This window comes from Canis lupus, chromosome 13 (assembly GCF_011100685.1).
Source record: "Canis lupus familiaris isolate Mischka breed German Shepherd chromosome 13, alternate assembly UU_Cfam_GSD_1.0, whole genome shotgun sequence".
Classification (NCBI taxonomy): Eukaryota; Metazoa; Chordata; class Mammalia; order Carnivora; family Canidae; genus Canis; species Canis lupus.
The window spans coordinates 25,462,950-25,535,038 of record NC_049234.1 but is presented as its reverse complement, the minus strand read 5'-3'; the positions used below and the strand labels follow the sequence as shown (position 1 = coordinate 25,535,038).

Here is a 72,089-nt window from a genome sequence, read left to right as displayed (position 1 = left end):
GAAAGTGTTCTGTGAACACATACAATTTTGACCTGCTGAGCTGAATCAGCTAATTACTTGTGGAACTTCTCAGAGCCTTCAGTGCATTACATTGAATTGTGACTCCTAAGGGGGAGGTGGGGCTAGTAGGCAGCATTTCACAAAAATATTTTTGGCCACGAAACCCTTTTTTTCCTGGGAACATCTGATAGGGTGTGATGCTTTATTTCCCTCCTTAGCCTGTGGACCAGGACTCAGGGTCATTGCCTGTAAGCTGACCAAAATTAGCAGTGGCCCTGTAATTGGCTGGTTTCATTTTTGATCATTTCCGTCTGAGAAAAGCTTCTGTACTGGCGGAATTATCGTAACACTAATTTGTACCTGGATTTCCTAATCTGTGCAAGCGGGATGTCTTTCCTGCCTGTCTCATATTTTGGAGGAAGAAAAACAAAGGAGACTGGGAACTGGACTGAGCAGCTTGAGAACAGAGTCTGTGGCTTATTTCCCAGGACCCCAGAACCTATGAGCTATCACATGATGGAACTCAGCATATTTCTGCTGAGGATATGAATAAAGTCATCGTACCAACCCAGGGCAAGCGGTAGGATCAAGAGGGAGTTGGGCCTGCACAAGGGAAAACCAGCCAGAGGTGACCTGGTGACATCCTCCAATAAGTTAGCCAATTTTTACCTAGGTCTACCATAGCAAGAGTTTGACTGTGGGCAGTGAGACTTCTCCATTTGGAGAATAGCAAATCTGTGTAGTAAGAAATCAAAGCAATGTGGCAGATGCCACTGCTTTGTCAACTTAATCTATTCCTAATTCTTCTTCCCTGCTTACAGAGCCCTGATTTTGTTCACCTTCCTCTGAAGCTGTATCTTTCAGAGGGAAAGAATTAGTCTCAGCAGTCTCAGCAGAAATGTGAAACATTTCTGACCCATAGGATATGAGGGGAAATTTGAATGGTTGAGAAAAGTTTTCCAATCTTAAAAAGAGACACCAGAGAGGGGATGTTTCCCTATTTTTCACATTTCCCCTTTGCCGACCCTGCTGAGTTCATGATAATGCCTGAAACTGTGGCCACCATCTTGTAATCATGTTAGAGGTTTTTTGTTTCTTTGTTTTTTCAAGACTTTATTTATTTATTCCTGAGAAACTCATAGAGAGAGGCAGAGACATAGGCAGAAGGAGAAGCAGGCTCCTTGTAGGGAGCCTGTTATAGGACTTGATCCCAGGATCCTGGGATTACGACCTGAACCAAAGGCAGACACTCAACCACTGTGCCACCCGGGTGCCTCGATCATGGTAGAGGTATTGCCAATATATATGGCTGAGTGGGACTGAAAAGTGCTTAAAGCGTTTCTTGAAGGTTTTTTTTTTTTTAACTTTTTTATTGGAGTTCAATTTGCCAACATCTAGTATAATACCCCGTGCTCATCCCTCCAAGTGCCCCCCTCAGTGCCCATCACCCAGTCACTCCAACCCCCTGCCCACTTCCCCTTCCACTACCCCTTATTCATTTCCCAGAGTTAGGTGTCTCTTATGTTTTGTCACCCTCACTGATATTTTCACTCATTTTCTCTCCTTTCTCTTGAAGGGTTTCTTGAAGGGTTCCCTGACATTTTGAACTGTGTAGTCCTGGGGTCTCTGTACCCAATTTTATTATTTTATGATACAATGGGTGTGTTCATTGTTCAACCATGTTGGGTTGACTATTCCTTGCAGTTTGAAGCTCCCTCACAGATACAAGATGATACAACAATGAGTAACCCATGGAGCCTATCTATCCTCCATGACCTCACAGCCTGGCTTCAAAGGCCACAAGGCAAAAATTAACGCCAGTGTGGTTCGATTCTTGCCATAATACAGGTATAAATGAGGTTCTTCAGGATGGCACAGGGGAATGAGTTTGGTCTGCCATGGAAGATTGTGGAAAGCTTCAGAGAGGAGGTGGCTTTAAGCAGAGGCTTTAGTCAGATGGGTCTTGAAATCTGGGTGGAGGGAATGGTACATTCAAAGGCAGGGAGATCTGAGAGCATTATTTGGTTACAGCTTGTTTGTTTTGGTGCTATTGGATTGGAAAGGGAGCAGATGAGACTGTGATCACGAAGGACCTGGTGACACACGTGAAGAGGCACTGTGGTCGAGGCCTGGGCACATTAGGACTCAGAAACAGGGAGCTTGAGTCTCAGGCATTCATTCAGTAGGAGATATTTATTAATGTCTGTTGTGTGCCAGGCTGGGCCTGAGTTGGGAGCTGCGGCTGCAGTACTGAGTGCCCGACTGTAACGTCCTGGGGGTCTAATGTCATTGCGGTCACCACTGAATCTCCAGAGGCTAGACTGCAGATTGACATCCAGGGGACTCCCATCATTGTTTCCCAAATGAACAAAGCAAATAGAATCCCTTACCTGTGGGGACTCTGCTGACCAGGGAGAAAATAGGCATTTAACAAAAAAATGAAATGGATCATTGAACATAATTTGATGAGTATAATTATATGATCATATTTCAGTGCTTGAACCCAAATTCCACAGGGACCTAACAGAGTCAACAAAGGCCATCCTGAGAAAGGGGACAGTAAGCATGTTTTGATCTCAGTCTCTCTGGGTCTCAGTTTCCTTATTTGTAAGCTGAAAATAATAATTCTTATTCCCAAGGGTTTTTGAGAGGTTAGAAATAATGTATTTAGAGTTTCTAGTACATAGAAAACTCAATATTCTTAAAATACAATTCAGATAAGTCCTCAGGAAAAATCATTCATGGGAGAATATACTGCATCTTGGAATTCTCTTCCACATCATGCTAGATTCAAATGTAAAGCCACATGGAAGGAACACGTGGTGATTCCTCAAAATTCATTTTCTGACAATGCTGGGAAAATAGGATATTATTACATTTCTTTTTTTAATAATAAATTTATTTTTTATTGGTGTTCAATTTGCCAACATACAGAATAACACCCAGTGCTCATCCCGTCAAGTGCTCCCCTCAATGCCCGTCACCCATTCACCCCCACCCCCCCGCCCTCCTCCCCTTCCACCACCCCTAGTTCGTTTCCCAGAGTTAGGAGTCTTCCATGTTCTGTCTCCCTTTCTGATATTTCCTACCCATTTCTTCTCCCTTCCCCTCTATTCCCTTTCACTATTATTTATATTCCCCAAATGAATGAGACCATATAATGTTTGTCCTTCTCCGACTGACTTATTTCACTCAGCATAATACCCTCCAGTTCCATCCACGTCGAAGCAAATGGTGGGTATTTGTCGTTTCTAATGGCTGAGGAATATTCCATTATTACATTTCATAATGAAAAAAATTTTGTGAATTTGACTAATATCAGAATTGTTCCCTCCTTAGCTCCTGGCAAAAAAGAGCCACCAACTAAATGTTTATGTTGCACACAGTCAAAAGTGGATTAATGGATTAAAACAACCATTTTTTTTTAAGACAATGATTTAAGAGGGAATGAAGAAAACTCAGTTTCAGAGGAGCAAATGCAGACACAGGTAGGGAAGGCTGGTTGCTTGTGTTGCTTCTTTTTCCATTAAAGTGACTAGTTAGGGGGTTCCTGGGTGGCTTAGTCAGTTAAGTGTCCGACTCTTGGTCATGATCTTGGGGAACAGGGATTGAGCTCCATGTCGGGCTCTGCGCTCAGTGTAGAGTCTGCTGGAGATTATCTTCCTCTCCCTCTGCTCCTATCCCTGCTCTCTCTCAAATAAATAAATAAAATCTTAAAAAAAATATAAGGTGACCGGTTTTCATCATACCTGGAATTCTGGAAGCTTCTCCAGGGCCCAAGCTGGGGGACCTGCAGTGTGGTGAGGCTTTCATATACTAAGACTTTTGGGTAAATGGTCTCTCCTAGACTCAGTCCAAGGCTTCTTCCCTGCCTTCTGAATCCTGATCCACAAGTATCTGTGCCTGAGTGAGTCTCCTGAGTAGAATGGAAGTGCTCCTTTAACGGATGAGCATTCGGAAAGCACTGGCTTGGAGTTGCTTGTGCCAAATGCTTGCTACCTTGAAGGCTGAGGGTGAATTGAGTTGAAAGGGGGAGACAATGAACAACTTTTTAATGTCACATGTCACTGTGCTGGATGCCTTACATGCCATAAACTTTGCAATCTATGCAGAAATCCTTCAATATAGGCATGGTACCCATGTACAGATGAGAAGACAGAGCGTCAGAGAAGGTAAGAAGACTCATGGTGATAAATTGAAAGGCTACAGAGCTGGGATTTTTTTTAACTTGCTACTTTTTCACCCTAGAAATCTGAGTAAATGGAAGAACTGTGGGCATCTTTCCCACAACTTATTCTGAAAATAAGTCTAAAAGATGTAGACTTGCTTGTATTATTTCTATGAACTCAATAGACTACATGCTCTGTGAGGGTGAATGGTGTCGGCTGTGCTGCCTCCAGCTCAACTCCCACCACTTACAGGGAGCCTCACACAGGGAGCTCTCAACTGCAAGTGTTGATGAATGAATAAATGAGCTTCTCAGCTTTCGGTTTCAAGAGGTCACTTATTCCAAAAAAGCTCTCCAGAAGGGAGGTCTGGAGAAATGGAGAATTACAAGGACTTGGGAAGGCTTCTAGAGCAAATATCCTGATCCACTGCATGAATCTTCCAATGACTCATTTTGGGCCCTCATTTCACAGAGAACATAGAACAGGAAGTGACAGATATTGCAGACATCTGGGCCATAAGTAATCATGCAGATTTTGTGGAAAGTATTTGACTGAATTGTGATCAGCTTCTTCAGCAAATTGATAAGTTGATCTTTCAGTGAAGGTACTGAGTCACCGAGGAAGGGGTGGATTAAGAAGATACCTCCCAGGACTGAATAGGAGGGAAGACCCAGCCATGGGCTCACCTGGCCTGTCTGGTGGGTGAACCACAGGCTGGGTGCTCAAATGCTGAGGTCTCTAATTGGGTCTCTTTGGTCAAAGGGCTACAGAACTAGGGGATTCTGAAAAATGGGATGGCCTATACCATCCAAGCAAAAACCCACCACTGGTCATTCATCAATGAGGGGAAGTGCCATAGCAGCTGACGAGGGGCCTTTTTCCAATACTAAACTGACTTAATTGTGATTATTAGTCACAGCAGCAGCTGTCATTTCCTGAGTACCTATAATGTGAGGACAGGAATAGCATCCATGTCATTGAGTTACTGAAAATTGAAAGCATGTAAATTGCTTAGTACAGCCAGATCTGCTATAATGCGACACATGTGCTCCTAAAAATCACTGTGCTATGCAAAATTGCCCAATAAAACCACAGGGCTTAGGGAAAAAATGGGGTTAGGGGAAAAACACTCACAAACATCACCAGAGGCATATATACCTGTATATATGATAGCGACCCAATAAATGGGTAGCACCTTCTTACATACTAAGTGGTTAAGAGCAGCATAAATACTACAATAAATACGGCCCTTTATCATCGGAGAAACCTGAAGTTCATTTGTGTATGTGGGTGTCAGAAGGACTAGAGCTTGTGAGAAATTGTGAAGCAGTGAGGGGAGTGAACGTGAATTGTGAATCAGATGAAAAGTTGTTACACCAGATGTGCATGGGTGTGGCTCAGAACACACACCCTGTGTTTCCACCTGAGGTGGCTGGTAGATATTTGAAGTGTGTTTTGAGTATTCCTACCTAGCATGGTTCAGCTGGCTGCATCTATGGTTTCTCGCAGAGGAAATCCCACACAAGCAAACATGAAATCTGCATTATGCTCACATCGTTCCCCAATATATTGGGTGTGCTGGAACAAATTAGTATTTTCAAAATAATCATCATAGCAGAGCTGACTATCCAGGATTCATGGCAAATGTGCAATAAATGATGGTTGTAATTGTTCTGGAGAGTGACTCTCATCCATGCATTAACCTCAGTAAGGTAAGTGGAAGTAATCCCATTTTACAGATGAGTAACTGAGACTCATAGAGGTTAACTCTCTTACTCAAGGGACAGAGCTAGGAAGGGGCACAGGCTCTGGCCACCTCTCTATAGGTCTCACCATGATATGAGTCTCCTTTTACACTCTAATCTAGGATACTGCGCTAGAGGCAGGGGAAGCCCCAGGATAAGTATATGCTTCTAGATCATTGTCTTTGACAGCTTCAGGTATTTTTGCACATAACACAAATTCACATGACTTTTAAAGATGAGACAAATATCTGAGACATTTCTAGTCTGGGCTGTTACCTCAGGGGATATATTTATTCCCCTCTGTGTTTTGGGATGATAGAGTGGAAAATGTTAAAAAGCTCTTCCATGTCCCATGCTACTTGCCTATGGGGAGAAAAATCCCTATATTTAGCCAAAAGCTGCCTCTCTGAAATCTCCAGTGCTATGTCCTTATGTGTTCTTAACTGAGCCTTCTCTTTTCCAGCCTGAACATGGCAGTGAGTAGCTTACAGTTTGACAGTGTCCCCTCTAAGTCCGGGGGTCCAGAGCCGAGCACAGCACTCCAGATATTCCTTAGCAAACCTAGACACAGAAGATCCTCTGGGGGTCTTGGCTAACAGCAGGATTGACTTTTATAGCTGATGCCTCGCTTTGCTGGCTCATAAGGCCAACTAAATCCCTAGACCATTCTCACATGAATTCTTGACACCTGCTCTCACTTCCCCATTCTGAGCTAAAAAAATGTAGGATTTACTTTTATGTCCATTAAAATATCTTTTTGTTGGTCTTATCCCATAAAACTTCATTTTCAACCAACTTTTGTTCTGGATGACTTCTAGCTTATTCAAAAGTAGAGAGACTAATAGCATAATGAGCCTGTGTGAAACCATCACCACTATTCACTTTACCAGTTACAACTCATGGACAACCCTGTTTTGTGAAGACTCCCATTCACAAACGACATTGCATCTCTGTCTCCCCAGTTGTTTTATTTATTTTTATTTTTTAAAAATATTTTATTTATTTATGAGAGAGAGAGAGGCAGAGACACAGGCAGAGGGAGAAGCAGGCTCCATGCAGGGAGCCCGACATGGGACCCTATCCTGGGTCTTCAGGATCACGCCCTGGGCGGAAGGCGGCACTAAACCGCTCAGCAACCCGGGCTGTCCACCCCAGTTGTTTTAAAGCCAGTGCTAGATATCATGCCAGTTCACCTGTATTCCAGTATGTGTCTCTAAAAGATAAAGACTTTCATTTTTATTTTTTTTAAGGTTTTTTTTTTTTTTAATGATAGTCACAGAGAGAGAGAGAGAGAGAGAGAGAGAGAGGCAGAGACATAGGCAGAGGGAGAAGCAGGCTCCATGCACTGGGAGCCTGACGTGGGATTCGATCCTGGATCTCCAGGATCGCGCCCTGGGCCAAAGGCAGGCGCCAAACCGCTGCGCCACCCAGGGATTCCAGATAAAGACTTTTAAAAATTTACTTGCAAGATCATTATTACGCCAAAACAAATTAACAGTACTCCCTTGATATTATCAAATATCCAGCCAGTATCCAAATTATCACAATTGCTTTGCTCAAGTTAGGATTTCATGTGGATATGTTTTCAAGTCTCTTTTAGTTAATAAGTTTCCTCTTTATTTCTCCCCTTCTGCCTTGAATTTTTGTTGTTTGTTGAGAAAACAGGCCGCTTATTGTTGAGTTTCTTAAATTATGTATTTTTATATTGCAACTCAGTGGTGTCATTTAACACGTTACTTTGTCTCCTGATTTTCCTATAACTTGGGCATAGAATCCAATGATATGGTAAGATTTGGTTTTGATTGTTTTATTTGATTTTAATTTTTAAATATTTATTTTTAAATTTATTTGAGAGAGAGAGAGAGCAGAGGGGAGGGGCAGAGGGAGAGGGAGAGGGCGGAGAGAGTCTTTTTTTTAAAAATAAATTTATTTTTTATTGGGGTTCAATTTGTCAACATACAGAATAACACTCAGTGGTCATCCCGTCAAGTGCCCACCTCAGTGCAGGGGGGAGAGAGTCTTAAGCAGACTCTGCACTGAGCATGGAGCCTGATGCAGGGCTTGATCTCATGACCCTGAGATCATGGCCTAAGCTGAAACCAGGAGTTAGAGAGTTAGCTGAGGGTGCCATCCAGGCTCCCCTGGTTTTCATTATTTTAAATGTGTTTTTCATTGTGATAAAATACATATAAAATTTACCATTCTAATCTTAAAATATACAGCTCACTAGCCCTAAATCCATCTGCAATGTTGTGCAATCATCACTACCATCCATCTCTTGAATGTCTTCATCATTCCAAACAGAAACTCTACATCCATTAAACAATAACTCCCCTTTTCCCTGTACCCCATTCCCTACCTGGTAACTTTTGGATTTTTTGTTGCTTTAAATTTGCCTATTCTTGGCATATAAGTGGACTTCATGTAAGTGGAATGTATAGTACTTGTCCTTTTGTGTCTGGCTCATTTCATTTAGCATAATGTTTTTAAGGTTTATCCACATTGTAACAGGAACCAGAACTTCATTGTATGGATATACCATATTGTGTTTATCCATTCACTTCTTGATAGACATTTGGGTTTTGCTTTCAATTTTTTGGCAAGAATACTCCATCAATAGTATACGATAAAGAAACACATAATATCTGTACATCTCTCATTAAGATGAGTTCAAAATACGAGTTTTCTGTGAATTCTGTATTCCCCTTCATTCTCATAAATCTTTCACCCCTGCTTACTATTCTGTATCTCGCCTGCTCAGCAAATGCTCCTCCTGCCTTAGAGAAGTTATGGCTTTCTCGTGAGAACCTGCTCCCTCTGCAGTGCTCCTGAAGGTGCCACAGCTCCTATGAAGGGGTGGATTCACAGTAGTGGACTGGCTTCCTTCTAGTCCCCACCACCATGTTAAACTTTTGTGCTCCTTCCTCCTATCACCCTGCCTTCCCCTTGGAGGCTCATCCCATGCTGGGGTCCCGTCCTCACCATTTGCTGGAGACATTGGTACTGACTCAGAGTCTTTTCCTTCACCTCGTGTTTTTCATCATCACAACTGACCTCATTGCCCTTGGGAACCCTGCATTGCTGCTTCTTCATTCCCTGACCTTGTCAACTCCAGTGACCTTCCCCTCAGCTCTACCTCAGCCAACCGCCCAACCCCAGAGTCACACCTTGTCTATTGCCAACACTGATGGCTCCATCTCTGGAACTTCCAGTTCAGCATGTTCCACTTTGATTCTGGCCTCTGGATGTCTTGCCCCTTCATGCTTTCCCCTCCATCTTCACCTGGTCAATCAGCAGCTCCCAGCTTCACTGCTTCCCTACCCAGCCTTGACCACTTGGTGGATCATCAGAAGGATCCTCTTACCACAATGCCTTTGCTTCCTCTGTGTCTGCCAACCATTCAACCAAATGCCAAATCTGGTCAGTCCTACAGCCTTTCCTCCTGTACCATGGCTTCTGGACACTGTTGGAGCAAGTCACACCACTGTGCCGATTGGTGCCACTACAATTTCAGAGCATTGTCACTGAGCTGGGCCTCAGTGTCACCTGACATTTCTCCTCTTGGCTCTTGACCAGATGTCTGTCTTACTCTGTCCTGTAACTCTTCTTTAGTTCCCTAGTCTTCCTCACCCATATTGTTACTTTGGGTAACCTCTATGGGATTTCATTCTACTTTTTCTACCCTCTGTACAATTAAAACTTTATCTTAATCTGTACCCACCTTTACCTCCTTATTTTATGTTCTAGGGACTATATGACCCTTGCCATGTATGAAACTGTAGCACTCCTAGCCTCTGGGACTAAACAGAGTGACCAGATGATATGAGCAGGTAGGCTTTGGAGAAGAGAGGGCAGGAAAGAGAAAGGAAGGAATGGGAGAAAGGGAAAGGCAGGAGGAAGGTCCGAGAAGAGATGACAGAAGAAAAGTGAAAGAGGTACTTAGCCTTTCCTTCAAATGTTCTGAAGGTTTGTTTTGGTTTACCACTGGGTGCTCTCTCAATGGCCTTATCTTTCTGTGCTTCCTTTTGAGCGTTGGGGCAGGTTGCCTCACTCAGCTGTCTCATAGGGAAGTTATGAAGATCATGTTTACAAAAGGCTCTGTCCCACACATGACTGCATGGAGACCCTGGCCCATGAATCCTGGTGGGGAGGATAGACTTTTGACTCCCAGGGTACTGGGGTCTGGCATTCACATCGTGAATTCATGTGACATTGGAGATGTAGAATCATCCATCTTGAAGCTCTTGATACTTTTGGGTTGTGACAAAGACACAGAAGTTTCCTCCACAGAGTGGAGGATGAGACAGAGGCCTGTTAATACATTTGGTCGCTTTCCTGCCATCATTACAAAGCATCAGCAAGAAATATCTGCTATATGTGCTTTTTGTCCAAATATTCTATTGTTCATTGACATGGTCACTTATTTGCATTTATGGATCTTGATGTTTTCATTCATGTGTCAGTGACAGAGAGCACTGGAATCTGAGATACTATGTGTTCTGGTTGTACCTGAGTCCTTAGAGCTGAGAGAAATATCGTCTATCACCATACTCACTTTCATCCTCACTATACACAGGACTGTCCTCTCTTCACATCTGTCAACAGCAAGGAATCCACTATGTGAGGAGAGAGACTATGTCACTACTGGGCAATAGTTCTCATTGTTAGAAAGTTCTTCTGAGATTATCTGGTTGTGTGATATTGGGCAAGCCACTTCCCTTATCTGGGCTGCAGATTCCCATATGAAAACAAGGTAGTTAAATGAATTGATCTGACCTCCTAATTCTAGACTTCTGTGCACTTTGAGTCCATGCCAGTTTTGTCTCCGGTTTCTGAAACATCCCAAATCTTCTTGATTTTCATCCTCAGTTGTTAATTACATTTTCTTGTCCTCTTTCTCCTCCTCCCAGCTTCTAAATATTCCTTAGCACTTGGTGTGATTCTCATGCTGTATTGAACTTTGCCGTTTTCTCCAAGCCAATGTGATTTTCTACATTCCCACAATACCACTCCTAAGTGAAGGACTTTCTAAGGCAGGTCTCTAGCCAGCCCTGATGTCTCCTCTGGACACCTGTGCTCGGATATCTCATAGTCCTTCCACCTCACAGTGCTGAATCTAAATGCTTGGTCTTCCCCCACCTGATTTTCTTTTTCTTTTTTTTTTTTAAGATTTTATTTATTTATTCATGACACACACACACACACAGAGAGAGAGAGAGAGAGAGAGAGAGAGAGGCAGAGACACAGGCAGAGGGAGAAGCAGGCTCCATGCAGGGAGCCTGACGTGGTACTCATCCCGGGCCTCCTGGATCACACCTCGGGTTGAAGGCGGCACTATACTGCTGGGTCACAGGGGCTGCCCCCCCACCCCCCCCGCCACTTGATTTTTATCTAGCCTTTGAAGTCTTAGGTTTACCTCCAGGCAGAAGACTGAATTTTACTTGAGTTTTCCTTAATCCCTCACACCCATTTATGGTCTATGTCTCCAGCATGTTCATTTTCCTCCATCTCTACTGTCTTCAACATGGCACCAGCACTTTAGCTCTTGTCTGGGTTTCTGCTGCGAAAGCCTCCTGGATTCTCCTCCTATCCTCTCTTCCTGGCCATTCTCTAAACCACACCAGGATGAAACTGGAATCATGTTCCTCTTCTGCTGAAAATGTTTTAAGGTCTTATCCTTGTGGCTAGAATAAAATTCAAAGCCGTGACTGAATACCAAAATGTCCTACTTGCTCTGACCCTACCTTACTCCCTGAGCTCATCTGAGGCCACAGTCCCTGTGCTTAGGCCATACTAGTTTTCTCTGATCCTCCAACATGCCAGTCCCTGCCTCATTTCATGGCCTTCACACAATGTTTCCTTACAGGGGAATTCTCTCCCCTGTAATCTTGCCTTAGCTGCAGCCTCATCTTTTCAGTTTTAGCTGAAATCACTTTGCAAAAGAGGCCTTAGATGGTTGCCTGATCTGTCTACTTATTAACCATAAGACTTTGGAGAAGTGGTTTCCCTGCCCAAGGCTTCTACTTATTGAATTTATAAGGTGAAAATGATGATATTTGTTTGGTGGTGCTGCGAGGATTAAATGCATTTGCTTATCCATTCTTTCACTCAGATCTTGAATTCATAATATAAATAACCAAACTTTGTTGAACAATTTCTAGGCCCTGTGTGTGGGTGGAGGATACAGAGATGAGACATGTCTGTGGGGTGCTGGCCCGTGCTTGGCACATAGCAGATTGCTCAACAAAGATTTATTTCTAATGGGCACCACCTCTCTTTTACTAAAGCCAGCCTTTCCCAACACTTTCTACCTGCTTCTGGGGAGTTCACATTTCTGGTTTCCCAAATAGCTCCAATCATAGCAATAGTAGCTATTTATAGAGTGCCTAGCATGTATCAAGTCCTCCACACACATCACTAAGATCCTGATGATAACCCCCCTAAGGGAGGCATTACCATTGTCCCCATCTTGCTGCTGAAGATGGAGCTCTTAGAGCATAGGATCTGTCTATGAGTCCTTGTATCTAATGACAGGCAGGGTGGGGGGCTCAGCCTTGAGCCATCAGATTTCAAAACCTCTGTACATCCCATGAGGCTGTGTTGCCTCCCCAGATGCTTCACTGACTGTTCTCATCACAAGGATCTTCTGGAATTAAGGAAAACAAGTGTTCACCGTGGACAGGGTTCAATGAGAACAACAGTACAACCTGAACATGACCTCCTCACTCTACTTCCCATAAGCTCATGTTGTCACCTCATAGTCATTTCCCACAGGAACAGTCTTTGTGACCCAAACAACTTCCCGGTCTTGAGGTTGTTGACTGACAGCATGGAGGAGATTATGGCCATGTGACATGTGGCTGGCCACACCACCCCGTGGCTCAGTTCCCTCATCTAGAAATTGGGGCTCTGAGTCCTTGCCTCATGACTGTTTCTCAAGGATGTTGTGAGGATGGAGTTTGCAATGTGTTTTGTTTTGTTCTGGATCCTTATGTCACATAGACAGAACTCTCTGGCTTCCACCCCAAGCCACAGTGATATTGTCCTATTGTGGTTAAAAGTGAGTGGGACCAAATTATCTCGGTTCTTCCCAAGTCTGGGCTTCTGTGATTCATGCATCTAATCACGGATTGTCTTTATCAGTTTTCTGTGGATGTCTGGAGAGCAAAATAAAGAGGTCATCATACTTGCATTCCTAGAGTTCTTTGAGGAACAACAGTGGCAGTTTTAGTTGCTTACAATGTTCCATGCATCATGTTTGATACTTAACAAGAATCAGCTCATTTGAGATTTATAACAATTCAGATTGTATAGACAAGGGGATGGAGGCCCCAGAAAGATCAGATCACAACTAGTAAGTCATGGTCCTGGAATTTTAACATAGGTGGTCTAGTGGCCTCACCTGGGGCTTCAGATTCTATGCTGTGTAGGGCATGCATGTACTGGGGGGAGGGTAACACAGAGAAGAGGATAAACGGACAATGGTAGGGCTCATTCAAGTGAGACAAAGGAATCAGGGAAGGCTTCATAGGGGGAGGTAATGGTTTGGGAATTGAGATGAAAGAGGTGAGTTGAGGGAGGTCGCATGAGTTACTGTGTATCACACTGAGACAAATGACATTAAGCAGAGGACTAACAAAATCAGTGATTTTTTTTCCTTTAAGGAGAACATATATCATGTCTTTTGATAATCTTAGAAGGCCCAATTAAAGAGAAAGAGGGGTCACCACAACATGCATTCTCCTTCTCAGAGAAGATGAGATGGATTCCCTTAATCAAACATGGTCAGATTAGAATTTTTCAGTGCAGGCCTCCCCATGGAGAATGGTGGATCAGAACTGGGGAGACCACTCAGGAGGCTTGTGTGGTACTGACCTTAGGGGCCCACGGCTCTTACATAGTGGGGCAGGGTTGTCACCCCTACCCTCATCACACTAACAATATCCAGAGTTTGTAAAGCCACTGCACTGGGTGATTTGCATGCATGATCCCATGTTAAACCCTCTTCTGCCACAGCTCCTTGATGGGCCATCCCTATCACCCCCACTTTACAGAAGAGGAAGCAGTCCTGGAGAGCTTCAGCTTTAGTGCATGGTGAGAAGCAGATTGGAGTAATTCATCCCAGAATAGATGTGATTTCACAAGGCATTGCTGATTAGTGGCCAGATGGGTGACTTCAGTGAGGAGTCCCTTTGAACCAGAGTGGCCAGCCTCATGACCGACATGGTACACTGCTTAAAGGAATCAATAGTGAGGCCATGATAATTCTGCTTATGTACTAAGTTTCGTAGGGATGATGTAACAAATCACCATAAACCAAGTGGCTCAAAACAACAGAAATGTATTCTCATACTCTGGAGCCCAGAAGTCTGAAATCAAGGTGCTGAGAGGGCCCTGATTCCTCAAGGGGCTCCAGGGGAGCTTGTCTCATCCAATTTCTGGTGGTTCCTGTCATTCCTTGGCTTGTGGCTACATCACTGCAATCTCTACCTTCAGCCTCACGCAGTCTTTTTCTCTGTGTGCACCTGTCTCCTTCTATGTGTCTTTCATAATGACACTTGTCATTAGATATCTACAAAAATCCTTTATCCAATTAAGGTCATATTCACTGGTTCTGGGGATTAGGACATGGACATTCCTTTTGGAGGGCCACCATGTAGCCCATTACTTGTACCTACCTTTCCGTCCTTCACAAATTGCTTCCTTATGCATATGCTTGTTTGAATCCAGCCTCACTGCAGCCCGTAGAGCAGCTAAGGGTGTTATTGGTGCCCCCATTTGGCAGTTAAGGGAAGTGCTGTGAAACTTGGGCTGGGCAGCTAGTTATCTGCCATCTGCTGACCTAAACCAGAGCCCCAAGATCCAGTCCCTGGCTGGGGGCCTCATCTTTGGGCTGTGAACGTATGAGGGACACAGACATAAACATGTGAGCTCACAGACCTTTGGAGAATGACAGACAGCACTTAATTACGGTTTAAGAGTTTGGAAATGGGTGACTCATGGGCCACTCGGGAATTGCAGGTGGGAGTCCTTCGTCCTCTGCTGTATTTTAGAACAATTTTTTAAATAATTAATAAAACTGAAAAATCAGAAGAAAAATCTGGATTTCCCAGTCCCTTTGCAAAAATCAGAGTATCTGGCTCATGTAGACAGCCATTCCACCGAGAAAAGGGTGGGAGCCAAGTTGTCGTTGGCCCTTAGATAGGGTATGTTTTATTTGCCAATAGCTTAGTGACCAGTTGCCCCCAATCATAGTGCCGTAAAACAACCATCTTATTATGCTCACAGATTGTGTGGGTCAGGAATTGAAATAGGACACAGAAGGATGGCTTGTTTTCCCGATATCTGGGGTCTGAGCTGGGAAGACTGTCTGGAGCTAACTCCAACAGTTGGGGGCTGGTGGAGCTGTGGTCGGGGAGCTCACTTCCAACATGGCTTTTTACTCTGTGTTGTACCCTTGCAGGTAGGGCTCAGCTGGAACCATTGGCCCAGCATCTCCACTCAGCTTCTCCAAGTGGCTGAGCTTCCAATCTTCTCACCTGGTGGCTGGGTTCTCAGGAGAGCATTCTGGGAGGAGAGATTCATTTTAGGGCCTGGCCCCCGGAGTCCCATCGTTTCTGCTGTATCAGTGGAAGGAGTCAAAGAATTGGAGGTCTTTCTCCCCGAAAATCACCAGAGTGGGTGCTAGTTTTTCTTTTCATCTGATCCTTAGATGCAGACAGTTGAGTCAATTAAACTCCTCAGTTAATTGCATGCTGCCATCCTCACACCATGGGTCCCTGCAAAGCCCTGCTCATTTATGCTTGCATCTATTTATCTTTTTATTTATTTTCCCCTCTGATGCCCATCCTCCCCTCCTCATAGGCAACATTCTCATGTAGTTGACATTTATCTTTCTGTTTGTAGGTGTTCTGGTGTGATATATAGTGCTTTGTGTGCACACAGTTTAATTTACATAAATGGTGTTATTTTAGAGATCTTATTTTGTATCTTGCTTTTGGATTCAGCCTGGGGTTTTCAGATCTAGAGCACTGGTGTGTGTGTGTGTGTGTGTGTGTGTGACAGCTTCTGACTACTATTAGCTAAATATGTTGGGGTGAGTGTCCACTGTGTGGTACCATTCCTGTCTCCAATGATGGCCACACAGAAGCTTCCATTCTCTGCCATCTGCTGTGATAATCAAAGCAAGCCATGTTCCCCTGATGGACCCGTGGGAGGAATCCTTTGGGGAAACACAACCAGGAGCAGGAGGGCTGGGTCTTATGGTTGCACGTGTATCTGATTCCACCTTCCAGAACAGCTGCAGTATTTCACTGCCACTAACTAGTCAGGTGTGGATGTTCCTAAACCCTCTGAGTCCCACCAACTCGTGTTTTCCAGCTTCAGTATCATCCATTTCATTTTACTTTTTCCTGATTACTAATGTGTCTGAGCATCTCTTCATATGCCTACTGGTCAGTTGCATATCCTCTTTAGTAAGTTAACTTGCTTAGTCTTTGCTCCACTTTCTACTGTGGTTCCTAACTTTTTTTGGCTTTGCAGGGACAAGTGCCCTCGGTTTGTACTGTTTCCACCCAGACACTTCACACATTGATGTTACTTATTGTCCCCTGGAGGTAAGTGGGTCGGCATCCCCTGGTGGGAGAGTTCTGGAAGGGAGCATGCATTGCAGCTGAAACCACCTAGCAGAGGCTTGGAATAAAAAGGAGGTTAGGGCAGACTTTCTTGTTAGTTTCCATCACTGGCTTTAATAAATCAGCACAAACTTGGTGGCTTAAAACAATAGAAATTTATTCTCTTACAGTTCTGGAGGCCAGAAGTTGGAAATCAGTTGCACTGAGCTGAAATCAATGTGTTGTGAGGGCTGAGCTCTTCTGGAGGCTCCAGGGGTGGATCCTTCTTGCCTCTTCCAGCTTCTGGTTGTGGCCAGCAGGTGGTTTTTGTGTGTTTGTTTTTGTTTTTAAATTTTTTTTTATTTATTTATGATAGTTACAGAGAGAGAGAGAGAGGCAGAGACACAGGCAGAGGGAGAAGCAGGCTCCATGAGCTGGGAGCCCGATGTGGGATTCGATCCCGGGTCTCCAGGATCGCGCCCTGGGCCAAAGGCAGGCGCCAAACCGCTGCGCCACCCAGGGATCCCTGTTTTTGTTTTTACTTGTGGCTGCATCGCTCCCATCTCTGCCTCTCTGGTCACATGGCCTCCTCCCCTCTCTGGACCTCTTTTCCCTGCTTCTCTCTCTCTCTCTCTTTTTTTTTTTTTTAAAGATTATTTATTTATTCATGAGAGACACAGAGAGAGAGAGGCAGAGACACAGGCAGAGAGAGAAGCAGGCTCCATGCAGGGAGCCCGACATGGGACTTGATCCCGGGTCTCCAGGATCACGTTCTGGGCTGAAGGCGACACTAAACCGCTGAGCCACCCGAGCTGCCCTCCGTGCTTCTCTCTTATAAGATTACTTGTCAAGGGATTCGGGATCCACACAGATAATCCATGATAACCTCTTCATCTCCAAATCCCTAATTTTATCACATCTGCAAGTATTTTACCATATAAGGAAATATTCACAAATTCCAGGGATTAGGAGTGGATATTTTGGAGGGACACCATTCAGCCCACTGTAGATTATGCTTAATTTAAGCCAGGAGAACAAAAGTGGAGGAAAACACATTTCCATAAAAGTGACAGAGACACAAGGCAACATGATATGGGATAGGGGTGAGGCGATGCTGAGGAGTTGGGAAAGGCTACGGCCAAGGATATGAGTAGGGGAGAGAGGGGGTTTGTGCTGGAAAGAGGAGGGACGAGAGATGAAGAATCTCAGCAAATGATCTGAGCAGGTAGAGACAGAAGAGCAGGTTCTTATGAAGTGGATTTAGGAAAAGTGGTATTTTTATTTTGGTGGCTTTTGTTTTCCTATATCACCCTAATGCACATGCCCAAGTATGCAGCCTTTCAAACAATGTTGTAAGAGCAAAACCCAGCTAATGCTTCTTTGAAATAAATCCGAGAGTCTGTACAAGCTGTTGAGAGTGTTTGAAGGGCTTCAAATTTCCATCTTTAAGGCTTGTAGTTGAGCAGAGCCTATTTTTAAAAATTTAACCTGAGGATTTTAAAGTTTCTTTAAATGTTTGGTATTGGCCAAATAAACAGGATTTTGTTTTCATTTGACAATTTTTTGGAGCTGTTGCATGCTGGGCACCCTCCTAGGGTATAGGAATGTGAGAATGAACAAGACAAAGTCCCCATGCTCCTGGGTCCAGTCAGGGGTGATTGGCGCTACAGAGACGGTGAAGCCATGCAGTTGGGATAAGTGTTGGGGAGTGCAGGGGGATTGTACTTTATGAAAGATGCTCAAGGAGGCGTGGTTGTGAAGAAGCCAAGCTAAACTTTCACCATCCAGTTGTATGACCTCGGGTGAGTGACTTAACCACCCTATGTTAATCTTCTTCCCTCTGAAAAATAGATGGTGGTGGTTTTGAAAAGTGGCTGCAAGTTCTTGGAGAGGTCTGTGTCCCATGTCCTTGAATTTGGATGGCGTTGTGAATCCTTGAGCAACACAGTACAGCGGAAGTGACCCTGTGACTTCTGAGGTGGGGTTGTAAGAGGTCACATAGCTTCTGCCTCACTTGTTGGAATATCTGTTCACAGGGCTCTAAGATGTGTATAAAAAGGCAACTACCATGAGGAGGACACTGTGTAGAGGCCTCTGGTCAATAGCCTCTGAGCTGTTCTTGCCCAGGAGCCAGACATGTGAATGAAGAAGGCTGCAGATGGGAGCACCGGGGTGGCTCAGTGGTTGAGCCTTTGGCTCAGGTTGTGATCCCGGGGTCCTGGGATTGAGTCCCACATCAGGCTCCCTGCAGGGATCCGTCTTCTCCCTCTGCGTATGTCTCTGCCTCTCTGTCTGTGTCTCTCATGAATAAATAAATAAAATCTTAAAAAAAATAAGCTTGCAGATGATTGTAGCTCCAGTCCTTCCAATTGCCCCTAGCCATTCAATTCTTCCCAAATGAAGCTCCAGACATCACAAGCAGAGAAGAGCCTTCCCACACTGTGCCCCATGTGTGTCCTGACCCATAGATTTTGTTTGCATCATAAAACAGTTGTTGTCTTGTCCCTACATTTGGGGTTATTTGTTACACAGCATATGTAAGGGGCAATAGTTATCTACATCCCTGGGCTGTTGTGTGGCTTAAATGAGTTAATAGAGGTAAATTTAAAGGAGGTTCTTAAATTCATGAATCCAACCTTTGTCTGATTAAAACTGGCAATCACTGAGGAGATTGTTTCTCTTTAAACAATGATTTGTAAGGTTTCCAAAATTTTAATTTTGGTATTTTCCTTGTCCTATATATTTGCTCCATTAAAAAAAAATTAGGTCCCTACCTTCCTCTTCGGGAGTATTGTAGATAATTGGTGTTGTGCCTACCTCAGCATGGGATACTTTTAACATGGCCTCTTTGGTCTTTGTAACCATGGGCAGTCCAGTGTGTCACATCCAGCAAGTGTCTCATTACTCTAGACCCTTAGATAATTAAATAGTCAGCATGGATCAATCAATAGATTATTTCTAGCTCTCAGAAATTAACATTTCTTTTCCACAAGTGTTGTCTTTGGAAAATAGTATTAAAAGACATTGGAGTTTGTCCTTGACTTTGGACACTTACCAGCAACCACCCCATTTCCCTATAAAAAGTTATAGAAAAATTCTCAAAAGAGTTGTCTGGACTTACTGTCAGCATTTCCTCTCTTCCCACTTCTTCTCAATGGCTTCTTAGCAGGCCTTGGCCACCAGACTCCACTAAGTCCAACTTCTATCAAGATCACCAGTGGCCTCCCTGTTGCTAAATCTAGTCATTGGTTCAGCATCCTTAGCCTTAGCCTCAGCCTCACTTTGCCACCCATGCATCACCTGCACAATTGATTGTCCTCTCCTTGAGGAAACACTCCCACACTTGGTGGCAAGAGCCTCCCTCTCCTGTGGGCCTCCTCCACTTTGCTGGCTATTCCCAGTCTTGCTCAGTAAGTCCTCCTAGCCTCACCTTCTAAGATCCTTAAATGTTGGAGGGCCCCAGCAAAACTCTCTGCCTTTGTTCTTTTCCCTATTTCCAAAAGACTGCACATTTTACAACATCATCTGTAAGCCAGTGATTCCGAAGTATTATCTGAAACCCAGATCTCCCCAACAGACCTCGGACTTTTGCCCAGTTGGTATATGGAACATAATGTGATCAACACTGAACTCCTAGTCTTTCCCAAGACCAAGACTGTGTCTACCCCCATCTCCCTTTATTAGTAAATGACTATTCACTTAATGATCAGTGAGTGATCAATGAAGCAATCTAGAGGTATCCTTGATGTCTCTCCTCTCCACACAGGAGCCATTAGCAAATGCTGATGATTCTACCTTTAAAATACAGGAAGATTATGACACTTCTCGTACCTTTGCTGTCTGCACCAGGTCTGAACTACCTTCCTCTCTCATCTCATCCACTGTGGTGGTCTCCTAACTCTTCCCGTTTCCATTTGTGTTCCTTGGTGGTCTATTCTGTGGGTAATAGTTTAAAAATACACATCAGAATATCGTACTCAGCTCAAAAGCTTCCAGTAGCTTCTCATCACATTCAGAGCAAAATCCAAATTTCTTACAGTGGCTCACAAGGTTGATGAGCACCCTGACTCCCTGCTGCACCTCTGAGCTCATCACTCAGGTTCTTTCCCGCTCTTACTGCTCTAGCACATGCTGCTCTGGCCATTCCTTAGGCAGTGCAGACACTGTTTTCTCCACCTGGAATGCTCTTCCCTCCCATTTCTGTGTGGTTCGTTTATTTCTAATGATATTCATATCTCCGCTTCAAAGTCCCTCTGTCAGGGAAGCCTCCATGAATACTCACCTGAGACAGAAAGAATTTTCTGTCATGCTCAGTCTCCTTTTCCTGCTCTATCTATCTATCTATCTATCTATCTATCTATCTATCTATCATCTATCTATCTATTATCTATCATCTATCTATCTATCATCTATTATCTATCTATTATCTATCTATCTATCTATCTATCTATCTATCTATCTATCTATCCATTCATCCATCTACTTGTCTATTCAAGTATCATCTATCTATCATTTCAGAGTAGTTTTAGATTTATGGTAAAATTAAGAGGAAGACACAGAGATTTCCCACCCTCTCACATTATCAACCCTCCTCTCCCCACTGTGTACATTTATTACAATTGATGAACCCTCACTGACACATCATTATCACCCAAAGTCCAAGTTTACATTAGGGTTCACTCTTCATGTACTATATTCTTTGAGTTTTCACAAATGTATGAGGACATGTATCCACCATCATAGTAGCATATGGAGTAGTTTCACGATCCTAAAAATCCTCACAGCTCTGCCTATTCATTGGTCTCTGACCCCTAACCCTGAAAGCCTCTATCTTTTTATGGTCTACATAGTTTTGCCTTACCCAGGATGTCATGTATTTGGAATTATACAGTATGTAGCCTTTCAGACTGGCTTTTTTTACTTAGTAATATGCATTTACATTTCCTCTACCTTTTTCCATGGCTTTGGTTTTATTCGTGGAGGTTAACAGAATCTGATGTATACATTTATTAGTTATTTCCAGACATTGTATTATAAACCCCCTGAGAGAGGGATTGCTTTATTTTTGAACAACTCTATTGTCTGCAGCTGGAACAGTGACTGGAATGTAGCAGGCATGCAAAAGCAATCTGTTGAGTGAGTAAATAAGTTAATCAATGAAACGATTCTTCTTTGCAATGGTCTGTACAGAGTGTTCTTTTAGATAATGTATATGAAAGACACCTGTCAACTGCAAAAAGCTTTATAAATGCTAATAGTTATTATCGCTGCCTATTGGGAAGAGCCCTTGTCACCATGTCAAAGGATGATGGAATCTCAGATTTGAAAGCAATCTGAGAGGTGACCTATGTAACTCTCTATGATGGCCCTGCAGATCCTGAAACATCTCCAAATATTTTACCACCACTAAGAAGCCCATCTTCCACCCCTTTTAATGGCTCAGTTTCTTTATTCTCATATTTTGAATTGAAACATCCACCTTGTCACTTCTATTTTTTGATCCTAACTGTGCATTAGGGGCCACAGAGTACTAGATGAATCACTGTCTTCATGACAGCCCTTTAAATTTTGAAGATAATTGGCCTGGTCCCTTTTGGATTCAGTTCCCCAAGGAAAATAATTCCTCCCATCAATTGCTTCAGCTGTGACATGATTTTGAGATCCTGTCCCCTCTCCTAAATGCAGCTGAGTCTTCTTGTTACTAGTTTCCCTCATGTAAGCACTGCTCAAAATTAAACAGGGCACTTTGGTCCCCACCTGATTGTTTCAGGACTCAGGTCTCTCTCTGCCTCCTTGTTAAGGTCATGTATGCTTGATAAATATCAGGATTTGTTTAGTTTTAGAGCTTCTGTTTCTCATGGTTGACAATGCACTTGAACTCCAATCCTCCTTTTCTTTCTCCTCCTCCTCTCTCCCTTCTCTTCTTCCTTTTCTTCCTCCTCTCTCTCTTTCTCCTTCTTCCTCTTCCTCAATGAAAACTGCTAAGTCCTCTCATCTATATCTCTCTCAGCCTAAAATTAAAAAATATATTGGAAGGACTTCACATTGATTCCTCAACATATAAGTTTGTCCCCCCCTTCCTACGTTAACAAATAATGTTATTTTGTCAATCGTTCCACATATTGCTTTGTTTCCTAGTTTTGAGTTGCCTGTCTGGACAAGCATGCTTTTTTTAGGAAAGCTGATGGCTAATCTAAAGCCCTGGCCAGGCCAGTAGATGATGACCACATGGATTCGTTGATGGCTCTCTGAAGGTACATTCTTCAACCTTCTGTGGAGCCACCACTGCAACATTTTTCGAGATTGCAATTCTTCTTATTGCTATCAGACTATCACCAGAGACCTCAAAATCTTTGTTTCTTATGCTTAGAATGTTTCTGATTTGAAACCCTATTAGAAGAGGGAAATCCATGCATTTGCCAACCCTTACTGTTGACTTCTAGTTCACCGTGGCTCCTTGAAGCTCCCAGGGAGGCCATCTAGTCTTGGCACTCAGAAAGGGAGTCTCAAACACACAGCCTGGCTCACCCACCTTAATAACCATAGTAGCTAAAATAGTACTTCCCAAGTGCCAGATAATGTTCTAAGTGCTTTGTGCATTGTTAGCTCATAGATCCCTTACAATAACTCCAGGAAGTAGTTGGTATTATTATCCCCAGTTTATGACTGAGCAAACTAAAAGACAGGAACATGAAGAAATTTGATGAAGGTCACTTAGCTAACAAAGACTAGAGCTGAGTATGCTACTTCCAGAGCTCAATATCCTTTCCATTTTGGTTGTTGCTCATGCCACCCTCAGTTCATATCTTTATCGTGGCCTCCAGTTTACCTTCCACCCCTCTAATATGTGTAATATGGCAGAATGATTGTGAGCATGGACTTAGGAATTCAGGTTCTACTACTGCTAGCTGCATGACCTTGGGCAAGTCATTTAATACCTCCATGTCTTGTTTTCTATATTTTTATTAAACTGGTAATTGAAGTAGCCATTCTGTTGGATTGTGATAAGGATTAAGTTGGGTCACCTATAGTGCCCAACACACTCTCAGTGCACCCCACAGTAGATATTACTGATATAGTATTATCTTTGTTGTTATTAGCTAATTGTGCAATGGGTCTATTTAAAGCTCTGAGGCTCCACTGGAGGGACTTGAATTTATCACTCTGTCCAGTGGCTCCACCAAACCTCTGGGAGCTATTCTTCCAACCTGCCTCAAAGGTGTCCAGCCCTTGTGCTTTGCCATCCATCCTGGCCTCATGAATTAGATCTGGATGGCCTGATGCTTGCCATCTGTATTTCTAAGTGTCAGCAATTGATTTAAAAATATTTATTTACTTATTTTAGAGAGAAAGAGATGTGTGAGGGAGAGACAAGGAAGAGGGGGGAGAGAAGGAATCTCAAGCAGACTCCTGGCTGAGCACAGATCCTGATGCAGGGCTTCATCCCAGGACACTGAGATCATCACCTGAGCCAAAATCAAAGGCCAGATGCTCAAAAAAGATAAGATTTGAAGCGGTACATGTACCTGAAGTTTATAGCAGCATTGGCAACAATAGCCAAACTTTGGAGAGAGACCAAAAGTCCATCAACAGATAAATAGAAAAAGAAGTGGTATATATATATATATATATATATATATATATATATATATATATATGCATGGAATATTACTAAGCCATCAAAAAATGAAATCTTGCCATTTGCAGTGATGTGGATGGAGCTAGACTGTATTGTGCTAAGTGAAATAAGTCAGAGAAAGACAAATACTATATGATATTATGTGGCATTTAAGAAACAAAACAGAAGAACATAGGGGAAGTGAAAAAGAGAGAGAGGGAACCAAACCATAAAAGACTATTATCTATAGAAAACAAACTGAGGGTTGGTGGAGGGAAGTGGGTAGGGGATGGGCTAAATGAGTGATAGGTACTAAGGAGGGCACTTGTGAGGAGCACTGGATGTTATATGTAAGTGGTGAATCACTAAATTCTACACCTAAAACCAATTTTACCATATATGTTAGCTAAATAGAATTTAAATAAAACTTGAAATTAAAAAAATAATAATGTTCTCTTCTTCTTCAAAGACTAATCTGGTTGAATCATTTTATCTAGCTGCTTAGCAAACACCCTCTAAATCTTAGCACTTTAATGCAAGAAAAGCTTGTTTTTTTTTCTATCCTGTAACTATTCAGTGTGAGGATTCAGTGGGCAGCTCTCCATGTGGTCCTGCTGAAGCCCCTCTCTGTAGACACATTCTTTTTGATGGCTGAGTAATATTCGGTTGTATACATATACCACATATTTTTCCATTCATCAGTCGATGGACATTTGTTGACAGTGCTACTATGAACTTTGGGTGCATGTACCCTTTCAAATCTTTATATTTGTATTCTTTGGGCAAATACCTAGTAGAGCATTTGCCAGATTGTAGGGTACTTTTATTTTTAACCTTTTGAGGAAATGCCACACTGTTTTCCAGAGTGGCTGCACCAGCTTGCATTCCCACCAACAGTGTAAAAGGGTTCTCCTTTCCCCACATCCTTGCCAACACCTGTTTCCTGTGTTGCTAATTTTAGCCATTCTGACAAGTGTGAGTTGGTATCTTACCATGGTTTTGGTTGGTATTTCCCTGATGATCAGTGCTGTTAAGCAGCTTTCCATGGGTCTGTTGGCCATGTGTATGTCTTTGGAAAAATGTTTGTTCATATCTTTTGCCTATTTTTTAACTGGATATTTGTTTTTCTGGTGTTGAGGGTTTGGTAAGGTAAGTTCTTTATAGATTTTGGATACTAGCCTCTTATCAGATATGTCATTTCCAAATATCTTCTTTCATTCTGTAGGTATTCTTTTAGGTTTGTCAATTGTTTCCTTTGCTGTGTAGAGGCTTTTATCTTGATGAAGTCCCAATAGCTCATTTTTGCTTTTGTTTCCTTTGCCTCTGGAGAGCTGTCTAGTAATAAGTTTTTATAGCAGAGGTGAAAGAGGTTGCTCTCTGTCTTCGAAAAGGAGAACATCTGAGTTTGTTTTCCTCATTATTGTACCCAGAAATGGGCCCTCAACTCCATGGTCAACAATATTTGGCAAAGGAGGAGAGACTATCCACTGGAAAAAGGACAGTCTCTTCTATAAATGGTGCTGGGAAAATTGGACAGCCATGTGCAGACGAATTAAACTGGACCATACTCTTACACCATACACAAAGATAAACTAAAAATGGATGAAAGATCTAAATGTGAGACAAGAATCCACCAAAATCCTAAAGGAGAACATAGGCAACACCCTTTTTGAACTTGGCCACAGCAACTTCTTGCAAGATACATCTATGAAGTCACAGTAAACAGAAGGAAAATGAACTATTGGGACTTAAGATAAAAAGCTTCTGCACAGCAAAAGAAACAGTCAACAAAACTCAAAGACAACTTACAGAATGAGAGAAGATATTTATAAATGACATATCAGATAAAGGGCTAGTATCCAAGATCTATAGAGAACTTATTAAACTCAACAGCAAAGAAACAAACAATCCAATCATGAAATGGGCAAAAGACATGAACAGAAATTTCACTAAAGAAGACATACACATGGCCAACAAGCACATGAGAAAATGCTCCGCATCACTGGCCATCAGGGAAATACAAATCAAAACCACAATGAGATACCACCTCATACCAGTGAGAATGGGGAAAATTAACAAGACAGGAAACCACAAATGTTGGAGAGGATGCGGAGAAAAGGGAACCCTCTTACACTGTTGGTGGGACTGTGAACTGGTGCAGCCACTCTGGAAAACCGTGTGGAGGTTCCTCAAAGAGTTAAAAATAGACTTGCCCTACGACCCAGCAATTGCACTGCTGGGTATTTACTCCAAAGATACAGATGCAGTGAAACGCCAGGACACCTACACCCCAGTGTTTATAGTAGCAATGCCCACAATAGCCAAACTGGAAGGAGCCTCGGTGTCCATCGAAAGATGAATGGATAAAGAAGATGTGGCCTATATATACCATGGAATATTACTCAGCCATTAGAAATGATGAATACCCACCATTTGCTTTGACGTGGATGGAACTGGAGGGTATTATGCTGAGTGAAGTAAGTCAATTGGAGAAGGACAATCATTATATGGTTTTATTCATTTGGGGAATATAAAAAATAGTGAAAAGGATTATAGGGGAAAGGAGAGAAAATGAGTGGGAAAAATTAGAGAGGGTGCCAAACATGAGAGACTCCTAACTCTGGGAAACGAACAAGGGTTGGTGGAAGGAGAGGTGGGCGGGGGGATGGGGTGAATGGATGACGGGCACCGTATGTTGGCAAATTGAACTCCAATAAAAAATAAAATATATAAGAAAAAATTATATATATGTATATGTGTATATATATATGTGTGTATATATATATATATATACATATATATATATATAATTTTTTAGCCTGTTTAGCTGATAGATAATTATTTGATGAAAATGTCTAGCTTCTGTAAGTTGAGGTCGGGTTGTGGCCAAGAAGAAGGAAAAAAAAGTGAAATGGACAGAATAAATGAACATTCTCAGGAGAGGACAAAAGGTGAATATTATCTAAGGAAGATCATTTTGCATTGTCTCTCTGAAGGGCATTTAATGAGCAAAATGTGGACAATGGATGGATTAAAAAAGGGAAGCAATATCTAAGCACAGTGCAAGGAAAGCTCGAGATATTAATTAGTGGAAACTTTCAGAAGTGCAAAAGCTACAAAAACACCTCTCAGAGTCTTGCCTCTGAAGAGGGAAGGGGCTGGTGTGCCACAGGAGAACGAGCACAGGGTTTAGGGACTCCTGTTTTAGACCCCGTGTGCCTTTGACTATCCCTTAAATCCTCAAAGTCACCTGATCACCCTGGGCCACTAGTCTCTTTTCTCTCCCATAAGTGTAAGGCCTGCCTCATAGGACTGCAGCCTGAAACTTGCCTGAGCACTCAGAGCTGTGAAATACCAGGGCCAGACCTCCCATGTGGCTCCTCCTGCTCCAGGTACTTTAATCTTGAGTCTTTACTTTTGCCATCACGATAGGTTCCCTAGATTTGGGTCAACTTCTGAAGGATTTCCACAGCCAGTCTGAGGAATTTAGACATGACCTGGAGGTACAGAGGAACTTCAAAGACAATGAAAGCCACTAGTGCCTTGAAAATGTGGGTTTGTTAATCGCAGTACCTGGGGAACTTTCTGGATTTAGGGCTATCTTTGCTTTCATGGTGTTAGGATTCAGAGAGCTTCTGGATTTCTGTACTCATTCCCCAAAGGCTCACCTCATGTCCCCCTTAAACTTTCCTTTGGGGATATGCTGACTGTCCCTCTACCTCCTCTGGATACAAAGAGCATGGCTCTTATTTCCTGCATCTGTGATCTGGTTTTGCACTGAGCCATAAGTGTTCATTGCCATCAAGGATGCCTGCACCCCAAGGACATGGTAGGGACTCCCCCATGGCTTTCTAAGGTCCACTGATCAGGTGTTGACTGTACCTCAACACAGTGACTGAAATCTTTGGCCAGACTAATGACTGAAATCTTTAGGTGAAATTCAAGCCCATTGTCTCAATGGGTCTTACTGCCAAGACAAAAAACCCCACAAGTTTATGAAGGCCCCATTGATTCTTTATGACCTTCATAGTTATTTAGAATCCACAGAGGATGACTTCTCTCTGAATAGAAGAATCTCAAGCAGAAAAGAGGTAACCTTTATCTCATGAAGAAGCTTCTGAGTGTTCCATTAGCCTAGGCCTTAGAAGACTCACTGCTGAATCAATAGAAGAAAGGTTTTTTCTTTGTTTAAGCTCTTGAAAAATACTGTGAATTTAAAACACAAACAATTGTAAAGGTCAAAGATATAGAAGCTTCTTGTTAAATCTCAGTCCCTTTGTAGGTGTGCCTATAAATGCTGAAGCTAAGAGCTTGGTTTTGGAGGGGACTGGACTCCAAGATGGGGTTACAGAAGCTCAGGTGTCTTGACCGCTGTAACCATCTCAGAGATATGTGGGATTTTAATGGATGGAAGGTACACTTGCTACTGATGACTATTTGATAAGCAAAGGAAAGGGTAGGTCAGCCTCTGGTGAAAGGATGATTTTTCTCTTTGAAGCCATTGCATGGAGGTTAAGAGATGGGAGATGGGTGCCATTGCATTGGTGGGTGCCAAACATTTACATTAAAAGATGCACCTATTTTTACTCTTGGTGTCATTTAATGGCCTTACAATCCATTTGTCTCAGAGTTGTAACATAAATCTCCACCTGTACAGTCCTAGTTCCTTTCATCTCTTATTGTTGGTAGCTAACTTGTATTGCATGCTCACTATTTGCCTGGATTGGCAGAGAAATATCCAGACATTATCTCAGTTCTTCTCTAGGGCAGATACTTAACAAAAATCCCATTTCACAGATAAATAAGCTGAAACTCAAGAGACGTTGAACCATATTTCAAGGTCACTCAGCTGGTCAGCGGCAGCCAGGAGCTTGGGTATTGTGAGCTACTCTGCTCTCCACAACACCTGGTTTTTAGAATGGTGTCTGACAGACACAGATAGATCTTCCAAAATATTTGTCAAGTGAAGGACGGAATCTGACTTCAGGCCTTTATCATTATGCTCCACTGCCTGAGTGGTAGGTTCCTTCTAGGGACTTATATGTCAGAGAAGGAAGGTGATTCTCCTTTAACAACACTCAGTAGTGGGACTCAACTTAGCCACATTTCTGGGTTGTTCTGACTGGCTGAGGCATGCCCCTAGTCTAGGGAGTGACTTTTAAACCAGGGTATCTGGAAGGAGTGGGGACAGGAGGTGGGTAGAATCAGTTGGTAGGCAGGACCCAGGATTCTCCTTTGGAGCCTGTCAGTAAAGAACTATGGGTGTCTAGATGTCACATTCCCTCTTGAAGCCTGGTTTGAATGATCTGAAACATGATTTTTTTAAAAATAGCTACTATTTATTAGCAGCCAAGAATCTGGGGTGGAGGGGGCAGTTCTCTCCAGGAAACCCAGCCATCATTTCCTCCTCTGAGCATTGCTCAGACACCACAGCACAAGGTGCCTCACACATATATGGCCATTTCTCAAAAGCACATAGATGGAAAGTTAGGTCTGTAAGAAACTGCACAGGGATGTTTATAGTAGCTTTATTCATGATTGTCCAAACTAGAAATAACCAAGATGTGCTTCAGTAAGTAGGTGAATAGAATATTATCTATGTTAATATTATAGATAATAGAATGGAATATCACTCAGTGCTAAAAATAAATGCACTATCAAGACATGAAGAGACATATAGGCAGCTTAAGTGCATAATACGAAGAGAGAAGCCGATCTGAAAAGACTACATGCTGTATGATTCCAAGGATACGTCATTCTTGAATAAGCAAAACTATGGAAACAGTAAATGATTGGGGGTTACCAGGAGCTGGGGAGAGGGAGGGATGGATAGGTGAGGCACAGAGGATTTTTAGTGCAGTGAAAGTACTCTATATGATACTACAATGATGGATACACATCATTATACATTTGTCTAAACCCAAAGAATGTACAACACCAAAAATGAACCCTGATGTGAACTACAGAGTCTGGGTGATAATGATGTGTCCACGTAGGTTCATTGATCGTAACGGGTGTACCAGTCTGGTGTGGGACATTGATAATAGGGGAATCTGTGCATATGTGGGGACAAGGGGGATGTGGGAAATTTCTGTACCTTCCTCTCAATTTTGCTATAAACCTTAAAGTTTTGTTAAAAAAAGTCCCTAAAAGAAAGAAAGGAAAAACAACACATGGGCAGTATGATGACAAAAGCACACAATCATTTACACTTTACAGGATTTAGGAAAATTTTTGCTATGATGTACCAGTAAATTGGTGATAGGAATAAGAATAAAATTATGAGGAAGTTATGTTGAAAAGGTTCTCATACCTGGAAATGTGGCAGATCACTGAAGGAGATGGTCCTGGAGCTTACCCACAGCTTTCCCATCCCAAGGGGCTCCCAAGGGCTGCAAGGCTCTGTCTGTAATTATGGTAGCTGTCAGGTGACCTGACTATGGCCCCTGTTTGACTTTGTCCACTCACCTCCTTTTCTTAGGGGAAAAGAGGCAGGATTTGTGAACATCAGCAGTGTCTCAGGCAGACCTTTCATCTCTGTTCCAAATCTTTGCTTCTGTGGTTTTCTCTACTTAAGTAGACCTCTTTGCCTTCTCAATGTTAAATCAGACCCACCCTTTCCTGTCCTGGGTCTGGCTCAGGTTCTTCTCCTTGAGGCCTTGCATAGTCTCTGTCTCACCTAGCCGCCCCACTGTGAGGTCCTCCAGTTCTTGCTGCCAGTAGCACCCACTCTGCCCTGGAACTAGAGAACTCAGTACCTCCTAGGAGTCCTTGGCTCCTTGCCTCCCTTGTGCAGAAAGGGCAACTGAGATGACATGCCCAAATGTGGCCAGTTACCAGACAGAGCCAAGACGCAATAAGGTCTCTGGGAACCATGAATGTGTGTATCAGTTCTTGTGAAACAGGAAATACATAGATACTACTCTCCTACCACTTTCCAACACTTATCCCTTTTCTGAATCAGAATGGGATCTGAGACATCTTAGTAGCATAGATACTTGAAGATTAAAAAGTAGCAGAACAAAATGCTATGGTACCTTGCCCTTCATGTTAGCAGAAGGATCTTTCTCTCTTTCCCTCTCTTTTTCCTTCCATTCTCTAAACCAGGGTCTGAACCTCAGTACTATTGGCATTTTGGGCCAGATAAGTCTTTGTTGTGGGTGGCATAGCATGCATCACAGGATGTTTAGGAGAATTCTTCTGGCTCTACCTATTAGATGCTAATAGCACCCACATTCTCCAAGCTGTAACAGTAAGAGATGTCTCCAGATTTCGCCACATGTTTCCTGGAGAGTAGGGTCACTCCCGTTTGGGAACCACTGCTCTAAACTTGAATCAAGTACCTGCTAAGTGCCTCTCCTTTTCATTTTGTAAACCCACAAGGGGCCTCCACTCTGTGTAGAACAGCACTCTAATGGCTGTGAAACTGCTGGGCTTCACTCCCTCCCAACTCTCTCACTTCCTTTTGTTCCTCTTATAAGAAATCATGATTTTGGGGGCAGCTGCTTACAGGAAACCATAAAGTCATTCTCTGTTCTCTCACCCTGGCTGTGAAGATAACACAATCAGGTCACAGAGGCAGGGTTTTGGGAACTTCAAAGCTGAGCCGGAGGGAGTGGAGGGACAGGACCTGGGAGCTGAGGTCTTATCTGTGGCTTGAATGTTCTCACCCTTATCAATCCAGGAGGAGGAGTCCTAGGGGAGAGCAAAGTGGGAGTCAAAGGTCATGTTCCTTTCTTTTCCCCTCCTGTCTTGAGACTGAAAGGGACCAGGGAATAAGGAAGGGCTGAAGACAGGAAAGCAAAGTAGAAAGAGTATCAACAGGGGAGGAACTTTGGGGGTGAATGAGTGTAGAGGTGGAAACCTTTTCTGACCTTACACTAACCCATACTAACCTGAATTGGACACCAGGGCTCCAAAACCAGAGAATCTGAGAATGAGAAGGTCTTGGCATTAGCTTCATGAGCACCACACAGATGATACCCAGGCCTCCAGCCTGGGCCCCTTCTCTGGGTAGGTGCTGTAGAATGAGGGGCAGCTGCTTTGAGACCTCTTGCTATAAATGATGAAGGCCCGCACACAGAGAGCAGCACCTGGAGTGGAGAAGTGAGAATCTAAGCAAGAGAAGTTTGTAGGAGTTGAGGGCAAATCATTTACAGAGATTTGAGGGAAGAGGAGGAATCCGAGGTAATAGTAATAAATGCAAACCTTTATCGCTTGCAATGGGTGTACATGTTTTGATACACTTTACCTAAGTAGTCACTCATTTCATCCTTCCCAATATCTCTATAAGGTAGGTACTACTAAAGTACCCATTTTATGGATGAGGATATTGAGGGATTGAGGTGTTTAGTAATTTGTATGTCACAGAGCAAATCAGGAGGAGAACTGGAACCAGAACCCAGATAGCCCAGTTCTAGCATGTGCGATTTTAATCACTATGCTATCTATCACTTGGATAACAGAACTCGGACAGCTGAGTGGATGGTAAAATCATAAATCATGGCCTGAAGGAGGAGCAGATTTAAGGACAAAACAATGGGTTCAGCCTTGAAGATGTCTCGCGTGTGCAAGGGAAACCCAGGTGCTTGAAAGATGGGGCGGGGTGGGGGGCAGCTCAGCCGTAAGCTCAGTACAGAGGTCCATGAAGCCAAACTTACTTGGATCCCTAAATTGGAAGCTGTGGGCAGTGAGAAAACAAGAGGACCCGAGAGCCCTAGGGAGCACTGACAGTTAAAGGCAGATGGAAGAAGAACCAAGAAAAGAGAATGGAAAAAAAAAATCCATCAGCATAGAGAGTGGTGAGCTGGCAATTCAGGGTGAAGTGCGTTTCAGGAAAGGAGTGCAAGGTCACTAGGGACAAAAGCTGTAAAGAAGTCTTCTAAGATAAGAAATGAAAAGAGCTATTGTTCTTTAAGGATCTCATGGGTTTCTCATTTATTTCCCCATCCAGATGGGAAATGTCTTGAGGTAAGTATTGCATCCAACACTTTACTGCATTCTTTTTTGTCTCTGCATTTTCTAGTGCAGGGCTAGGCATGCAGAAAGCATCCACTGAGTACCTGTAGGTTGACGGTTGTTCATGATCTTGTTGCTTTTTCTCCTTATTAAAACAGTGATGTGTTTAATAAGTTGTTCTCTACCTGGTGAGGAGGAAATAGAGCATTCCAAGTTTCATACAGTTCATCCTTCCTCAATCATAGAGACAAACATAAATCCGTTGCCCTTTGAAGACCTACTGTGTGCCTGGCCCTGCACTGGACATTTACATTTATAGTAAATCTTCACAACCTGGCATGCTGGGCATTGTTATCTTCTTTTTCCAGATAAAGTGACTGGGTTGAAAGCTTGTTGCCTTGCCAGGGTCACATAAGTAGGCAGAGAACTGCCAAGATAAAGACCAAGGTCCACATGACTCCAAAGCCCTGGGACTCAATATGCCCCCAACTGAGCTTCCCATTCCCTGGCCTTATTTCATGTGTCGCCACCATTTGGATGGGTTTTGCCAGTTTCTTATTTGTCCTCCACTCTTCTATCAAGCCTCCTTCCCCAGGATCCATCTTCCAAACTAAAGCTGTAGTAATTTATCTGAATGCAACCCTGATCATTTAAAGATCTTTCAGTGTCTTTTTTTTAAGACTTTATTTATTTATTCATGACACACACACACACACACACACACACACACACACACACACGAGGCAGAGACACAGGCAGAGGGAGAGGCAGGCTCCATGCAGGTAGCCCGATGTGGGACTTGATCCTGGGACTCAATCCCGGGACTCAATCCCGGGACTCCAGGACCATGCCCTGGATCGAAGGCAGGCGCTAAACCGATGAGCCACCCAGGGATCCCCAAAATCTTTCAGTGTCTTAAGGAATATGACATTCTATGAGATAAACCCATCCCCCCTCAGCACAACTTGTGAGGCTTTCATCAGCTCACCCCACTTGCTGTTCCAGGTCCTTCTTGGCTACTGCCTCACAATTCTTCTTTCTGGCCAAACCTCCTCCACTTTCCTGAAGGTGCCCATCTCTCATTTTGCATATTCTGTTCCTTGAAGTTGTGGTGCTCTTCGTCCCTTCTATCCTGGACTAACTCACACTTACTTTTTAAGCTTCAATTTACCTCCTCCTTTCAAAAGTATCCTCAAGCCTTCTGAGATCTTATTAAATGCTCTCCCTCTATGTTCCTCCTCTGAGCACCCGAGAGTCCTGGAATTGTCACTCTGCATCTGGCTTGCCCCTTTCTTCTGGTGCCCTTACTTGGTTCTGAGGTCTTAGAGGACAGAGATCATGTGTACCCCAGCTCAGAGCAGGAGCTAAGGCCCTGCTTGTTAAATAATTGACTGGATTTTGGGGAACAGCCAGCACCAAGATTGGAATGTGGGAGTGGGAAGAAGGCCATCGGGAAGGGCAGGCAGTTGGTTTGGCTAGAGTGTAGGCATCACTGTGGGGAGTTGGCAAAAGGCTTCCCCCAAGGTGACTTCTTCCTGCCACTCCTGAAGGCACAAGGAATCCCCTGCCTCTGCTTCCAGACAGTGATAATCCTTGCTGGACCTTTCTGGGCCAAAGCCTTGACTGGAGTCTCATCTTTGGATTCCAGGCTTTTTTTTTTTTTTTTTTTTTTGGCAAGACAGGAAACACTTGACAATGAGGTTCTTCTCCTATGGAATGTGAGTTGTGACAGAACTGAGGTCCAGATGGAAAATGCCTCCGAAGTCCTAAGCCAAGCTGGAAAGATAGGCCATTGATAGTGAAGTTTATCCCTCCATTTTAAAAATAGTTGGCACTGAAAGTAATCCAGGCTCATGCATCTGAAGTGTTGTAAAAATTAGCAAGACTCAGGGGCTGAAAGGAAAAGAGCTGTGAGGAAGAGAAAGCAAGCTATCTTCTCCCTTATCTCTACCCTCCCATCTTCAGATGGAGGGAAGCATTTCTCTGTTAGTGGAAACACGATGCCTTTACTGAAAGGAATGTCTAATGGTGGAATTTTCAGATAGTAAAACAATAAAAGAGACTCTTTTAGGGCAAGCAGACCCTTCAAATTACAATCAAGGGGCAGCCGCTGACTTTTGCTGCTTATAAATGCAGTCCTGTGTGTGTGTATGACACCATAACCTTTGGTGGAGTCACAGCTGGTGACAAACTTCCACAGACATTGAGTTGATTTTTACAATTGTCTGGTAAGGAGGGGATTACCATCTTCTCTCCCCATTCTACAGAAGTGGAAACTGAGGATCTGATTTGTCCGATATCTCACAAGCAGTTATTCATCGTTTTAATCATTTTCTCACTGGCTATCAAGCACTGACATGGCACTAGCCATCATTTTTGCTCTGGTGATACCACGCTTCATAAGGCAGGTGAGGTCTCTGTCTTCATACAGCTTACATTCTAGTCAGAGGAACAATAAACAAATGACCAAGTAAGTAAATAGGACCATGTGCTATAAGGAAAACAAAGCACTGGAACAGGATAAAAGGTGCTGGTGGGTGGTGGTGGTGGTGTATGCGATTATTTTGGAAATGATGATGGGGGAAGCATGGTGGAGAAGATAAAGTAGAGTTCGAAGAAAGATTAATTCTATGCCCCCTTCCCTTACACCCACACAGCAGTGGGCTCCTGTAGGGATTTCCTCTCCCATACTTCTTTAAATTTTTTTTTCTTTAAGAAGACTCTAAGAACTTCTTTCTCTCTCTCTCTTTTTTAAAAGATTTTATTTATTTATTCATGAGAGACACACAGAGAGAGAGAGAGGCAGAGACACAGGCAGAGGGAGAAGCAGGGTCTATGCAGGGAGCCCGATGTAGGACTCGATCCCAGGACTCCAGGATCATGCCCTGGGCCAAAGGCAGGCACTAAACTGCTGAGCCACCCAGACAGCCCGACTCTAAGAACTTCTCAATAGAAATCGATAATGGCCAGGAATATATTTTTCAGGGACCTCTGAAGAGGACACTCAGAACTTACCAGTGACAGCTCACAGATGGGGAAAATGCAAATGAAGGCCCCACCTTGGCAGTATCTAGGCAGCTGTTCTGGAAAATAAAAACATATTTCCGTTTACAGATTCAGGAAGCTGAAGTGTTTTATGGGCACAGTCATTGAAGGCAAACACGGCTGTGTTTCTGGAAGACATCTACCGGAAGCTGTTCACCTGGATGACAGAAAGCCGCGAGGAAACTTAATAGTCTCCAAATATTTGAAGGCCTGTCTTGGGGCAGGAGGACCGGCCTTGTTTGGGGTAGTTGTAGGGAGTGAGAATAGAGACAGTGGCAGGAAGTGAGGGGACGAGGGCACCAGTTTGGTGTTGGAAATAATTTTCTAACAATCTCAACTGACCAATAATGGAATGAGGCCGCCTTGGGAGGGAGAAAGATATTCCCTCTCTCTGGAAGTGTGCAGGTAGAGGTTCCAGTTCAATGAATGATTTGTTGATTGATTCATTCATTCAACTAGTTCTTACAAACATCTTCTATGTCCTAGGCACATGGATGCTGTGGTGAATAAGACACACAAGGTCCTTGCTTTCCTGAAGTTTTCTTTCTGGTGGTGGAGATAGTCAGGAAAGAATTGAAGACAAAGATACAAAGATAGTTGTAGTTAGTGATGGGTGTCCTAGCACAAACAAAGGGATGTACAAGAATGTGTGTGTGTGTGTGTGTGTGTGGAGAGTTGAGTGGATTGTACTTCATATTGCATGCTCAGAGAGGGTGTCTCTGATGGGATAAACTTTGAGGAAGTCCTACATGACCAGAAGGGCCAGCAAGGCTAAAGACCCCAATTGGTGCTCTCAGCGATGGAGAGAGGCCCATGTGGCTGGGCATAGTGAGCAGAGGGGTGAAGTCAGGCAAGGACCATATCAGGTAGGGCATTATAGACCATGGCAAAATGGTTGGGAATTTTATTAAAAACACAATGGGGTGCTATAGCAGGGACATGGGTTTTTTTTTGGTGAGAGGTTGGACTAGATGAATGTTTTCAACTCTGGTGGTACATTGGAATCACCTGGGGATCCAGAGCTGGAATCCAGTGTCGTACATGAGCTCTAAGATTCCTTTCACAGTGAAGACTTAAAGTATCGATATTGGCTTTCCTATGGAATTACAATTTTGCTCAAGACATAGGAGAATGTTATGGCCCATAGGAATCGGGCTAACATATTCTCTGCAAACCAGTTTTTTGGTATGGGTGTGTTCTAAATAAGTTTAATTCAATTCAATAATTATTTAGTGGATTGTCTTCTGTGTGCCAATCTCTGAGCATGCACAGTGTAAAGCACTGTGTCCAGCACATAGCAGGTGCTCCATAAATATTTATTGAATAAATGATTGGATAAATGTATCAGATATTGTCCTGGGCACTCGGGAAAAGAGATGGGGGGAAAAGGATGGAAAAAGATAGCAAAGATATCTCTGAATTTACTATCACAGGGAAAAGACTACAACAGGGTATTTGCAAATGGTATGAGAAGATGGGAAGAGCAAGGAAAGAGCTTTCAGTTTGAGTTTTTGTTTGTGCAGCAGGATTCCATGGGCACTCAATGGGAGGCAAAGGGCAGAGAGTCTGAATTCAATTCCCAGCCTAGTGGGTTCTGGTTTCTCGTTTTTCGGAGGAGTTTGCCTGCCACTTTGTAGGGACAACCTAGAAAACGTTGAGTGATCAGGAGCAGCGACTTTGGGGCTCCCGGGGAAGTTCAAGCTGCTTGGAACCAGAGCCTCTGGGTTCTCTGCTTTGGCAGGAAGATGGAAGATTTAGCCAAGGAGCTCAACAGAACATCTGTAGCTACAAGCTTTTGTATGCTGTCCTGCGGCCACGTCTCTGTGTGCTGTCCTGTGTTAACCCAGGCAAGTGACCACCAAGTGTCTGATAGCCATGACCAAATCAGCTCCACCTTTCCCCCCACCTTATTCTAATAACCCAGGAGTAGATTTCTGGAATTACCCTTCATTTAATGAACACATGTTAAGGAGTCTATCCTCTACAATCCATTCCTTTCCAGGCCTAACAGGGCACTTGTAGAAGGTACAGTCTCAGTGTCTGCAATTGGGTTTAAACTTTCTGCAGATTCCAGGAAGAAGGGAAGGAAGAGGGCTTTTGATTGTTCCTATTATGGTCCAGACACTCTGCAAGATGTGAATATCCATCACCATGCACCCCAGTTCTGAAGTAAACATTACTATTTCCATTTTCAACACAACAATCCAGAGCTTTAGAGGTTAAGGGACATGGCCAAGACCACACAGCTTAGTCAGTAGTAAGATTTGGTCCCAAATCTATCACCAAAACCCAGACTATTGTCATTATGTTTTTCTGGTCCAGGACTTCCCAGTAAGCACAGCATTTTCCTTATAATGCCTGCACAGTGAAAGGAACCCCATGCATGATCTTGGGAATTTCACATGCTTGGGGATCTGGCAATGCCATTCTTGAGTATTTATGCTATGGGGTTGAATGACTGTGTTCTACTCTTAGGAAATTCTTTTTTTTTTTTTTAAAGATTTATTTATTTATTCATGAGAGAGAGAGACAGAGAGACAGAGAGACAGAGAGGCAGGGACACAGGCAAAGGGAGAAGCAGGCTCTTCGCAGGAGCGCAATGTGAGACCCAATCCTGGATCCCTGGATCACGACCTGAGCTGAAGGCAGCCGCCCAACCGCTGAGTGACTCCAGTGTCCCATGCTCCCAGGAAATTCTGATTCAATTGGCTTAGGGGTACAGCCTGGGCTTTAGATTTTTATGAACTCCCTAGTTAAGGACTGGAGGCAAGCTGGTCCCCCAGCAGCAGCTGGGAAGAAAGCCTGAATGGAAGGGATGGGGAAGATGAAAATGAGGGGCTGCTCCATAAAGGCATGCAGGTAGTCTAGACTATGGGGCCCAAGGGCTGAAACAGGAACAGAATCCCAGGTCTAATATCAGAGTAGTGAGTGGGACCCAGAAATGAGAGTCTTTCCATGGTTATGGATGAGGGAGAAGAGCCACAAAGCCCTGTGAGAATTCACTTAGAAAGGGGGTCAAGGGAAAGGAACATTGGAAGAAATCAAGACTCCTAATGAAGGAGGAAGAGTTTTTGTGGCCTGGAAGGAGCTCTCATGTGTTGAAGATTTTAATTGGTTTGTCCTACTGTTCCTAAGAGAGCCTGAGATAGGTTCTAGCTAGTAACTGCGACAGTGATGACAATAATGATGAAATATGTGATATTTACTAAGTGTTAAAAAAGCACTTCATGTGTATTATCCCTCATAGTGGGCTGAGTGGTGGTCCCCCAGTAAATATGTTGATGTTGTAATTTCCAGCACCTGTGAATGTGACCTTATTTGGAAAAAGGGACTTTGCTGATATAATTAAGGTAAGAATGTCAAGATGAGATCATCCTCAATTACCCAAATGGGCCCTAAATCCAGTGACAAGTGTGCTTATAAGAGGGAGGCAAGATCCCCCTCAGCACCCACCCTAAGCTTTCGTATATAGGCATCTAATAAACATGTGTTAAATGGAAAAAGAGAGAGAGAGAGAGAGAGAGAGAGAGAGGCAAGAGAAGGTCATGAGCAGGCCGAGGCTGGGATATAGCCACTAGAGGAGGTGGGCCTGGAGCCAGCTGAAACTGGAGTGGTGAGGAGGGCTTCTTTCCCTTGGCTTCTGGAAGGAGTATGGCCCTGCTGATACCTTGATTTCACACTTCTGGTTTCTAGATTGTGAGGGAATAAAATCTGTTATCCTGAGCCCCCCAGTTTGTGGTAATTTGTTGGGGCAGCCACAGGAAAAGTATCCACCCCCTGTAATTTTCACATATCTGTGGTTGGCATTACTATTATTTGCATTTCACTGGTGAGGAAACAGGGCCAGAGGTCTTGAATGTTTTGCACAGAGATTGTAGGAGGTGGGCACAGGATGTACATGCGGAGAACCAGGCTCCAGAGCCCAATGCTCCCAAGAGCATTCGTGACTGTTCATGAGCTCCATGGGGTAGCGACAGTCTCCTGTTTTCCCCTGGATCCGAGGGCTATAGAGGTGCCCAGGCTCATGCCTGGCTGGCACTATGGTCTTTTGGGGCTAATTTCAAGCCAACCTGTTGGTCATGATTGGCTCAGGAAAAGGTGAAACCTGATTTTTTATTGACAATTGAAGTGAAATTTATATAGCATAAAATTAACCATTTTTAGAGTGAAAAATCCAGTGATATTTACTACATTCACAACATTGTGCAGCCACCATCTCTATCTAGAACATTCTAATCACTCAAAAAGGATACCCTGGACTCATTGATTGAGCATTTGTTCCTCATTCATTCTTCCCTGATCCCTGGTAACCCTCAGTCTGTGTTCTGTCTCTATGGATTTACCTATTTTGGATATGTCAAATTAATGGAATCTCACAACATGTGACCATTTGTGTCTGGCTTTTTGCATTTAGCCTAATGTTTTCAAGTTTCATCCACATTACAGAATATACGAACACTTTCTTCCTTGTTATGGCTAAATACTGTTCCACAATATGGGTATACCACAACTGTTCATCCGTTCATCCATTGATGGATGGCTGGCCCACCTTTTGGCTGTTATGAATAATGTGGCAATAAATGTTCACATCCAAGTCTTTGTGTGCATACATATATTTCTATTTTTGGGGGGTATACACCCAGGAGTGGAATTATTGGTCATATGGTAACTGATAACTCCATGTTTAACTTTTTTGAGGCGCTACCACACGCTTTCCTACAGTGGCTCCTTTATAACATGCCAGACACTATACGTGATGGTTTTATTACATTGGATCCTCGTGGCAAGTCTGTAAGGGATGCATTATGGTTCCATTTTAGAGATGGAGACTGACACGGAGAGAGGTGAAATCACTTCCCCAAGATCATGCTTGTAAGGAGCTGGGATGCCCAAAGCTTGAACTCTTGGTCATGATGTCTGCTTGTCCTCTGTGCTGTTCCCACTGAGGTGGAAGTACTTTGAAGAAAGAACAGGGTTGAAGACTGCCGTTGTGTTTTCTGCATTACCCAGCACAGGTTTGGATATTGAATAGTCTCCCAGTAAACACCTGCTAAAGAGGGCTAAACTCTCTCTGATATGTGAAATTTTATCTATAGATGCTACTTTTTACTTCTTTGTTTGGTACTCTGATACACTTGTGGCTATCTTAGCATACAACAGGACTTCGCTAAACTCTCTTGTAGATCTAGAAATCTGGTCTTCTAGAAAGCCTTTATAACATTGGCCAATATAATTCCAGTAATTAAGCAGAATTATGGCGATCTGCTTTTCATTTATAAGACCCTATTGGAGATTTGGGGCCAGAGTTCACCCTCAAGGCGCTCAAATGTTGAAGCTTCAGATATAGATGAGCGCCCCAGGGGATAAAGTGGAAAGAAAATGAACACATTGGCTTTTGGCGGAAGCTTGGGAGACATCATGCTTGGAAAGTCAAAAAGAGAGAGTCCTACTGAGAAAGCAGGGAAGGTGCAGCCAGAAAGGCAGGGGAGAGCAACGCTTATGCTTGGTTCTGGAATACAAAAAGCTGACAAATATTGTTGAGAGGAAGAAGAAGGAGACAGTATGCCCTCATTTGAGTAGGTTCACGTGTAAATCAGAAATGTACACCCTGTTCCTAAAACACAAGTTTGATTATATCATGGCCTTGCTTTGGATTCTTCCATGGTCTACCATTGTCTTTGGGATGGAGCAAACTGCCCATGAGGCTTGCTCAGCCTGGTTCCTGCTGCCTTCTCCAGGCTCGTTACTCTGAGCCCTTTCCCTAGAAGCCAGCCATCCACAGCCACCGGTGGTTCTGCTCAGCCCCGCCTCCTGGGGGGCTTTTATTTTATTCTTTTATTCTCGCTGCTGGGGACAACTTTTCCCTCCTGTTCACCCAGCGAAGTCCCTCCCAGCTCTAGCCTTTCCTCCTGGAGGAAGTCCTCTCTGATCCCCTTCTTGCTTTCAAGGTAATGAAGACCTCCTGCTCTATCATCTCCCAGCAGGATCTTGGGCGAATCTCCTTTAAAACCCACGTGACTTTACACCAGGATTATTTATGGATAAATGGATAAGCCCATATCTGTTGGTAAACTGTGAGCTTCCAGAAGGCAGAGCCTTGTGTTTCTTTTTAATTTTTTGCTTCCTCCGTGCCAAGGTTTGCAATCCATCCTGAATGAATGAATGAATAAATTAATGAATGAGTGGATGAACAAATAGATAAACCACAAGCCTAGAAATTCCAAAAGGTTAGGGCCATAAACCAGGGCAACTCTGTATGCTGGCGAGGTACCAGGGGGCACCTGCCTGGACCTGTTCTGTAATGTGAACAAACTAAGCCCTCTTCACCCCTCAGACAGATACCTGTGATGACCCTACTGACCTTATCTGTCATTCCTCATCATTTCTGTAAACAAGGCAGCCGAGGATAGCCATTGCTTAGAGAAGGGAGAGACTGGAGACAGACAAACTGGGTTGTCTTATCCCTCAGAGCTGGACTGTCATGATCTATAAAGTAGGGATGACACCAGCTGCCTTTTCATCTTCAGCCAGCAGTGAGTGGGTGTTACGATGCTAGGTGCTAGGGCTGCAAGAAATAAGAAACTGATCTTACCTTTCAGCTGCTCCTGAATTTTGGAGGGAGTTCATGGGATTGTTGTGCAGATGAGTTATCAAACTGAAAATAATAGGGATGCCTGGGGGGCTCAGTCGGTTAAGTGTCCAGCTCTTAATTTTGGCTCAAGTTGTGATCCCAGGGTTGCGAGATTGAGACCCGAGTCTGGCTCCATGCTCATTGTGGAATCTACTTGAGATTCTCTCTCTCCCTTTCCCTCTGCCCCTCCCCCTGCTCTGCTCCCCAGCCCCCCTCTAAAATAAACAAATAATTTTTAAAAGTAAATCTTTAAAAACTGAAAATAATAGTAACAACTCTTTAGTGAGTACTGATGGTGAGCTGAGCAGCGCTCAGAGAGAAGCACCTTCGTAAATGGTCCGACCCAAGGACCACTGTATCACTGTGAGGGAGGCATCATTGGCAATCCCATTTTGCAGATGAGGGAAGTGAGGCTCAGGGAGAAACTGGGTAACTGGACTGAGGTCTGGCATGCACTCCAGGGCCAGGGCTTGCTCACTTGTGCTTTGGGGAACAGCATTGCTTGGCTATTGTACTTTGGGTTCAGTGATGCCAGAGCCCAGCTCCCCTGCTTTCAGCCAGGGCCATCAGACTCTATGAGTTGAAACAATGTCTAAGACCCAACTCCTAGGTTCTTGGCAAATTTTTATCTTTAAAGTCTTAAATCTTCTTTCCTGTGTGATGCATCCTTTTGTCAATTTTCCCTGGTCCTGCTGAATTGCCCAATATGGTACCACCCCCCCTCCCTGCTCCCCTACCTTTATATTTGGAGAGGAGAAGCTTTTCCCTGCTGGGGAAATGGAAATGGAAATGATGGCTCCTGGTGGTGAACCAAAAACAGGGATGGAAAGTGAATGGTTTGGGGAGTGGGGAAGAGGAAAGGAGTCCACAAACATAAAGCTTGGACTATTAGAATCACTGGCTGGAGTTGCAAATATTTAGGTAGAGGGGACTCAGAGTTCGAATCTTATTGTATCCAGCCATGTCCCTGTTCCCGTTGAAAAAGCCTGGCAGCCAGGGACCTTGGGCAAGGCATGCAGGAGGCTGACAGATGACTAAAAATAGGGCAGGTCACCAGAGGCTTGGAACCCACTCTGTATCTGACACGTGAGTGCTTCCCCAAACCTCTGTAGATGAATGGGGCAGGCAGGTGGGGGAAGGGAGGGGGAGGGGAGAAGAGGCTGGGCTGTGAGCAGCGGCTGGTGAGAGAGCTAGGGGGGCTGCTGATGCGGAGTGCCTGGCCCAGAGCTGGAGCTCCTGCTCTGGTTTGGGTAGCTTGGGTGCAGTTTAAGGAAGTAGGAGCTTATGTGTGACTAAGAAGCTACTGAGGCAGGTACTAAGCAGGAAGTCCTGGGGCGGTGGCGGTGGGGGGGGAGTGCAGAAAGGGAAAGGGATGCAGGGAAGGAGGAGGAGGGGCTGACATTAATCTCTCATCTACTCTGGCCAGGCATTGTGCTGCCCAGTCCTGGAATTAAACCCCAGCTTGAGAGGCGGGTGCCATCCTTCCCCATGACAACTGCAGCTCAAGAAGCTTCCTGACTTGTCCCGGATCATCCAGCCAAGAGGCAGTTGGGACTCCAAAGTCTGGACCAATACAGCAGGCAACACCAATACTTGTGGAAATACTACAGGGAGCCCTGGAGCTCGGAGGGAAGTGCCCAGTATAATCGGAAATGCATGGCTCAGTCACACTGGGTGATGGGCACTGAGGGGGGCACTTGGCGGGATGAGCACTGGGTGTTATGTTATATGTTGGCAAATTGAACTCCAATAAAAAAAATTAAAAATAAATAAATAAATAAATAAGTACATATCTGCTGAACTACATACATTTACAATTAGTGTCCTTTTTATACTCATGTATGTTGTGTCTCAATCAAAATGTTAGCAAATAAAATATATTATTATCTCTGGAAAAAAAAAAAGAAATGCATGGCTCCTCCTCTGGGAATGTTTGCTCCCCTTTGTCTGCCCAAGAGCCCCTGCTTATCCTTGAAAAGTCAGCTCAAGCTTTACTTTCCACCTTGAAGCATTTTATTCCATCCCTAGGTAGATTCAGATGTGAGCTCCCCTGCACATAATTCAGACACGGCCCTCTCTGTATTTCTGTAATAATCGTCTGTTTCCGTCTGTCTTCTGCTCCCAAGACCATGAGGTTCACCAGAGCAGGGCAGAGTGCGTATTTCTGCATTTCCAGTAGCTGCCACAGAGAAATCATCACTAATGACAGCTAACAGTCCTTGAGCACACACCATGTGTTAAGCAATTTGAGCGTGGCACCTCATTTTTGTGGGAGGTGGCCAACTTATTTTATTTTTCTTGAAAGACAGATTTATTAGAACATGTTACCATCTTGACTGCTTTGGGTCTATTTTCCTAGGCACATGGTATCCCTTTCAATATGTAGCTTTAAGTATTTTTTTTTAAATGAAAGCTTTCATGAATTATAATTTTTTTTCTGATCATCATCTAGCCAGAAGATTTTTTAAAGCTTTATTGGCAGTACAACTGATATCCAAGAAAGCAGCATACATCGAATGCATATAATTTGATGAATTTAGGCATATGCATAACCAGAGGTACTAATCACCACAATCAGATAGCATCTCATTTAATCATCATGCAGCTCAATGAGGTAGATATTTCTTTTCCTTTTTTTTTTTTAACATTTTATTTATTTATTCATGGGAGACACACACACAGAGAGAGAGGGGCAGAGACACAGGCAGAGGAGTAGCAGGCTTCCTGCAAGGAGCCCGATGTGGGACTCAATCCCGGATCCTGGGATCACGCCCTGGGCTGAAGGCAGATGCTCACTGCTGAGCCACCCAGACATCCCGAGGTAGATTATTTCTAATGTGTGTTATTGGTGTTGCACAGAAGCCTCGAAATTGTAGGGGTTTAACAAAGAACAAGCTCACTTGTTATTCACATAAGGTCCCCAAATTCCTGAGTGGGAGGCTGAGGGGCACTGGAGTGGATGCTACGGGCGCCGCACTCCGTGTCCAGTTGCTGTGTGGATTGCTAGTGACTCACAGCTGACTCCCCTTTCCAGAAAATTGACTTCTGCTGGATGATGTGGTGAGGAGAGAAGCAGCATCCTTGCCCACGAGGGGGTTTATATTCCCCATGTCCTGGGTGCTGGCAGTGGTCTGCAGTTGATGACAGGTACAAAGGCTACCACCCCACTCCTTGCCTTCAGGTGGGACCAGCTCGTGTGGTACAGATCATGCCCCGGAGCACTCTGGAGGGGGTCAGGCCAAGGCTAGTCCCCTGCTGAAACTAGCTCCCCTCCCAGGCCCAGCTTGCTCTTCCCCACTCCCTTTCCCTGAGACCCGTTTTCAAAAGCTCACATTGCCTCCAGGCTCTGTCTCAGGCCCTGCTCCGAGGAAAGAGGGAACGTGGCTCAAGACAGGGGCTCCCTGCCGCATGCAGTTAATTAGGGATTTGACGGAGGCTTTCTGTTTGACACAGAGCTTCGAGAGTCCCCCTGGGTGAACCATCCTGCTAACAGCCTGGGCAAGAGAGAGAGCAAGGAGGATGGTGAAGGGGGGTGTGTGAGTCAGGCCTGGAAGTGGTCCCCGATGCTCCTTCCCACATTCGATTGGCCAATACTTAGTCACAGCCACACCTAACGACCAGGTGGCTGTGAATACGGTCTAGCTGTGTGCCAGAGGACGAGAGTGAGTTTGTGACCAGCTAAGCCAGTTCTGTCATGATACCTCATCTCAAAGGTGAGAAACTGAGGTTTTGAGGTTGGAGGTAATACCCGGGGTCACAAAGTCAAGACTGAACACACAGTCTGACGCCAGAATCTGTGTCCTCGACATCACCCTCTACATCACCACATGCAGTGAAAGTGCTGGGAAGGGGGTCAGTGACGGAAGACGCTGAGGTTCCTGCGTGTGGCAGGTCCCTGTCGCCTGGCTGCGTGGGTGGGGCACCCATCACCAATGTGTGGAACCCACTCTGGCTTGGCTGAGACCCCCTCATTTGAATTAAACTAAATTATATTAAAATGCACCTCTTCTATTTCTTTCCAGGGACCGCTTGAGCCAAATGTTTCCAGATTTCCAAGCTGAAGGCACAAGACACCTGTAGAGATGACAGTGAGGGCTTTAGCGTGGCACCGAGGTTCCTGCGGGGACCTTCCCAAGGCTCGACCGTCTGGCACCGTGTCTCACTATTCTCCTCTCATGCCAGCCTCCTGGTAGCTCACTGCACTCCAGCCAAAGTAACTTTTTTTCTGAGTGAGAGAGTAGAGGATTTCCAGGATGCAGTGGGCGTGAGGTTGCCTGGGTTCGCATTCTGTCTCTATCACTTCATGGCTGTGTGACTTTGAACAAGTAGCTTAACCCAGGTGCTAGTTTAAGCTTGAAGATGTGGGTAATAATGCCTGCCTGTGCATATATTAGGCTTATATATGTTTGCCATTCTTATTCTTACGCTTTGCTAAGACTCTTCCCAGCTCAGGGCTGAACTGTAGGCAGGACTCTCTCCAGCCCTCAAACCCTTATACCCCTTACAGGCTTCAGGCTCACTGTTCCAACAGTGGGGGAGCTTTCCTGAACCCCCAGCCTAGGATGAGCTCCTCTCCTCTGATCTCTGGCAAGGCTGGGATCAGGGGAAAATGGGTGAGGTACTTGCTTTGGGTGCAAAATACAAGGGAGTGCCCCCGCCCCAAATCCTCTCAGTAACCGAGATAAATAATACTCTAATTCGATATTTTAAAATATCAAAATTAATGCAAAAAAAATCCGTGATGAACAAAATAACAAATCTTTACTAAAGACCTATTCCGTGCTGAGCCACGTTAATTCCTGAGGCCAGAGGGAAAACGTGTGCTCCTGGGTTTAGTGGAAGCAAACCCTCCATCATATTTTCAGCGTCTATGGCTTTGCTTATCTTACTGTCATTAGAGAGGATTGCCACATTTGGCAATTTCGTGTGAGCAAGTGGAGATCTTGAATGATTTCTGAATTATTGAAGTAAAAACAACAATAAATTCTGTTTTGAAATAAGAAAAAGTAGGGGCACCTGGGTGGCTCAGTCAGTTAAGCGTCTGACTTGAATTCCATTCAGGTCATGCTCTCAGGGTCGTGGGATGGAGCCCTGTGTTGGGTTCCGTGCTGAGGGTAGAGCCTGCTTAAGATTCTCCCTCTGCCCCTTTGCACCTTCTCCCCTGCTTACCCACAAGTACAGGGTCTCTCTCTCTCTCTCTCAAAAAAAAAAAAAAAAAAAAAAAAAAAAAGAAAAGAAAAAAAAAGAAAAGAAGAAAAAACAAACATAAAATGATGTGAGTTTTAATACACCTACCTACTTCAAAATTTTTCAATGTTTAAATTTTGGGTATTTTGTTCATCATACACATTTTTGCCCTCATTTTGGTTTGAAAAAATGTTCCCTTAAAGTCTCTTTTTGCTTTTTTTTTTTTTTTTTTTTTTTTGGCACTTTCTTAAATTTTGTACTCTAGATGAGCGTCTCATTTGCTTCACCTTATTCCTGGCCCTCTTCTTTGCTGGTCGTGATCACGATGCCAGTGAAATAGCTGTGCCGCTGCCTGTTTGGTTCACCTGCACATAAACTCCCTGAGGGCAGGGAGAAGGCCCACTTTGCTCTTCACCGTGGTCCCTGCCCCCTCAGGTATGCAAAAACATTTGCCAGATGAGTAAATGAAGAGATTTCTAAAAGGGGTGGCTCTCCATCTGATCTGTAGTTTCTGCTCCTTCCTTTTTTTTTTTTTGTATATTTTTTATTGAAGTTCGCTTTGCCAACATATAGCATAACACCCAGTGCTCATCCCATCAAGTGCCCCCCTCAGTGCCTGCCCATCACCCAGTCACCCCAACCCCCCGCCCACCTCCCTTTCCATCACCCCTTGTTTGTTTCCCAGAGTTAGGATGTTCTGTCTCCCTCTCTGATATTTCCCACTTATTTTCTCTCCTTTCCCCTTTATTCCCTTTCACTATTTTTTATATTCCCCAAATGAATGAGACCATATAATGTTTGTCCTTCTCCGATTGACTTACTTCACTCAGCATAATACCCTCCAGTTCCATCCACGTTGAAGCAAATGGTGGGTATTTGTCGTTTCTAATAGCTGAGTAATATTCCATTGTATACACAAACCACATCTTCTTTATCCATTCATCTTTCGATGGACACCGAGGCTCCTTCCACAGTTTCACTATTGTGGACATTGCTGCTAGAAACATCGGGGTGCAGGTGTCCCGGCGTTTCATTGCATCTGAATCTTTGGGGTAAATCCCCAGCAGTGCAATTGCTGGGTTGTAGGGCAGGTCTCTTTTTAACTCTTTGAGGAACCTCCACACAGTTTTCCAGAGTTCCCAGAGCACCAGTTCCCATTCCCACCAACAGTGCAAGAGGATTCCCCTTTCTCCACATCCGCTCCAACATTTGTGGTTTCCTGCCTTGTTAATTTTCCCCATTCTCACTGGGGTGAGGTGGTATCTCACTGTGGTTTTGATTTGTATTTCCCTGATGGCCAGTGATGTGGAGCATTTTCTCATGTGCTTGTTGACCATGTGTATGTCTTCTTTAGTGAAATTTCTGTTCATGTCTTTTGCCCATTTCATGATTGGATTGTTTGTTTCTTTGGTGTTGAGTTTGATAAGTTCTTTATAGATCTTGGAAACTAGCCCTTTATCTGATATGTCATTTTCAGCTCCTTTCTTCACACTGCCTAATGAAGTAGGCATTTATGAGACACTTCTTGTGGCCAAGTGGCTTCTGTACAGCTGTAGAGATGATGAAGACAAGGCCTTTGTTCTCCGTGAGCTTGGCTGGTGGTGAAGACTGACCTGCAAGCAGTTATGTTTCCCAGGATAAGTGCTGACAGAGCTCATGGTGGGGAGCTTTGAGAGCACAGAAGAAGGGTACAAGCTCACCATGGAGGCTCAAGGAAAGGTCAGCACAGAGATGATCTCAGCCATGTCATGGAGGAGCAGGAGGGGGTGACAGGGGAACGAGCAGGGAAGCAGAGTTCTGGGCAGAGAGCACAGCATGTGCAAAGGCCCAGGGACAGGAAACAGCATCCTATATATCTGTGTGGCAACTCCTGGCCGTGTGGTCCTCTTGGGGCATGGAACAAAGCGCTAGACATCAGGTAGGGCAGCATTGTAGAAATGGGCAGGGTGGATTCCCCCAGTCCAAGATGCCAGCATCTTTAGTGTGTCTCTCAGTAGATGGCCAGTGTAACTGCTTCCCCAAAAGGGGATAAAACAGGATTCCACAGATTGTTCTGGTAGATGCATGGCTGCCAGTTTTCTGAGCAGTTAAACACATGGCCAGATATCTGGGAGTAGCAGGGAGTCATTTGTTATATAGAATTGGAAGACCTGGAGCTGAAGCTCAGTGGAAGCCTGGTTATAATACCACTCCCCAACCCTAAAGTCAACTACAGCCAATTCAGCATGTGTCCCCTCATCTCTTTGATATGTATCCAGGGCTGTCACCTGCCACTAGACTGTCACTCACACCAAGTAGGGGCTTAATAGCATATATTTCTCTCTTGAAGTAATCTCAGCCAGGCCCTAACACCAGATACAGTGCTGTTACTGGCCTGAGGCACGTCTGTCTGTTAGAACTCTCTGGTCCAAAGTCACGGTTGAAGCAGTGGACACCACCCCTTTGCCAAACAATTGTCAGTCCCCAGCCATGGGCCCGGAGAGCTTATCACAAGGGCCTGGTGGGGCTTCCTGTCATAACTTTGCACAGGGTGTGGGCTTATCTTTCGGGAGCCTTTGGAGTTGTGAGTCGACTCGCAAACCCTTCCCTCGCGGCCCATTTCATCCTGAGATGAGTGTCGTCGCCCACAGGGAGATGAAAAGTGCCCTGCCCGGGTTGTTAAGGTTTGCATTATCAGCTCCTCAAGCCTGTATCACAAAGACATTTGTGGTGGCATTTGACCCCGAGGAGGGAATCTGGACCATCTAATGGCAATTGTGGCACTTTCCTCTGTGTCTGTTGAGCATAAATTTCTCAAGGCTGCAGCCTCCCACCAATAATCTGGTTTCAGCCTTCATAACTAGACATAAGACATCCTGAAGACATCCTGCCAGGGAGGCAAGGTTTGGCTGTAGCAGCCAGGTAAGAGGAATCCAGTTAGTGGAGGAGAAAGAAGCCTTTTTTGTCAGTTTACCCAGCGTAACCCTCCTCTAATTGCGGAAGTATCTGGCTCCTGGTTCATTCTGTCCACTTTTGGTGATTACTTCATCGCCCTAAGCCTTAGTTCAGTTTCTTCATGAGTAAAATGGGAATTGTGCTGCCTACCATTAGGATCAGCAATGATAGCACATGCAGACAGCCCAACACGCCACAGGTGCTCGGTCTGGGCCTGGAGACTTCTGCGTGTGGTCCTCTGGTCTATGTGCCCGTCTCTGATTCTCTGGTAGAGCCAGGAAGAGGCCAAGCAGCCAGCACGGAGGAAGTCAGTAACTGGGGCTCATATTCCAACTGCAAATATCAGCCTCTGATGTTGGGTCTTTCTCATGACATTTTCTTTCATTTTCCAAAGGATCACAGTTTTCTAAGTATGATTTCTTTCACATAGGTTGTTAAATTGTTCAAACACTCATTTCTTTTGTTTTCTGGAACTCTGGGGAAGTAAGGGTAAGTGTATTAAGTCTCTGGTTGGCCTCTGACTCACAGACGACATCCAGCCTTGCCTGGGGCCACCTGTGGAACTGGAATCTGCCAGCTGGGACTCTTGACCACTAGTGAATTGCCTTCTGCCTCCATCTCTTGTGGCACACACCCATCCCATGTCTCTTGGGGTTGATGAAGCGGTAGTCTCTATATCCTGTTCTGACCACCTAGATAAGCTTGGGCAAATTCTCTAATGTCCTCTGTTTCCCCTTCTATAAAAAGATGGGCCTTTGGTATTTTTCAATGTCCCTTTTGCTTGTATTTAGTTGTCCTCTTCTGTTTGTATACACAGCTGTAGCCAGCCCTTGCTCACAGATGAATGCTGGGTGAGTCTCAGGCCTGTGTTCATATTGTTCATCTAAATTTCTGTCCCCACCCATACCAACCCAGCACCATACTTCTTTGCCTCCTTCAAGATAATGGCTTGTAGGATTTATAATATTGTTGCTGGACTTCAAATCTCAGCTTTGCCTCTTTCCACACCTTGTGATGTTGGGATCATTTATTTCATCTCTCTGGGCCTCAGTTTATTCATCTGCAAAGTGAAAGGCACCACAGACAAAACAAACACAAATGAATTTGACCCCTTCCAGGAGCACTTTACCGATGGATTTCAAATTTCATATGATTTTTGCATGTAACAAAATTATATTATTCTTTTAATTTTTTTGACCATTTAAAAAGGTAAAAACCAGGGACATGTGGGTCGCTCAGTTGTTTAAGCATCCAGATCTTGATTTCGGCTCAGGTCATGATCTCAGGGTTGTTGGATCAAGCCCCATGTCAGGCTCCACACTGGGTGGAGTCTGTTTGAGATTCTCTCTCCCTCTGCCTCTTCCTCTGCTTTCTCTCTCTGTCACTCTAAAATAAAGAAATAGATCTTAAAAAAAAAAAAAGTGTATGAACCGTTCTTAGCTTGTGGGCTGTACCAAAACAGATTATGGTCCAGATTTGGCCTGGAGACCATAGTTTCCTACCCTTGTTCTAGTTGTTTTCCCCTCTCCTGCCACTGGGGCTGCAGAAGCTGAGCCTGTCCTTTGAGAATCCATGGAAGGAAGGTGACAACACTGTTCTAGGCCCCGCTCATATGGCTCTGGCCACTCGCTGGTAACTGTACTGGGAGAGGTACATCTGGGCTCTACTTCCCTCCCAGGGTCAGCTCCTACCTGGCTCATTAGTGTCATGTCCAGTATTAGGCTAACATTGGCTTGTCTATACAACCTCATGTACTTAGGCCCTCTGCACATTGAGAAGAAAATCTCTAAGCTGAGGGGACACGTGAATTGACTATTAGATTTCTGAAAGTTCATGTTGCTGAAGAAAAACTTGCACAGAAGGTATATATACACATCACCCACACCTACCCCTTTCCCATCATACACACTCAAAAGCATGGAACTTAATGGTTGGGAAATTTAAAAAAAAGAAAAAGAAAAGACCCAAGGCTTATTTCAGTGTTAACATGCAACCTCCCAAGAAGATTCCATCATTGACATGATCTTACTGTCCTGGGATGGGTGAGGGCAAGTCACTGCGTGTGCCTTCCCAGGGTGGGAGGGGGACGCAAAAGGCTCGGGCCCAGACAAGGTGTCACTATCATTTCCTCTAGGAATTTTTCTTGGCACTTGAAGGCAGAGGATTGACAAGGGCAATGAGCTCACGGCCCAGCTGGCAAAATCCAATTAAGCTCATTAACAGGACGACCTTGCCTTGAGTCAGCTCTACAGAGGAGGAAGTACTTTCCTATGCTCAGGGAATCTGATTCCCCACTGGCATCTATGGTGCTATGCTTGGGGCCTTTTCATGTGGGGCAGGGCTGTACCCTTGCTGAGAGTCTGCGTTGCATGATCTAGAACTATCATGACCAACTGTCCTGATTTGCCCAGGAATGGGCAGGAAGTTCCCTGAAAAAACTCAGGAAAGCCCAGGGCAAACTGGGATAAGTTGGTCACCCTAAATCAGGTGGTATAACAAGCTGATAGTGCCCTTGAGAGGATGTCAGCAACCTGTTACCCTGGGCCTTTAGAATATGTATCAAACTTTCTGTAAAGATCAGATAGTAAATACTTCAGGCTTTGTGAGCTATAGGATCTCTGTCACAATCACTTAACTCAGCCATGGTGTGCAAAAATAGTCAATATCTCAATGGATGAGTGTGACCACATCTCAATAAAATGTCCATAAATACAAGCTGGATTTGACCCATAGGCTGTACTTTGCGAACCCTTGCGATAGAAGGTGTTTATTTTTTTCTACTTCTCCCTCAATGTCACACATATGCACCCTCATTGCCTTTGGGTAGGAAACAGGATATCCCCAGAGTTATGGAGGGCCCTCCCACCCTGGAAAGGCACATGCAATGACTTTCCTTCACTCATCCCAGGACAGTAAGGAGATGATGTCAATGATGGGATCTTAGTGGTTTTGCCACCAGCTGGCTGAGTGACCCTGAACAAGGCTTCACATCTCTGAGCCTTGGTGTTCTTTCTTTAAACTAGGGATAATAAGAGTGGCCTCTACCTTCCCAGATCGAAGGGACGGGGGCCCCGACCCGGGTTCTCAGTGGGAGTGTGTGAGAACATGTGGATCCAGGATGATGACAAAGACAACCAGCACACAGCAACTTTATACCCAGCTCAGAGCTAGTTGCCAGAGGTACAACACTCGATAAATGATGCACAGCTCTTTTCCTTGTGGGATTTGCAGTTTAGAGGAACGTGTACACAGGTAACTAGGCAATTGCAATAAATAGGTTTAAATTCCAGATAGTGGGAGGGCAAGAGAGGAGGCAGCTTCAGACTCTTTTCTGTGGGAAGAGCATTTCAGCAAGAAAAACACATCTCTTAAACTACCTTGAGAGATCTGAGAAGAGCAACTGGTGGGGACTGCTGGGGTCTCATGGGCACAGGTGGCTTCTCCTGGGGCATGAGCCTGGGTGGGGCTGTTTGCTGCAGGGGTGTGGGCTCAGGATGTGTGCATGGAGGTGTGTTTGTATGTCTCTCAATGGGTAATTTGTGGGTGTGTGGCTGTCTGATGACAGATGAAGGGCGGCTCTGATGTAACAAGAGACATGTTTGCATCTGGGACTTGAAGAAACACAGAACTTTGGGGTTGCAAGGGTCTTTGAGGTGATCTGGTCTGGTTTTTCATCTTCTTTTTCCTCCTGTTGCAGGCAGCTAAGTGGAGGACTGGTCCCGAGCCTCTATGCTGTCACCTCTTAGAGGCAGCAGAGGAGGCAGGGTGCCCGGGGAGAAGGCAGCAGTGCATATGCATGGCAATGAACTAGGCACAGGGCCAGATGCTGCCCTCAGGAAGGGCTAGTTGAATTTGAACCTACATTTTGTTTATGTTTCATTGAAAGCCAGTTCAAAACCTGCCATTTCAAAACTCCCATTTGCACAAAATTCTTCCATTTCCATTTCATTGAATGAAAACCCGAACTTAAAACTGTATAAGCTGGGTGCATGATTTAATGGGAGATGCTGTTGTGTGTCAAGATGCCCTTTACATGCTTCAGGTCTGAGTTGGTTTGCGAAAATTCTGGAGGAATTTCAGAAGCTGGAAAGGACCTTTGCCCAGAATCACATTTGTTATGTCAAAAAAAAAAAAAAAAAAAAAAAAGGCACGCAGGTGTTTGGTCCCGTTTCTGTATGTTCACTGACAAGGCATGATGCTTAGTGACATCTTGGCCTCTTTGTGCCCACCTGTGATGGAGCACGCACGGGACCTTCTCAGCCAGCATTGGTTTCTCTGACCTGCATGATGTCTGATTCAGTCCCACAGTGTGGGAACCTCACCTCTCAGACAAGGTGGTGCCAAGTATGAAGTCCTTGATACGTGCCTGGCAGAGGCTGGTTTGTGTTTCCATCCAGGGGATGTCACCCTGGGTTAGTCCTGAAGTCAGCCAAGTCCAAGGTGTTGTTGAGCTGCTTTGAAAATGGTTTATTAAGAAAATATTTTTGATATATGAGTAATGCATAATCATTGCTGAAAAATGAAAACAAAACATACATCTAATGTAATGGAAGATAAACATCACCGCTCAAAGACAACTACTTCTGAGACTTTAGAGTGTGTACTTCCAGACTTTTTCCCTCTATGTGGTGTGGTTGTATTTTTGAAATGAAATTGAGATCATGATGTAAAGCTCTGTGAGACTGAGAAAGTGGCTTAGCCTTCCTTGAACTTTGGGTTTTTGTTTGTTTGCTTTTTGTTTTCAGAAAAACAGGAGCAATGATACCTGGAGGATTATTACTCCCTTTCAGGACCCTGCCACCATCCTGTGTGAAGGCCAAAGAACATGGAGATACAGCATTCCTGTCCTGGCTGAGCCCAGCCTTCAAACCATCCCAGCCCAGGCACCAGCCACATGTGGGAAAAAGCCCCCAAGTGATTCTAGTCCCAGGCATTGGAGTCACCCTTAGCTATTGGGGTCCTCCCTGATGGGGCTCCATGCACGCTGGGGCAGAGGTAAGCCATCTCTGCTGTGGCCTGTCCCAGTTTCTGACCCACAGAAGCAGGGATCCTAATGAAATGGTTGCTCACTACACTTTACATTTGGAGGGGTCTATTTTATAGCAAGGGAATCAATAACTGGAATCACGATTACACTTGAGAAGCACTTCAGAGAAACCCCTCCCCTGTGCATGGGTTTTGCCTTTCTCCACTTTGTTGAGGAATTATTCTTTGGATTTTCCCATTCTCTTTCCTGACTCTTCTGTCTTGCTTACTCAGCCTTACAAGCCCAGTCAAGCCTTCTCCAAGGGGAAAAACCCTTCTCTTGTCACCACCATTGTGATGACCTACTAATCTTTTCCTCACCTATTCTTTATCAATCTCATTCTTTTTTTTAATAAAGATTTTATTTATTTATTCATGAGAGACACACACAGAGAAGCAGATACATAGGCAGAGGGAGAAGCAGGCTCCCCATAGGGAGCCTGATAAAGGACTCGATCCTAGGACTTCTGGATCATGTCCTGAGCTGAAGAAGATGCTCAACCACTGAGCCACCCGGGCATCCCGCAATCACATTCTTTTTTAATTTATTTTATTTTTTTTATTGGAGTTCAATTTGCCAACATCTAGCATATCACCCAGTGCACCCAGTGCTCATCCCGCCAAGTGCCCCCTCATTGCCCATCACCCAGGTCACCCCAACCCCCCCGCCCACTTCCCCTTCCATTACCCCTTGTTCATTTCCCAGAGTTAGGTGTTTCTCATGTTTTGTCACCCTCACTGATATTTTCACTCATTTTCTCTCCTTTCCCTTTATTCCCTTTCACTAATTTTTATATTCCCCAAATGAATGAGACCATATAATGTTTGTCCTTTTCCGATTGACTTACTTCACTCAGCATAATACCCTCCAGGTCCCTCCACGTCAAAGCAAATAGTGGGTATTTGTCATTTCTAATGGCTGAAGAATATTCCGTTGTATACATAGACCACATGTTCTTTATCGAAAGATGAATATCTTTTCAATGGACACCGAGGCTCCTTTCACGGTTTGGCTATTGTGGACCCTCAATCACATTCTTGAAAGGACTTTCCATATTCCCTATTTTGACCAGGTGCAGTCTGGGCTTATGCTGTTGGATGTTCTCCTCCAGCCTTAGCATAAGACTCCACCCAAAGGCCACTTTTTTTCCACCTGATTCTTCTCAGTTCACTGAAATTCTGTTCTCCCTTGGCTTCCAGGTTGCTTGTGTCTCCCCCACCACCTTTATCCTCACTCGGTGGTCTTTGGCAGTTTCCTTCTCTTCTCAGTATATGTGTTATCCCTGGATGGTCTCTTCGTCTCATCATTGTGGAGAGGATTCCTGAATCCACTCCTCCAATGAGGCATTTCTTGCCAAGATACAAGTCCAAAATGTAACCTGCCTGTAAAAGATCTCCAGACATATTGATGCTTCAGACCTCCCTGAGCAACTTTTGTGTTCTTTCAGTGGCAGTATTGGTATTCAGTCAAAGCTCAGCTTGGGAAATCAAACAGATCCAGTCTCAAATCTGCTTAATAGATGTGTGTCATAGAGATGGTCACTTCACTTCTCTGAGCCTGTTTTTCTCCTGTAAAATGGGGTTAATGATGTCCTAACCTCACAAATCATGATAATGTAGAAGCTGTTTAAAATGTAACTATTATTGGGATATCTGGGTGGCCCTGGGTGGGATATCTGGGTGGCCCAGGGGTTGAGCGTCTGCTTTTGGATCAGGTCGTGATCCCGGGGTCCTGACATGGAGTCCTGCATCAGGCTTCTCATCATCATACATGCTCATTTTAGAACATTTGGAAAATTCTAGTGTTTTTGTCATTCAAGGCTAAGTACTGCTAACATGCAAGTATGTTCCCATTTGTCTTGTATTTTTGTAGAGTGTGTGTGTGTGTGTGTGTGTGTGTGTGTGTGTGTTGAAGAAGTAGGGGTTCTCTCAATGGCTCTGTTGTTTCCCCAGCATCTCAAAGTAGAAGACTTGGTGTCATCCTTTACTTTGTCTCTCATAACTTCATCCAATAAGTCGCTCAGTTCTGCTGATTATAGCTGTTGGATTTCCCTCAGAAGCAACATCTCTTCTCTTTAAAAATATTTTTTTTATTTATTTATTTATTTATTTATTTATTTATTTATTTATTTGAGAGAGAGAGAGAGAGAGCATGAGTTGGGGGAGGGGCAGACAGAGAAGCATACCCCCCTCCCGAGCAGGGAGCCCATGCTGGACTCAATCCCAGGACCTCGGGATCATCACCTGAGCTGAAGACAGATGCTTAACTGACTGAGCCACCCAGGTGTCCTGCAACATCTCTTCTTCTGCACAGTCACCATCACAATTTCCATGAGTTTTCAGTTTTCAGGCTCTTTTTTTAAAAAAGATTTTATTTATTTATTCATGAGAGACACACAGAAAGAGGCAGAGACATAGACAGAGGAGAAGCAGGTGCCCTGAAGGGAGCCTGACGTGGGACTAGATCCTGGGACCGGGATCATGCCCTGAGCCAAAGGCAGATGCTCAACCACTGAGCCACCCAGGTATCCCCAGTTTTGGTCTTTCCCCACTCTTTATTAAGTTCACAGGGCCAGTGTCCTCAAACCTTAAGGCAGAATGTGCCTTCTGAAAATATTTCTGTGGCTTCCCTTTGCTGCTGGGCAGGCCAGCTCCTTCCTTCCCAGCCTCCTCTCATTTCTCACCTGCACCCACTCATGTTTCCTGGATTGTCTGTGCCCTTGTTTCTTTTGCCTTAAATATTTGTCCAGCTCACTTTAGCCAAATGCCAGCTCCTTTAGGGAGCCCTCCCCTTCCATTTCCCTGAACCCCTTCCCTCAGACTTTGTTGCTGCTTCCTCTGAGGATCCCAACCTTCAGCACTTTGCTCCCACCGAGATTAGAGCCCTGACTATGTGGTTTAGGACTCTGTCAGATTCTTTGCTCTCTGTCAATTCCTCATAAGAATCACAGCTCCAGTACCTGGAATAATGCTTGCACGTTGGAGCTGCTCAGTAAATATTTGATTGAGGGATGGTATGGCGTGGGATATGAAAGAGAGCAAAGAATTCTATGGAAGAACACTCGAATTTGTGATTTGGTTTCTCCATTGTTTCACCTGCACAGCTCTGAGCAAATGATGTCTTGGAGTCATGCGTGTGTGTTTTGTGTGTTTTTTTTTTTTTTTTAAGTAAGTTTGTTGAGATGCTCCAATGAGATCATGGAAGGTGAAATGCTTTAGGAAATAAAAATGAAACGCTATGCAAGCATTCTTTATAGGGTTATTATTTACTGAAAGCTAAGTAGCAGATGAGTTTCCATCTGGTCTTGCTCAGTGACCACCGTCTACATAGGGTCTTGTCTGAGGATGGGAAGTCCCCCATCTAATCCCAGGAGCTGAGCTCCTTCAAACAAGCCCTCTCCCAGTTCCCTTCTGGGTTAGGTTTGCTTATTTCTGGCCACTCCTACCTCTCTGTGTTTGTTGTGGGGCCCAGATGAGATAATGCATGTTAAACATCCATTGTGGTTACAGTGTCTGGAAAAGGTGCTGGAGCTTCCCAAATGCATAGTGCTTCTTCCAGGGAGCCTGGCAGCCTCCTGGAGGCCCGTGGTTCTTGGCTCTTGCCTGAGATTTCTAGTCCCAACCTTAGAGTCTCATTTGATTGATGCCATGTCTTCTGGCTGCTAATGAAGCTGCAGGCTAGTTCCTGCCTTTGATTCCATCCCAATGCTGGGGTGGCTTGAGACCAAGATTTACCTCCCTGAGGAGCTCACTGTTGAATTAACATTTACCCTATATCCAGGAGGAGAGAACTCTACTTTTCTACTCATTAATGTGCTCAGATACTCCATTTCAGAGAAGCTCTTGCTGACCTCCCAGACAGGGTGAGATCCTTGCATCTCTTCTGATCTTGTGTCTTTGCTTATCAAGTTTGTAATTCTATCACAGTTATTGTGATATCAATGTATTTGATATCAGTCTCTCTCCTGGGCCATATCTGGCTCATGGCCACTTCCCTTCTGCCTAGCACAGTGCTTGGCACACAGATGATATCAATAAATATTTGTTAAGCAAAGAAGTGAAATAATGTTCTAAATGTATTCAGTCCCCTATATATGCATTGCCCATTTCTACTTCGGTATGTTTGTTTCTGCACTTAGCCTGCCAGAAATGTACCCTTCTTCTTTCTCTGTCTCTGTCTCTCTCACACACACATACACGCCTATCTATTAAATGAGATAATGCGTGCAAAGCAAGGAGCCCAGTAGCAGGCAAAGGAAAAGCACTTAGTAGGGTTAGCAGTACTGCTGTGTGTCTATGGTACTGAGCATCTGATCTGTACTCCGGACCACCGGTGCGCCACACACAGTCTGGCACACACAGCATGTGCTCCCTCTCAGTATACCTGGCATAAATGTACAGTGCTTGTCTTCTTTCAAGGAGATGGAATGGGACCTAGGGAATCGTGATGGTGCTTTTATCACCATTGTCCAGATGAAAAGCTAGTGGTTCAGAGAGAAGAAGAAACTTGCCCGTTGTGCCTGGTCCTCTGCTTGCCTGGTGAGAGAGTGGACAGTTGGTCAGATCAAATGACAAGCAAGACGGGACAGAGCCTTGGGCTTCTGGATCTTCAGTCTGACTCTGCAAGACGTAATGGATTATGCTAAGTACCTACATCAATCTGGGAGTCAGATGCGGATTAAACCTTGAACATTGGCACTGCCCCTCATCATCCTTAGGACCCTGGGGACTTTACCTAAACTAGCTAAGCCTCCATTTCCACATACCTACAAATGGGATGAAAGTAACCCAATGTCTCTGGGTGGATGTGGCATGGAGTGCCCCTGGGTAAGAACGATGCTAGTGCCTATCGTCAGTGGCCCTTCCCGCCTTTCTAAAGAAGGATGTGTGCATTCCTCTCTCCCACCTCAGCGCAGAAGGAGGCAAGATTTCCCCAGAAATCCCCCAAATCTCCTTCCTCTCTCCATCACTCTGCGGGGGCTCATGCTTTTCCCTAACATCCCCGCGCGTCAGTGAGCGCAGCAGGGAGAAATCACTGTGCGTGAGCCTAATTGAGACGAGTCTGTTGGCAGCGGCCCCTGCGTGCAGGTGCCTTAATAGAACTGCCAAATGGCTTCTGGGGTTTAACGATCCTCCCTGGGGTAATCTAGGCCAGCATCGATTGACATCTTTAGGAGTCATCCCTTGCTGCCTAACCAGCCACCTATCGCTCAGAACCCGAAGTTAAGTCTCTGCCACAGACCCAGCATGGAGATGCCGATTTTGGTGTTTGATGAGAAGAGTTATTACTTTAGAAAGGGTTGACCTAGGGGAGTGGAGGTGTGACAGAGAAGAGAACCCTGTCACGATTAAATATTCATTGAACAGTCACGCCATTAGTGTCAAAAAGTGGCAGCAATGCCACATAAAATAAAACGGGCAGAGAGGCTTCAGCAGGTACCAAGGGAATCTTGCTTTCGTCCTGTCCCTGGTCCCCACCCCTTTCATCAGATGAATATATTTCTCCCTGAGCTAAAATATTCTTGCTGTCTGAAGCAACTTTTCCAAAGGCTAACTCCTGACTTTTCAAATTATATCCAAGTGACAGCTGCAGGCTCTTTGTGTTCCAATAAGCTGAGTTCACAGTATTCAGGGGCTGGCTGACGAAAGAGGTAGTGCTGGGGTTTCCTGTGAGCAGAGGGCCTGGGCTCAGCCAGACTTTGCCAGGTGGCTTCCACTGTGTCACCGTCCCCCTACACTGTCCAAACCTCCCTCTCGCTAGGGTTCCCGTGGTCTCCCACATGGCATGGAGTCCCTATGCCCTCTCCCAAGTTCTGAGCATTTGGCTCTGTGGCTCCAGAGTCTGGAAATCCCCTCTTTTAAAGCTTCTGGGACAGTCCTTCTACCTGCTTCTGTTCCTAGCTCTCTGCAGCGATGTTTCCCTTCTTTTGCTGACTTTCCATTTGGATGCTCCCTCTAAATTCTGTGTTTTGTCTTACTTCTCTTCTCTTGGCTCAAAACATTCTCCCTGGATGATCTCATTTATCTCCTGGGTTGTAATACGTAATTGTAGTAGGTAGAGTAATGGTCCCACGAAGATGTGACCGTCTTAATCCCTATAATCTATAAGTATGCAACGTCACATGGAAAAAAGGGAGTTTGCGGATGTGGTTAATATAAGGCTCTTGAGAAGGGGAGATTATTCTGGATCATTGTTTGTGCCTCAATAATCACAGGGTCCTCATAAGAAGGAGGCAGGAGTGTTAGGGTCTGATTGAAACCTATGTGATAGCAGAGACAGAGGGACAAAAAGAGATTGGAAAATGCTACTTTGCGGGTTTTGAAGACAGAGGATGTGGCCATGAGCCAAAGAATGCAGACAGCTTCTAGAAACTGGAAAGGTAGGGAAGCAAAAGGCATTCTTCCCTAGAGTCTAAAAGGAGCAGAGTCCCACTGAAGTTTTGATTTTAGCTCAGGAAACCCATTTTGGATTTCTACCTCCAGAGTCATAAGATAATAAATTTCTGTGGTTTTTAAGCCAGTAAATTTATGGTAATTAGTTATATCAGGAATAGGAACCTAATACAATGATCTGCATAAGGGAAAGGAGCATGGTTTTGAGGGTGATTGGAAAACTGGAACTGAATCACAATTCAATCATATTTACCACTTCTTCCACACAGATTGGACTCAAAGAAGAATTAAGTGATCATTCATTTACCCAGTTTATTCAGTCCACTCATCAAAATTTGCCAAATGTGTACTGTGTGCCAGGCCCAGTGGTACCTGTTGATATACTAGGGTTATGTCCTCAAAGACAGTGTCTAGAAGAGGTATAAGCACATGGGAAAAACTATTGTCATTCTTATATACAGCTCAGAGCTCAGTAGGATCACAATAAATAGCTTCTGAGTATTGACCAAGAGAAATCTATACAGGGGACAGTGGAGGCTCAAGGGAAAGCAGACCCCTCTCCAGGTTGTGAAGACACTTCACAGAGGGTAGAGTTTGAGCCATGTTTTGGAGGAGCAAGGAGTGTGGGCAAAAGGGGCAATGGCAGAGGGGTCTTTGCATGCAGAAAGGGCCCTTTGAGAAGAGGCACATGGGCATCCCAGAGCCTGAGGTCAGTGGAGAACTTTGAGTAGTTCTGTGTGGGTAGAAGATTCAAGCCTGTGGCAGGAAAATAAACCTGAGGGAAAGAGAGTTGACAAATAGTGGAAGATCAGACTATGGGTTGCCAGGCCAAGGAATTCAGGCTATAAAAAATAGTAGTTTCTCAAGAGAATGAGAAGACAAGCCATAGAGTGGGAGAAAATATTTGAAAAAGACATATCTGATAAAAGGTTGGTATCCAAAATATGCAAAGAGCTCTTAAAATGCAGCAATAAGAAAGTAAGCAGCCAGATTAAAATATAAGACAAAAGATTTGTGCCCAAAGAAGAGATACAGATGTCAAATTAGCATGAAAAGATGCTTTATAGGCATTATATGTCTTCAGGGAGTTGCTAATTAGAACAATGATGAGGTACTACTACTATTAGAATAATCAAAATCGAGAACATTGACAATACCAAATGCCAGTGAGGATGTTGAGATTTGGGGTAACAGGAGTGCTCATTCATTGCTGGTGGGAACACAAAATGATACAGCTACTTTGGCAGTTCCTACAAAACTAAATATACTCTTGTGGTATGATATAGCAACTGTGCTCCTTGGTGTTTATACAGAGGAGTTGAAAATTTATGTCCACACAAAAACCTGGATGGAGGACATGGATGTTGATGGCAGTTTTATTCATTATTACCAGAACTTGGAAGCCACCAAGATGTCCTTCAATAGGTGGATGAATAAAGAAGCTGTGGTACATCCAGACAACAGTACAGTATTGAATATTCAAAAGAAATGACCCATTAAGTCACAAAAAGCCCAGGAAATTCATATCACCAAGTGAAAGAAACCAATCTGAGAAGGCCACATAGTGTATGATTCCAACTATATGACATTCTGGGGAGACAAAACTATGGAGAAAATAAAAAATTATCAGTGGTTTCAAGGGGTAAAGGAGAGGAGATGAAAAGGTAGAGCACAGAAGATTTTTAGGGCAGTGAAACTGTTCTGTGCGAAATTATAATGAGGGATATATGTCATAATAGGTTTTTCAAAATAGGTTTTTCAAAATCCATACAATGAACAACAGCGAGAGTGAACCCTGATGTAAACTATAGGCTTTGGGTGATGATGTTGTGTCAATGTTGTGTCAATGCAATGTTGTGTCAATGCAGTTGTATCTAATGTCCACTCTGGTGTGAGCCGTTGACAACGGGGAGGCTATATGTAAATGGGGCAGGATTATATGAAAACTTTGTACCTGCCTCACAACCATGCTGTGAGCCTTAATGTGCTTTGAAAAAATAAAGTCGATTATTTTCTAAAAATCACTTTCTAAGTGCCAGGCCTTATACCCAGTTGTCACATCATCTCATGGACTTTTTAGTGAGAGAATGAAGTTAATACCTCATTTGAAGATGAAGAAACTGTGTTTAGTATATGCAAGTGACTCGCCCAAAGTTAAACAGGTAGCATATATTTTCTCCATGTTGCAAAGGAGGAAACAATACCCAAAGACATTAAATAACTTGTCCTGGCTCACACAGCTATGGCGTGGTGGAGCTGAGATTCAAATCTAGCTTCTGAATATAGAAAAAAATAAAAACTTTTGTTCTTATTTATGGCCTGAGATTATTCTAACACATTGCCCCCATCCATTCCATAAAGGGAGGGTTTCAGATGATAGAGTGGCTGAACAAGTGGGAACACCCACCCACTCAATATTTCTGAGGGTTTTAGGATCCCCGATTCATCCCAATGCATTTCAAGTGTGTAAGTTCCTCCCCTCCAGGAGGCTGTAAAGTTAATGAGGTCAGGCCTAATGTGCCAGTTTCAAGCTTAGGCCCCAAGAGCCCTGGTATGCTTCCATTCATTCTTCGTGCTCAGTTAGGCTTCCTTGTGTTTACAACCTGACTTTGCTGTGAGAATTTGGTTGGCCTAGCCTGCTGAAGGAAACAAGAGCATATGGAGCATGAGATCCATGGACCAGAATCAAGACACCGTAAGTGACAGCCATCTACATGTGACAGTCACCTACAGCTGACTGCAAACCCATGAGGAAGCTCAGTAGAGGTGAGAAGAGCTACCATGCTGAGCCCCTCAGCCAAAATTGCTGACCTACAGAACTGTGAACTAATGGTCAGAATTTTAGGTCCCAAAGGTTTCGGAGATTTGTTTCACAGCACAGTTAATGTACACATAGGGGCATAATAAATATTTACTGAATGAAGGAAGGAAAAATGGATCCCATCCATCCTGAATTCGACAGCCAAGTGCTGTCCTTGGCTCTTCCCTGCAGGGAGGACATGGTACTGGTCAGCAGCTGGTTGGGAAATTTCTGAAAGAGGACATGCAGGCTCTGAGAGTATGTTGCCCAGGGTGACAGTTATGGGATAATGGAGCTGGGACTTAGACCTCAGAGTTGTCTACAGAGCCTGTGATTATACCTATAATTGCTTATTTTGTGTATTTGCAGCTATCAGAGAAGGAAAGAATAGGTACACGTTGGAGGTCCAGGCCTAGTCCACCAATCTTCTAGCAAGATTAAGTGCCTTAGCTTCATTTCAACAATGAACCTGAAGGTTTTATGATCACGCTGTGATGAGTGGTGGTGGTGGTGGTGCTTCATTTAAGAAATTCCCATTTGGCCATCAGACACTAATCACACAGTAGAAGTAGAAGCATACTTGGAAGTAAAAATCATGAAAGTGGTTCTTTGGGGGTACTCCTTCTTTTGTTTATCTTCCTCACAAGTGCTAGAAACAATTGAGATGTCATATACAATTACTGTATTAGAGAATCACTGTTCAATGCACATGTTGTGTGTATGTAGCCACAGCTCATGGTCAAAGCATCATCAGTCTGAAATTTGTTTTCTGACTCTGCAATTGCCCTGAGCTTTATGTCTGAGTTCTTTCTGACATATTAGGGAGAGAGAGAAATAGCTCCAGAAACGGTTGTTCCTGACACCCTATTTCAGTCTCATGTTGATGATGGATTGAATCACCTTCAGGATTCTTAAAGAACCCACTGAACATTTCATATAGTTCACACTACCACACCACCCCCTAGACTAGAGTTCCATCAACTCAAGGTAACTTGGCCCTTTCGATCTTTTCAAGAGCTCTGTTGGGCACTTAGCCCCATCCCTAATAACATGCTATTAGAGCTTTGTAATTATTACTTAATAAAACCCTACTGGATGCATCATTTCAAAGCCATGTGAATAGGGGAGGAAATAATCTAGAGTCACAAAAATGGGAAAAGCTTGTGGTCAAACTCACATTGATAAGGTGAGAGCCCATCCTATGTAAACTTTACATTCTTATAACTTTTTCCCTTTCATTTCTAATGTCTTTATGCCTGCCATTGTCTTTCTCCTCTCTACCAACATTTTCTACTTCTTTCCCTGCTAGCTGTAAACAAATGAAGAAAACCTCACCACTTCCATGCATCGGTGGGAAAAGAATGTCCTTTTGGGTAGTATTACCTAGTTTTACCCTATTTTTGAGAATGCTGGAACAGAGCTACCTCTGGGATAGCCCACTCAGAATCATTATAATAATTGTAGCTACCACTTATATTGTTGAAAGTATATTATATATTTGACTTGAATTAAGTCTCATAATGATTTCATGAGACAAGGATTATTATTGTTCTCATTTTATAGGTGAGAGAATGAAGTACAAGGAGCTTGATTTATTCAAAGTCATGTGGCTAATAAGTGGCAAAGCTGGATTTGACCCCAGCTACCAATATCCCACTTTACCTTTTGAAAGTTGGAGTTATTGCACTAACAAGGCCACCAATGAGCCAGCCCATATTTGGTTATCCAATCTGAGCCACTGTCACTGCTTTTTTGTCACCTAGTATATGTTAAGGCTGACAATAAGCCAGCCCATATTCAGTTACCCAGTCTGAGCCTCCCTCGCTGTTTTTTGCCACCTAGTATACGTTGTCAAGTACACAGTGTAAAATGTTTCCAAATTAGAGTCCTTCTCTGTTCTCTCTCTGACAGCCTGGTGTCAACACTCCCTAGCTCCAGGAATAGCTCTTTAGCAATTGCGAAAATATTCTTTCCCTCCCTCCTCCACTGGCTGGTTTCCAAGTGTTAGGTTATGGGTCTGGGAGTCTACACACTGTGAACCTGTGGGATAAGACACAATTTGGAGCCACAAAGGAAGCTACTCTCAGCAGCTGGGCCCAGAGGGAACAAAATCATGTGGCCTGTGTCTCTGTGGATTTTCCTCCTTTGGAGAGGCATAGGTATTTACATATCTTTCCTCAAGTGCTCAGAAAAATTGCTTGTAGAAAAGTCAGCAATACTTTCCAAAGTTGAAGCTGAAATCTTTGTGTGGGGGTGCCCATAAAGGAAAAGCTGTGAGCTTTGAACACATGCAGACACGATCTCTGCTGCCAGCACTGCCCTCTTATTAACTGTGCAAATTTAAGGCAGTTACGTAACTCTAGGGTCTCCGTTTCCTCATCTGTAAAATAGGAGTGTACTTTTTTTTATAGAGTTCTTTAAAGTGTATGTCAGATTTCACATGCTAAGCATCCAGCTGAGACCCTGCTTGTGTAGTAGTAATAGATTCTCCACCCTCTCTTTGAGGATCTCCAGGTGTCTTTTGTTTCTGCACTCCAATCAAGAGCCTTTGTCTACCATTTAGATTGAAATGGTTCCTGTGAAATGGGTCTAGGTAAATATGTGTTGGATTCATCTACTGCTACAGTCGTTTCTTGCATGCTAGAACTGTAGTAACTTCTGGGAGTGGTGCTGGGTGACCGCAAGGTGGAAGACAATGTCATGTGTACTGAACCTATCCTCTGATGGAGACATACATAAGATCAATAGTAAGAAAAATGGAAAAGAAATTGGTAGGAAATGAATGTTGTGGAAACGATGTGAATTGTGTAAAGAAATGATGGCGGTGTTTCCCCCACTTGGAAAAGCTGTCCACTCACCAATAGGGAACTGTGTCTAGTTAAACAAGTGTCGTAATTTGACGTGTATGTCATCTCTGTGCCTGCTTCACTGAGTTGACCGGTATTATTCAACAGAAATATGACAAGGGCCACACATGTCATTTTAGATTTTCTAGCAGCCTCATATGAAAAAAAAAAAACGTTGAAAAGAAATACACAAAATTACTTTTAAAAAAAAGATTTTATTTATCTATTTTACAGAGACAGAGAGTATGATTGGGGGGGGAGGGGCAGAAGGAGAGGGAGAAGTAGACTTCCGGCTGAGCAGGGAGTCCAATGTGGGGCTCAATCCCAGGACTCCGGGATCATGACCAGAGCCAAAGGCAGATGCTTAACTGAGCCACCCAGGCTCTCCTCATGGAATTACTTTTAATAATGTATTTTATTTAACTTTGTATATTAATAATATTATCAGTTCAACCAGTTATCAATGTAAAAAAATTACTGGTGTGATATTTTTAGTATTTTCCTCCATACTAAGTCTTCAAAATGTAGTGTGCATTTATATAGCACATTTCAGTTTCAACTAGCCTCATTTCAAGTACTCATAACCATCCATGGCAAGTGGCTCCCATATTGGATGTGGGGTGCTGGATAGTGGATCCTTTGAAGGAAGAGACCTGTCTTTTTTTTCTTCTTTGAAATTTCTTTATTTATTTTAGAGGGGTGTACAGAGAGAGAGGGAGAGAGAAAATTCCAAGGAGGCTCCCCGCTGAGTGCAAAGCCCAATGCAGTGCTTGATCCCACCACCCTGAGATCACGACCCTAGCTGAAATCAAGAGTCAGACACTCAACCAGTTGAGCCACCCAGGCACCTCTCTTCTAATTTATATCTCCATTCTACTGGTTCTTTTGCTTAGGACATGCCCTAAGGTGACTCGGGATTAAATACTTCTGTTGACATGGTTTTGAGTTCCATTTTCACACTTGTTCATAAGCCAACTTACCTCTGTCTACTTTTCTTGCCACTGTGGAGTGAGTGACACTCTCCTTCTTTGCCCACTTGCCCACTCTTGTCACCCTGAATCTCTAGTTGGCACCTTCCTATTGCCGGGATGGGTAAGGAACTCTTTCACGATGCACTGGGTAATTACTCAACCCAATGCCGATGTGCCTTTGGGGTCTCCCGACAGAAGGCCTTTGGTCCCCAACAGCCCACTAATGAGCAGACACTGAGAGATTGGAACCAGTTAAAAGGAGGCAGCAGAGAGTGAGAAAAGGTTGACAAGGCTGAATTTATGTGAGGAGGTTGGGAAAGATGGATCTGGTGATGTACAGAGAAGGCTGAGCCACATGAAGTATTCATACTGTAGAAGACACATGAAAGGATGTGCTGAGAAGGACAGGGACCAATTATTCTCATTAGTCAGGAAGCAGGAGCTTGATCTCTGGCAGGACAACTGAAATTATGGAGACAAAATTCAGGTATTAAATGGAAGAGAAGAAAGAAGAGGACTATGTCATCAAACACGCTTCTCTTCAAATCCTGTCCACTTACTAACCCTATGACCTTGAGTAGATTACTTAATCTCTCTGGCCTTGGTTTTGCCATCGCTAAAATGAGAATAAAATTTCCACCTTAAAGGTGATCTTGAGTATTCAATCATGTAGAATGTATATTCCCTGGGGCTATGCTTGGTATTATAGATGGCATACTCTTTCAGCCCCTGAGGATTCTGTGAGGGGGTCACTATGTGGTGGTTGGCAGTGGTAGGGACTCTCACACCCTACTGTGGAACTCAGTTCCATAGTGGGTCATCTCATGGAACTTACAGAGAAGAGAAGGCTGTTCTTGCTTATCTCAGAAAACAGTTAACTCATTTCCAAAATTAGAACACACTTCATTTGGTGTGCTTTAGAGACCAGGTAAGGAAAGTTCAAAAACAGAAAGTCCAAAACAGGAGAATCAATTCTGGCTGGGAAGGCTCAGGGTGCCAACTATACACCAGGCACTTTTTCATATGCTAGCTACTGGATTCTGCAGGGTAGCTACTGTTAATTCCTCCTGTCACTCTTTTTTTTCTTCTTTCTTTTTTTTTTTTTTTTTACTAGATGAGGAAATGTGCTTAGAGAGTGTATTATATAACCCACCCAAAGACATGCAGTCATTCATGTCATACATTGCCACGCTGTTTCCACTGGCTGTGCATGAGATTCCAACCAAGAAACTGGAGGATGTAATCCATTTTAGGAAGGGAATCTTTCCTTCTGATGGTCTACTCCCTCTCCCAAACTCTTTGGCTGGCTTTGTACTTCTCATGAAATCAGACTGTCTGGTTTCAGTGTTTCCCAAATGTCTGGGGAGAATACTGCTAATGGTATGAGGCTGTGAGAAAGTTGTTCTCTTTTTAATTCTCTTCTGTTCCTTCTGAGGAGATGCTCAGTTTGGTGTTACTCCTTTAGACCTTTCTGACGTTTGCTCCATTCTTTCTAAAGGAAGGGAGAGGAGGGTTCTGGATCAGAATTTGGGTGAGCAATGTGATCTACCTGGAATTTAACACCATTGTTGTATTTACATAGTTTTTTCTTTTTTCTTTTTTTTACATAGTTTTTTCTATTTAGGGAAACCTGATACTGATTTTCCATGTTTGTGAAATTAAGGTATGTGATTGAATTAAATATTGGAAGCCAATGGTGCAGTGTCCCATTCAGAAACCTGTAAAATTGTAAAGGTGCTCCAGAAATGCCTAAAACTTGGGAAACACTGATTCAAGCCCATATTGTCCTTTTATGGCAGACATCAAAGCACTGGGGAGAAGAAGTTTCTCATTTGCCTACAAACATCCCTGCTCAGATTCATGTTTGCAGTAAGACCTGAGAGAGACACTGGGGCTTGAATGATAACTTCTGTGGCCCATGGGGAAGTCACTTACCTTCTTAAAGCTTCGTTTCTGCTGAATTACACTGATCTCTGAGGTTCTTCAGTAGTTCCTAAATTTCTGTGGGGACATCCTCCCTCCCTTTGCTCTCTGAGCTAAATAATTCTTAATGGGGTGCCTTGTGCTCTGGGTTTGGGAGCTAGTGGAAAGAATTAGGAATGGTGGAGACTATGGGAAAGGCTACCACTTGTTTAGGCTCATCACTATTTTCTCTTGTCTGAGTGGTGGCTCCAGCTGTCACACGAAACCTTGTAGGGGGACAACTCTTTTGAACCAATATGCCCCTGAGCCCTTCAGAGGATGGTGTGGGATTTAATCGCTCAGACAGCCAACTTTACACAGAGTGGTCCTACACTTAAGGTCTGGTCTTATTTTACTGATGGCTTTAGCTCTCTTAGTGACTTTCAGAATATAAGAACAAATTTGGTACAATTTGTTCTGTAAATGGACATTTAATTGTGAGTAGTATTTGGCCAATTTTCCAATTCTTTTCAGTATTTAAGTAAAGCTAATTAGAAATTTTATTTATAACTGTCTAGCCTGGGACCTACAGTTATATTACCTATATTACCACAGCCTTACAGGAGCTGATCAACTTTTTCTCTAAAGAGCAAGATGGTAAACAGACTTTGGGTGAGCCATACAGACCATATATACCATTCGAGTATGGTAGTGTGGAAGCAACCATTGGAAATGGAATGAATAAACTTGCCAGTGCTCCAGTAAGATTTTATTTATGAATTCAGGTGGTGGATTGGATTTGGCCCATGGGTCATCAATAACCCTACTCTAAAATGTATTTATTTTTCTACCCTTTTCTCTGCACCACAAGCTCACAACACATACCCTCAATGACTTTGTTTAGGAAGCAAGATAGCCTGGTGGTTGAGGAAGGCTTAGATTGGGACAAGACTCTTCTGTGTACTCCTATCCAATGTTCTGTGAATCATACAGTGGATAAAAAATATGCATGACCTTCAGGATTCATTGGAATAAAGGAGACTCACATGTCACATGCCTGATACATGTTAAATACTCATTACACATTTATTTGCAACTCTAATCACCATTGTACTACCCAATATGCCATAAAACTAGAATTACAGTCTCTCCTTCCTTGCTCACACTCACACTCACACTCACAGAACAGCTTTCTTACTCCCCCCAGAAGCCTGGGTTGAGCAGACATAATTTCCTCAGGTGCAGTGTGTGG

General features: G+C 43.9%; 1 long non-coding RNA gene across 1 annotated transcript; it reads left to right on the top strand.

The window, feature by feature from the left end:
* Positions 1–39,445: 39,445 nt before the first annotated feature.
* LOC106559615 lies at positions 39,446–44,518 on the top strand. The gene is made up of 3 exons (XR_005368304.1): positions 39,446–39,498; positions 40,969–41,163; positions 44,206–44,518. It is a non-coding gene; the product is annotated as an uncharacterized LOC106559615 (long non-coding RNA).
* The last annotated feature ends 27,571 nt before the right edge of the window (positions 44,519–72,089 follow it).